The 72,089-nt window shown below is 46.9% G+C and overlaps 2 protein-coding genes and 1 long non-coding RNA gene across 3 annotated transcripts; 2 read left to right on the top strand and 1 right to left on the bottom strand.

The window, feature by feature from the left end:
- Nucleotides 1–24,491: 24,491 nt before the first annotated feature.
- On the top strand, nt 24,492–26,389 carry LOC123447900 (MEIOTIC F-BOX protein MOF-like). The gene has a single exon (XM_045124616.1). The coding sequence runs from the start codon at nt 24,499–24,501 to the stop codon at nt 25,417–25,419; it is 921 nt and encodes a 306-aa protein (XP_044980551.1). The 5' UTR covers nt 24,492–24,498; the 3' UTR covers nt 25,420–26,389.
- A 13,060-nt stretch (nt 26,390–39,449) lies between these two features.
- Nucleotides 39,450–41,623, top strand: LOC123447902. The gene is made up of 3 exons (XR_006631561.1): nt 39,450–40,548; nt 40,747–40,942; nt 41,246–41,623. It is a non-coding gene; the product is annotated as an uncharacterized LOC123447902 (long non-coding RNA).
- A 3,627-nt stretch (nt 41,624–45,250) lies between these two features.
- LOC123450279 (MFP1 attachment factor 1-like) lies at nt 45,251–45,607 on the bottom strand (the record flags this gene model as incomplete). The annotated part of the gene is made up of 1 exon (XM_045127613.1): nt 45,251–45,607. A coding segment is annotated over one exon (357 nt), but the record flags the coding sequence as incomplete, so codon positions are not given.
- Between the last annotated feature and the right edge of the window lie 26,482 nt (nt 45,608–72,089).

Consider the following 72,089-nt stretch of genomic DNA (forward strand, 5'->3'; position numbering starts at 1 on the left):
AAAATAGAGTAACCATTATTCTCTTTAAATGAATAATCATATTGCAATAAACACGATCCAATCATGTTCATGCTTAACGCAAGCACCAAATAACAATTATTTAGGTTTAACACCAATCCCGATGGTAGAGGGAGCGTGCGACGTTTGATCATATCAATCTTGGAAACACTTCCAACACGTATCGTCACCTCGGCTTTAGCTAGTCTCCGTTTATGCCGTAGCTTTCATTTCGCGTCACTAATCACTCAGCAACCGAACCGGTATCCAATACCCTCGTGCTACTAGGAGTACTAGTAAAGTACACATCAACATCATGTATATCAAATACACTTCTTTCGACTTTTGCCAGCCTTCTTATCTACCAAGTATCTTGAGTTGCTCCGCCTCAGTGATTGTTCTCCTCATTACAGAAGCACTTAGTCTCGGGTTTGGGTTTAATCTTGGGTCTCTTCATTAGTGCAGCAACTGTTTTGCCGTTTCATGAAGTATCCCTTCTAGCCCTTGCCTTTCTTGAAACTTAGTGGTTTTACAAACCATCAACTATTGATGCTCCTTCTTGATTTCTACTTTCGCAGTGTCAAACATCGCGAATCGCTCAAGGATCATTGTATCTATCCTTGATATGTTATAGTTCATCACGAAGCTCTCACAGCTTGGTGGCAGTGACTTTGGAGAACCATCACTATCTCATCTGGAAGATTAACTCCCACTTGATTCAAGCGATTGTCGTACTCAGACAATCTGAGCACACGCTCAACGATTGAGCTTTTCTCCTTTACTTTGTGGACAAAGAATCTTGTCGGAGGTCTCGTACCTCTTAACAAGGGCACAAGCATGAAATCACAATTTCATCTCTTTTAGAACATCACTTATGTTCCGTGACGTTTTACAACGTTTTCGGCGCCTTGCTTCTAAGCCATTAAGTATTTTTATACTGAACTATCGTGTAGTCATCAGAAACGTGTATGTCGGATGTTCACAGCATCTACACACGACGCTCGAGGTGCAACACGCCGAGTGGTGCATTAAGGACATAAGCCTTCTGCGCAGCAACGAGGACAATCCTCGGTTTTACAGACTCAGTCTGCAAAGTTTGCTACTATCAACTTTCAACTAAATTTTCTCTAGGAACATATAAAAACAGTAGAGCTATAGCGCAAGCTACATCGTAATTCGCAAAGACCATTAGACTATGTTCATGACAATTAGTTCAAATAATCATATTACTTAAGAACTCCCACTCAAAAAGTACATCTCTCTAGTCATTTGAGTGGTACATGATCCAAATCCACTATCTCAAGTCCGATCATCACGTGAGTCGAGAATAGTTTCAGTGGTAAGCATCTCTATGCTAATCATATCAACTATACGATTCATGCTCGACCTTTCGGTCTCATGTGTTCCGAGGCCATGTCTGCACATGCTAGGCTCGTCAAGCTTAACCCGAGTGTTCCGCGTGTGCAACTGTTTTGCACCCGTTGTATGTGAACGTTGAGTCTATCACACCCGATCATCACGTGGTGTCTCGAAACGAAGAACTGTCGCAACGGTGCACAGTCGGGGAGAACACAATTTCGTCTTGAAATTTTAGTGAGAGATCACCTCATAATGCTACCGTCGTTCTAAGCAAAATAAGGTGCATAAAAGGATTAACATCACATGCAATTCATAAGTGACATGATATGGCCATCATCACGTGCTTCTTGATCTCCATCACCAAAGCATCGGCACGATCTTCTTGTCACCGGCGTCACACCGTGATCTCCATCATCATGATCTCCATCAACGTGTTGCCATCGGGGTTGTCGTGCTACTCATGCTATTACTACTAAAGCTACATCCTAGCAAAATAGTAAACGCATCTGCAAGCACAAACGTTAGTTATAAAGACAACCCTATGGCTCCTGCCGGTTGCCGTACCATCGACGTGCAAGTCGATATTTCTATTACAACATGATCATCTCATACATCCAATATATCACATCACATCGTTGGCCATATCACATCACAATCATACCCTGCAAAAGCAAGTTAGACGTCCTCTAATTTTGTTGTTTGCATGTTTTACGTGGTGACCATGGGTATCTAGTAGGATCGCATCTTACTTACGCAAACACCACAACGGAGATATATGAGTTGCTATTTAACCTCATCCAAGGACCTCCTCGGTCAAATCCGATTCAACTAAAGTTGGAGAAACCGACACTTGCCAGTCATCTTTGAGCAAAGGGGGTTACTCGTAACGATGAAACCAGTCTCTCGTAAGCGTACGAGTAATGTCGGTCCAAGCCGCTTCAATCCAACAATACCGCGGAATCAAGAAAAGACTAAGGAGGGCAGCAAAACGCACATCACCGCCCACAAAAACTTTTGTGTTCTACTCGAGAAGACATCTACACATGAACCTAGCTCATGATGCCACTGTTGGGGAACGTCGCATGGGAAACAAAAATTTTCCTACGCGCACGAAGACCTATCATGGTGATGTCCATCTACGAGAGGGGATGAGTGATCTACGTACCCTCGTAGATCGTACAGCAGAAGCGTTAGAGAACGCGGTTGATGTAGTGGAACGTCCTCACGTCCCTCGATCCGCCCCGCGAACAATCCCGCGATCAGTCCCACGATCTAGTACCGAACGGACGGCACCTCCGCGTTCAGCACACGTACAGCTCGACGATGATCTCGGCCTTCTTGATCCAGCAAGAGAGACGGAGAGGTAGAAGAGTTCTCCGGCAGCGTGACGGTGCTCCGGAGGTTGGTGATGATCTTGTCTCAGCAGGGCTCCGCCCGAGCTCCGCAGAAACGCGATCTAGAGGAAAAACTATGGAGGTATGTGGTCGGGCAGCCGTGAGAAAGTCGTCTCAAATCAGCCCTAAAACCTCCGTATATATAGGTGGGAGGGAGGGAAGGAGGCAGCCTCAAAACCTAAAGGTTTGGCCGAAATTGGAGGTGGAGGAGTCCTACTCCAATCCTACTTGGAGTAGGATTCCACCTTCCCACTTGGAAACTCTTTCCACCTTGTGTTTTTTCCTTCTCAAACCTTATGGGCCTTAGTGGGAACTTATTCCAGCCCACTAGGGGCTGGTTTATCTCTTCCCATAGCCCATGAGACCCCTTGGGGCGTGACACCCCTCCCGATGGTCCCCGGCACCCCTCCCGGCACTCCCGGTACACTACCGATGAGTCCGAAACTTTTCCGGTAATGCACGAAAACCTTCCGGTAACCAAATGAGGTCATCCTATATATCAATCTTCATTTCCGGACCATTCCGGAAACCCTCGTGACGTCCGTGATCTCATCCGGGACTCCGAACAACATTCGGTAACCAACCATATAACTCAAATACGCATAAAACAACGTCGAACCTTAAGTGTGCAGACCCTGCGGGTTCGAGAACTATGTAGACATGACCCGAGAGACTCCTCGGTCAATATCCAATAGCGGGACCTGGATGCCCATATTGGATCCTACATATTCTACGAAGATCTTATCGTTTGAACCTCAGTGCCAAGGATTCATATAATCCCGTATGTCATTCCCTTTGTCCTTCGGTATGTTACTTGCCCGAGATTCGATCGTTAGAATCCGCATACCTATTTCAATCTCGTTTACCGGCAAGTCTCTTTACTCGTTCCGTAATACAAGATCCCGCAACTTACATTAAGTTACATTGCTTGCAAGGCTTGTGTGTGATGTTGTATTACCGAGTGGGCCCCGAGATACCTCTCCGTCACACGGAGTGACAAATCCCAGTCTCGATCTATACTAACTCAACGAACACCTTCGGAGATACCTGTAGAGCATCTTTATAGTCACCCAGTTACGTTGCGACGTTTGATACACACAAAGAATTCCTCCGGTGTCCGTGAGTTATATGATCTCATGGTCATAGGAACAAATACTTGACACGCAGAAAACAGTAGCAACAAAATGACACGATCAACATGCTACGTCTATTAGTTTGGGTCTAGTCCATCACATGATTCTCCTAATGATGTGATCCCGTTATCAAGTGACAACACTTGCCTATGGCCAGGAAACCTTGACCATCTTTGATCAACGAGCTAGTCAACTAGAGGCTTACTAGGGACAGTGTTTTGTCTATGTATCCACACAAGTATTGTGTTTCCAATCAATACAATTATAGCATGGATAATAAACGAATATCATGAACTAAGAAATATAATAATAACTAATTTATTATTGCCTCTAGGGCATATTTCCAACAGCGGACACCCGGACGTCCGACAAGTGTCGGACGTCCGGACCCTGTGTGACTTAAAGTGTCCCCAACGGCTCTTTTTCTCTCCACACTATAAATACCCCCCTCCCACTTCGTGAGAGGTTCGTCCAACATAGCCGTATCCTCATAAGAACACATTTCCACCTCACACACATTTGCTCACTCCAAATCTTAGATCCCAAGAGCATTTGTGAGCCCCTTTGAGAGTTGTTCCAATCAAAAGATAGATCTTCTCCCTCTCCTTCTCTCAACCCAAGCTATTTGTGATTTGAGCAAGTTTTGAGCATTCCCCGTGATCTTGTTACTCTTGGAGGTTGGAGACTCCTAGGCGGTAGGAGTTCTTCGGAGAGGAATCAATCCGTGTGATTTCCCCCGGAAAAGTTTGTGAGGGTTTGGAAGCCACATCAAAGGCTTACCACTAGTGGTTGAGAAACGCCTTCGTGGAGTTATCTCAAAGGGAGAATAGGGTGAGCCTTCGTGGCGTTTGTGTGCCTTCGTGGTAACATCCACCTCTCTAACAGTGACTAGCGTCCCTCCAAGGAAGTGAACATCGGGATACATCTTCGTCTCAGTGACCTTGGTTATCCTTAACCCTAACTCCTTACTTGTGGTTTACTTGTGTTATTTGAGCATACATACATTGCATATTGCTTGTGCTCATTATATTGTGTTGGCCATTTCTTGTACAAGATTAATCATTCAAGCATACCCTCTATATCCACACGTACATACTTGCAGCCCTAGATATATCGTGTGATATAGTGTGATCTAGTATCTTGTGTTATTTACCTACTTGTCATGTGATATAGCTCAAGTAAGTTTGTGTAACTTACTTGTGCTTGTTAGTAACTGCATTGTATCCATCTTGGTAGATCGTGTTGTTGATACACGTTGCAGTGCCTAGTGCATTTAGGATTTGTGCTTGACAAGTACCCCCTTAGTTTATTTTCGCATTAGGTTCAAGCCAAATTAGTTTATTTTCGCATTAGGTTCAAGCCAAATCCGAAGAAGTTTTTAAATAGCCTATTCACCCCCCCCCCCTCTAGTCGTCATAGAGGTCTTTTCAATTGGTATCAGAGCTAGGTCTCTCTTTAATTAGGTTTCACGACCTAGAGAGTATCGATGTCGACTATTGGATTAGTGCACAATGGCATCTTTGACTTTGATGGCACAAATTATACCCTATGGAGAATTCGTATGCTTCATCACTTTTGGGCCATGGGCCCAAATACTTTATGAATTGTTCTTGTAGGGATTGCCGACAAAAGGGATGATGCATCTTCATCTACTAATGAAATGTATCTTGATTGTGAGGCCTTTCTTGCCATTCATCGAACCATAAGTCCTGAAGTGTTCAAGTCTATCTCGACTTGCAAGTCACCTCATGAAGTTTGGACTAAACTTGAAGATATATATGGTGGGTCCAATCTTGATGAAGACGGTATTATGATGAAGGAGTTGGTGCATGAGCTCTTCACTCTTTTCGATCTTAAAGAGTCCACCACTACTCCCATATCCGATTGCTTGCACACCTCAGCATCTTCAATCTCACAAGGTAATGACATGGTGAGTGAAGAAATATATGTTGATGAAAATGGCATAGCCTCTATGGACACGAGCATATCTAGCACCACACATAGTGTAAATTATTGTACTGATAGGTCATGCATTTCACCTAAAGATTCCTTGACAAATGTTTGTGGTGTTATGCCTGCTTCCTCGTGTCCTCTTGATCAAAATATCTTGTTTCTCCCTAGTTGCTCTATGACTAACCATTTAGGGGAAATCAAGAAATATGAAGTACCTTTGGCTAATGAAGAATCTGATTCACCAAAAGAATCATCATCAACTCCTCCAGTTCACATGTGCCTCATGGCAAGAGGTAATAATGAGGTATCATCTTCCCTGTGCAATAACGATGATATATGCGATGAGGATGATGATGATGACTTGACTGAAAATATCTATGTGATCAGTAAAATTCTTCATAAAGCTAAAAATAACTCTCTTCAAAGGTTCCAAGATGTTCTTGCTTACTTCGAAAACTGTAATGATTCACTTAATCATGAACAAGCTAAAAGTGAACAACTTGAACATGAACTTGAGAAGAGTCATCAAGCATGTAGAGACTTAAGATCTTCAAAAGGAGAGATTGAAGTTGCTCATGATAAACTTAAAAGGGACTTTGAGGTCCTTCTCCTTGAATGCAATAATGTCAAGGGAGAGCTCATCAAAACCTCTAAGATCTATGAGGAGCTTCAATCTACTCATGAGAAGTCTCTATTTGCTACTTACTCCTCTCATATTGTTGATGATACTTGTACATCTAACTCTACCTCTTTTGAAGTATCAACATTGAAGGAGAATGTTGAGCTACGTGCTCAACTTGATTTACTAACTAGCAATTATGGGAAGTTGGAACAAAACCATGTAATGCTCACAAGCTCTCATGCCGATCTTCTAACATCCTATAATGTGCAAAAGTTAGCTCATGAGGCTATCATCACCAAGGTAACATCAAGCGAGCCTCATGTGGACAATGGCACTACTTCCGGTCAAAGTACTATATTTCCATGTGCTAGTCCTCGTAATTCGTCTACTCATAATGTTGCTACCTCATGTGATGAATTACTTTCCTTGCCTTGTTGCTCTAACATTGAAGCCTACACTTCCTCTAGTACTTGCATTGATACTAACCGTGCAGAGGAAATCAAAGAGCTCAAGGCCCAAGTCACTTCTTTGAAGAAAGACTTGGAACAGTGTCATGAAGGGATGCCCACACTCAACAATGTCCTGTGTGAGCAAACATCTCCGAATGACAAAAATGAGTTTGGAGTAAACTCAAACAAGAACAAGAGGGGCCTAGAACAAGTCAAGAATTCGGCCAAAATCATTTGCTTCAAGTGCAAAGTTAAAGGGCACCATGTTAGATCTTGCCCTCTGAAGAGGAAGTCTCAAAGTCACAAGCAACAAGGGAAGCGGCCACAAACTCAATCACATATTCAACTACAAGTTGAAGGAAGGCATCTTCCCAATAAGACCCAAACCAACACTCCCCAAGGTGAGAAATCAACTGGGAAGAAAGCAAAGGGTAGATGTTGCTACTTATGTCGTGAGAAAGGTCACGTTGCTTCGTCTTGCACAAGAGGTAACTTATCCAACCCAATCACTATTGATGATATCTATTCCCTTGGGAAGGATAAGGTTGGCAATGTGTTTGCCAAGTTTGTTGGTACTCAAAATGGTGTCAAGAAAAGAACCATTTGGGTTGCCAAGCCTATTGTCATTAACCTCTTAGGACCCAACGTAGTTGGGGACCAACAAGCTCAAACTTGATCAATAGGTGACTATGGAGGACATTAGAGACTTGGATACATAATGAAGAATTAAGGGGTCTTCATCATTCATATTATCTCAAGCCAAGTCATTTGGATTATCGAGTTTCTATCTTATATCCAATGTGCCTCCTTACGGTAACTTATACTTAAACTGTTTACATTGTTAGGTGCTTGCCCCTTTGCATGTTGTGGTTTTGTGCCTTGCATGCGTTTGTATATGTTGTGCTTCCAACTTGCTTATCTTGAGTAATCTAGTATGGGTATGTTGGTTTGCATATCAAGTACATGTGAGTCTTGTATTGAGCCTTTTGTGTCTTGTTTGTATTTTTGTTGGCTCTTGTCAGAGATTAATGGATTATCCCATTGTGGGGGAGTGATGTGCTTTGCACACCTCACAATCCTATAAATGTGTAAACATGGGGAATACCACTTAGTTTGATGCTTCAAGATTATCTAGTGTCTATGTGGTATGCCTTACTCATGAGAAATTCAAATTCTATATGATCCATTAAGTATCTCTTGTTGGTTTAATTTGCCACTTGTTAATGTTATTGGTTTATCACATTATGGGGGAGTAATATGCTATGTGCATATTACAAACCTAGAAAATGTGTACATTTGACGTATTGCCACTTAGCGTTGATATTGTAAATTATCTTGTTCCTAGGTAGCATGTTAGCTCTACAAGTGTCATTTGCTTGCATTTTATGGGTAAAGATGATCTTGCATATATTTGTGATCTACCAATGAGTATCATTTCAAAAATACTTCTTGTCCTTGACAATTGGTATTCCCATCATATGATTGGAATTGATATTCATCTTTACATTGGATTTTGTGTTTCATTTGTCTTTCTTGCCTCTTATGAATCTATTTTTAACATGCCTAGTGTGGTTATAGATATAGAGAAAGTGATGATCCCATCGTGTGCGTTTTGTATTCAAATGCAAATTCTATATAATGCACGTCCCTTGGGGGAGCTATCCTATTCCCTTTAAAAACACTCTCTTTATTCACCCATCATAAAATCATTTGATCCCCATCAAGTGTGTGTTGATGGGAGGCAAGTCTTGCTCTTTATGATGCTTTGTGCCATCATGAAAATTTGTAGAGGGCTTTGTTTGTTGGAACCTAGCTCTCTCTTAGAAACTAGATACCTTTGTTTGTTTTCCTTCAATTGGTTTCTTGTTGCCTTCTATTTGACATGTGTCAATGGATATCTCATTCCTTGATGTATCTTTTAATTGATATCTTTCAAGTGATAGTTCTTTTGTTTTAGGATCTTATTGTCACTTGATATCTTGTCTTTTGATGACTTATCAACTTTGTGTTGAGTTGATTCTTGAGAGTCTTGAGCATGCATATCTAGCTACTATATACAACTTCTTTTGCTTGCTTTCCTCCTTTGACCCAATATATAAGGGAAACTCCACCCTGCCATAAATTGGCTAAAGTGTGCATGAAATTCAAATTCCTATCTATATGCACATATGTGTGTGGAGTTTGTCCTATGTATTGCTGGTTTTCTAACTCTTTGGCCCCAATGAGTTTGGGCACCATTTTGTTTGTTTTGTTGTTCCAGGAACAACTGGAGATGCATTGGATGCTCGGCTCACCTATAAGGAAGATGTTGAGACCATGTGATTATTGGAGCCAAGTTAGGATGATCAAAGAACAACTATCTACTACATCAATCCAATGTTGTCTCGGTAACAAGTATCCACTTCATGCATTCCTTTTCTTGCAAAGGACCCAACCTGTCTTTTCTTTTCCAGGTTGCATCATGGCATGAATCCGTTGATTTGTTCTCGTAGTACTTGTTTGCTTTCTCAAAGCATCCGAATGATGATGTATTACTGCTAGTTGGTATGTCTTTGATGTTCGTATGTTGGAAGTTCATATTATACAATAAGAAAATATTAGGCCATGTGCTATGCTTCCAAGCAAAAGATCTCATTGATATATTTATGACTTCCCTTTTTGGATATCTAGTGTTCTTCCTTCTTGTAACCATTTCGTGTGTACATCCTTCTTTGTGGATATATATATCATCATCATTGTCTTCTACTTAGAATCTTGGTCACATGAGAGAAGTTACATCTCTAATTGATATCCTCTTTTCTTTCACGTCCATCGCTGCATTTCTTTTTTCGGTTTTGGTGGCAACGTGAAAGGATTTGTTTTGAGTGCATATCTTATTTTCCTACATCTTGGTGCACTCTTTGGCCGTGAAGATTATTTTTCCTCATGCTTGTCTTGATGAGGGTTTTGCCATTTTCAACTAGTATCCCTCCTCTTGACAAGATTCTTACTTCCTATCTTCACAATGGGTTGTCACAAGCGTTGGTTCTTATTTTGTTTATTAGTAAGTTTGTGAACCCATTTTCTAGTATGTGTGTGTGGGAATGATATGTCTTGCACTTTGTATCTCATATTCATCAAGACTATGTTGATGAGCAATGCTCATCCTTATCTTAAGTCTTCTCAAGTGCTTTGCCATGACTCACACACATTACGCTGGTTGAGTTTATTCTTAAGTTGCTTCCTTTACATGTTGCTCAACCATTAGTTTTGTGCAATTGATATGCCTATTGTCTCATCTATCTTCTTGCACTCGTTGTGTGTTTCTATTAATTCTGGGGGAGCAACGATCCTATTTTGTGCACCTGTGTCAAATACAAAAATCTCATATTAGTGCACAAATCATGGGGAGCTTCTCTAGTTTTTGATAAAGCACTATGTTGCCTTTATCATAATATCTTTTATTCATGTGGTCCGAAGGACCATATGATTCTTTGTTTCATCTGGGATCTTTTGATTGCTTGCCTCTATCTTTGTATGTCTTTGTGGCATACGATTCTTTTTGCAATCTTTGGGTCCCTAATATAGTTTGTTTTCCTCCAACTACTTATCATTGTATTCGTGTATTTTTCTGCACTCATTTGCTGAGAAGTACACACTTGTTGGAGGACCACCTACTATATTTGCTTTCTAAACTTTTCGTCCATTTTGGCAATCGATGCCAATGGGGGAGAAGTTTAGAGAGTTTACTTTGGATACGTTTAGAGGGTTTTGCTTTTATTGCGTAAGCATTTACATCTTGCTCACATGCACTATTACCTTGTATATGTGCGCTTGGTTATGCTTATTTCCTTATATAAACTCTCTTGAAGTGGTTGTCTTCAATTACCAAAATGGGGGAAATTGATAGAGCATAATATATCTCCATATGTGGTTTTGGTAATTGATGACAATCCCTATGGACTAATGGTTGCCTTAAGTTATATTTATAGGATTTGTCCATAGGCACTTCTTAAAGTCCATCTGTTGGGTTCAAGGAGTTTATATGTTGACCAAGATGTTATTCAAGGTATTATCCAAAGAATGGTCATAGAAACACTAGGTTGATCAAGATCTCAGACTAAGAGCAAATCAAGATGATCAACACACAAAGCGTATAAGATGTACCGAAAGGGATAAAGTGATCCCATGGTATGGTAAGCATTGTCCATTACGTGTTTGTGTACTAACCCATGGTCTTTGTGAGACTCCTATGTGGGGGTTAGGTGTGTTTCCATTGGGCTTGCGTCAAAAGGAAGATCTCATACAACCCATGAAGGATGACGTCAAGTGGTGATCGTCATCAAGATTGTGGTGTGCAAGTTCAAGCGGATCAGCACGAATATATCATTGAAACTATTGTCAATGATCATGTGCTGACAAGGACAACCTCATGTGCTAACAAGGACAAGATCAAGATAAGCATTCCTGAGCACTACATGCTTGATTCTTGTGGATGTTCACATGGTGGACAGGACAAGATCAAGATAAGCATTCCTGAGCACTACATGCTTGATTCTTGTGGATGTTCACATGGTGGACATGACAAGATCAAGATAAGCATTCTTGAGAACTTCATGCTTGATTCTTGTGGATGTTCACTTGGTGGAAAAATGAAGATGAATACATAAGCTAGGCTTTCCGCATTGTGTATGGGAAAGTTACTTGAAGACTTCAACATGTCTTGCTTTCAACTTGAGCCAAGAAGGAACAACAACATCAAGCTCAGGTGAAAGGGCTAACTCAAAGGTATCAGTTCCTTTGACGTTAGTTGTGCGGAGTGATGATCAGCGAATAAAAGTATACACTCAAGTATAGATCATCAATACTCTTTTATGATTCTTGAGTCCTTAGGGATCCCGCACTGTTAAGAGGGGATCACAGGTTTTGCGATGAACTTGCTCAAACTACAACTTCACTTTCTGCTCAGACCACATCTCCACTGCTCTGCTGTTATCTAAAGACAGAACCAGTGCCTCGGACATCCGGCCTCCTCCGGACGTCCGAGGGCCGGACGACCGACAGCTTCGAAAATCCGGAATCCTATACCAGAGAAATCTAAGCCATATAACTCGGACTTCCGGCTCTCTCCGGATGTCCGAGGCCCGGATAGCCGACCAACTTCGGAATTCCGGAACTGTGCACCAGAGAAACCAAAGCCATATAACCCGGACTTCCGGCTACCTCCGGACGTCCGAGGTCCGGATGTCCGGCCAAGTCCCGAAAATCCGGAAGCATGCACCAGTAGAAATTGAGTTCTATAGCTCAGAAATACGGCTCCCTCCGGACGTCCGAGCTCCGGACGTCCTACCCCCGTCGGAAATCCGGAAGCCACCACCAGAAGAAATTGTGTTGTATAACACGGACTTCCGGGCCACTCCGGACGTCCAGCTGCTGATGAGTTCAAACATGTTCAGGCACATCTACAGGCCTCGGACGACCGGCCACTGTCGGACGTCCGGCCGCTGATAAACTCAGATAAATTCCAGTCATTCCTACAGGTCTCGGACGTCCGACCTCTGTCGGACGTCCGGCCCCTCACGGACGCCCGGACGTCCGACAAGTGTCGGACGTCCGGACTCTGTGTGACTTAAAGTGTCCCCAGCGGCTCTTTTTCTCTCCACACTATAAATACCCCCCTCCCACTTCGTGAGAGGTTCGTCCAACATAGCCTTATCCTCATAAGAACACATTTCCACCTCACACACATTTTCTCACTCCAAATCTTAGATCCCAAGAGCATTTGTGAGCCCCTTTGAGAGTTGTTCCAATCAAAAGATAGATCTTCTCCCTCTCCTTCTCTCAACCCAAGCTATTTGTAATTTGAGCAAGTTTTGAGCATTCCCCGTGATCTTGTTACTCTTGGAGGTTGGAGACTCCTAGGCGGTAGGAGTTCTTTGGAGAGGAATCAATCCGTGTGATTTCCCCCGGAAAAGTTTGTGAGGGTTTGGAAGCCACCTCAAAGGCTTACCACTAGTGGTTGAGAAACGCCTTCGTGGAGTTATCTCAGAGGGAGAATAGGGTGAGCCTTCGTGGCGTTGGTGTGCCTTCGTGGTAACATCCACCTCTCTAACGGTGACTAGCTTCCCTCCAAGGAAGTGAACATCGGTATACATCTTCGTCTCAGTGACCTTGGTTATCCTTAACCCTAACTCCTTACTTGTGGTTTACTTGTGTTATTTGAGCACACATACATTGCATATTGCTTGTGCTCATTATATTGTGTTGGCCATTTCTTGTACAAGATTAATCATTCAAGCATACCTCTATATCCACACGTACATACTTGCAGCCCTTGATATATCGTGTGATATAGTGTGATCTAGTATCTTGTGTTATTTACCTACTTGTCATGTGATATAGCTCAAGTACGTTTGTGTAACTTACTTGTGCTTGTTAGTAAATGCATTGTGTCCATCTTGGTAGATCGTGTTGTTGATACACGTTGCAGTGCCTAGTGCATTTAGGATTTGTGCTTGACAAATACCCTCTTAGTTTATTTCCGCATTAGGTTCAAGCCAAATCCGAAGAAGTTTTTAAATAGCCTATTCACCCCCCCCCCCCTCTAGGCGTCATCGAGGTCTTTTCAGAGGAGGCATCAAGTGATGGCGCCAAGAGGAGCCCTACACCAAACTCGGTTACCTACTCCAAGCCAAATAGACCAAGTGGAGTTGCAAAAGAAAATAATAAGAAGAAGAAGGGAGGAGATGATGACATAAAAAAATTGTATGGAGACTATTGTGATGGTAAGAAAGGAAGCAAATGAGAGGGGGTTGGCGGCCGAGAAGAGGAGGGTGTCGGCCGAGGAGAAAAGGATGGCATTAGAGGAGAAGAAATTGGCCATGGAGGAGCAAGTTAGAATGTTGGAATATGAGAAGCACCCCTTTTTCATGGACACATCTAAAATCGATGATAGGCAAAAGGAGTACATCAACCTTTGCCATGATCAACTCTTGGTCACAAAAAAATGATGGGGCATTGGACGCATGGGAGCTACCATGGGAGGCTTAAGAGGCATATGAACTATCATGGGAGGCTTAAGAGGCATGGGACCTACCAAGGGAGGCTTCAAAGCTACCATGGTTAGCTTGGGCGGCATCAATGGCGGAGGTAGAGGGTGGCCAGGGTGGCCATGACCCACCCTAAGATTTTAAAATAACTTTAATGTCATAGGAGAAAGGTGATAAAATAAAATAAATAAATATATGTATACACTAACACTGCTGGCCCACCCTGGCCTAGTGGGCTAGGTCTGCCACTTGGCGGCATGGGCGCCATGGAAGGCATGGTCGACATAGAAGGCATGGGAGCGCCTATGGGAGGCATGACCGGCATGGGACGCATGGCCGACAAGGGGGGCATGGGAACACGTAAGCAAGGCATTGTATGCATGGCCGGCATGGGAGGTTTGGGAGCTACCATGGAAGAAATGAGTTTTGGGTCTCTCATGGGAGGCACGAGAGCACCTTGTATGATGTCTCACATGCCTTCACATGATGCTTTACATGTCTTTAGAGATAATGCGAACATCGTTCAAGGTTCCAATGATGCGGAGGTGCTTGAATATGATGAACGGGAGGAAAAAGAGGAGGAGAGCGGGAAGGATGAAGAGGAGGAAGAAGAGAAGCAAGAAGATGGAGCATGATTCTTGATGTTTCATTCATTTATGTGAACTTATTTGTCATGAACTTGCTTGTAGTAGATGATTTTAAACTATACCATGAATTTAAACTATGCTATGTTTCTCAATTCATCATTTTGCAAATTTTTAATGTTTAAAATCATGTTTTTTTCACAAATTATTCATATGTGCCAAGCGGTTGGGCGCGTGCGCGGTATTTTACCGTGCCTGCTGAAGTGCTACAGTTCTCCGCCGCGCTAAAACGCTATTTCGACGTCAATTTAGGGTGTGTTTGTAAGCGGTTCCCATCCTATGCTAGTTGTTTCCATTTGAGACATGCTTAGTCTAGACATGCTTAATACATGCAACTACAGTTGTTTGATAGTAGTGTATGTATTAACGCATGCAGAATTGAGACTGTGTTTGGTAGGCTGCATCAAATGAGACATGCTATGCCGAGACTGTGTTTGGTAGCCTGTATCTGAGCTAGGCTGCATGAATATATTATTTGGTACCTTCGTTTCCTTGCCAATTCATCCATCTATGACAATACAAACAAATCAAATCTTCGCAAAAATATGTGCAAAATAAATAAACTAAACACAACAATTTTTATTTCAGCAATGAAATAGCAACAACAAGGCTTCATGCCTAGTCCCGCAACAGGGTCGTCTCCCTGGTCACACATCCATGCCTGTAATAGGCTAGGGGTAGGAATGAGGGGGTTGGTGAAGGAAGGGGGAAGAGGGCGGAGGGGGAGGGGAGGAGGGGGGAGGAGGGAGAGTGGCTACCTCTCACGATGGGGACGGCGGGCTGGGCGGCGAGGAAGGCCGGGGAGGCGACGACGAGCTGGACGGCGAGGTAGACCAGGGTTGGGCGGCGAGGTAGACCAGGGTGGCGGCAAGGTAGACCGGGGAGGCGACGTTGACGTACACGAGGGGAGGGGACCGATGGGGATGCAGATCAGGCGGGAGCCGCCATGGGTTCGCGGGAGAGAGGAGGCGTGCGAGGGGGTGGCTGCTAGGTCAGGGAGGGGAGTCCGAGCGAGGAAACGGTGCAGGAGGAGAGGTCGTTCGATCTAAAATGGGTCGGGGAAAGATTTCACGTGGGTCGAACCAGCATAGCTGAGCCCAGCTCGCCTCTATGGGTAGCATAGCTGAGGGCCTTTTTTACATTAATTGGTCTATGCTGAAAAGAGTCCATACATTCTGTCAAACACCTAAAAGTGGGTTGGAGAGGCGAAAAATGCTAATGATGGACAAGCACTTGGAAGGACTTTATGCAGGACGTTCGCTCGCCGTGTGGATGCGAGCTTGGCCGGTGTTTGCGCATGATGCCTCCCCATAGAACTCTTCCATCCTGTGTATTCTGGGAGCCCTAGATAACGAATCTAGCTATTAGAAAATATTCTGACAGTTGTACCATGGTTCAGCGCAGGTGTTGTCATCCCGTCTGAACTTTTGAAGTTGCAGGCACTCATTTACGGGACGAACTATAAACAATTTTGTAACATGTACGGTAAATCATTAGTAGATCCCAGCTAATTTTGACCACTACCAACTATGGGTGGCAGAAAAAATACTGACTGCGTTAAATATTTGTTATATAATAACTATAGCAAAATTACTGCAACTTCATTAATTATTTTGATTTACAACAGAAGAAATATACTACCAGCAACTAATTATTTTGATTTACAACTTCATTAATTATTTTGATTTACAACTTCATTAATTATTTAAGAAGCACATTAACAACTAGCACAAGTCACACCGATAACGAAATCAAATTCTGCAATTATCAGGTTATCAAGATTTAACTTATCAAATTATTTTTTTAAGTTCTCATTTAAACTTTGTCCACAAAAATTAACATAATTAAATTTGATTAGGCTAATAAGACCGGTCTATATCTAAAGTACCCAGCTTCTATTTGGTATCCAGATGTGTTTGAACAGTGCACCGATGGATCTTTAAATAATTTACTCGCAAAAGGGCCCGTGTGTTGCAACGGGAGAAAAAAAACACCATCTTCAATGGAGATAACCACATTATGTTCATATCTCATCGCAAGATTTTGAAATTTTGTTCACAAATGCAAGAAAATATTTCTTCTTTTAGATTTATTCACAATTCACAAGTTGAAACAATGTTCATATTTCTTTAAAAATATCATGGTTATCAAACAACTTGGTAACCCAAAGAATTATTCTGAATGTCAAGAAACATTTCTTTAAATATACTATAATATTCCGATCCACCCCGACAATTAAATCTTTAAAATTCACTCAGGTATATAATCAGAAAGACTCGGACGCATTACTATTTAACTGCATACATTCAATCATTGGCGAACATTTTTACAAATTTGGGCACATTTTTAAAATTGATTTTTCTTTACTATTTATAATATTTTTTAAAATTCCAAACAATATTTTATATTACGAACTTTTTTCATGTATTTTTTTGTGAATTGGCGAATAATTCATTTTTTGAATTACGAAATATTTTTTTATTACATTAAAGAAATTGCTCAAAATGATGGACTTTTTTTGATTCACGAATGTTTTCTGCAAAATTACGATTTTTTAATATGCAAACATTTTTACAAAATCCTGAACAATTTTTGAATTCGCAAACATTTTATGTTTTATAAAGCATTTATGTAAATATAAATTTTTGGACTGTGATTTTTTTTTATTTATTTGAATTAGAAAAATAAAAAGGAACATATAAATAATAATTAAAAAACTAAAAAACAGGCCCCCGCCCATGGGCTGGCCCAAATGGACGTGCTGTTTATTTTTCAACGAGCAGAGCGTAGTCTAGATGGTCCTTATGCTTGGGCCGGCCCATGCGAGGATTCTCTGCAAAACATTTTTTATAATTTATAGATGGCATTGATGGTAATATTAAACAATTTTAAAGATAATTTTAATGATGTACCATAAAATCAATAGATACTTTATTAATAGGTAAAGATTAAACTAGCATCTTTTGGTCGCGGACGTGCAAGACTCTTGAATTCTGGCCCATTCCCATCAACCTACATGGTCAGGTCAAGTACTCATTTTTCTCTCTCAAGGAAACCAACTGCCACACACTTGAGAACACAAGCGTTAGCCTCACATGTGTCCTAAGGCCAACTCACCGTACGACCCTAAACAAACGTCCGGTTTGGCCGGATTTTGTCTGTTTGGGACGGCAATGGGTTTGTCCATGTCCGTTTCTGTCCGTTGGGTCCTACGTACGTCCACCGCGCGGCCGCACCTCAAATCATGTCCGTATTGGACGTCATTAAAAAAATAGAAAAACTTAACTTAAAAGTGAATAAACGAAGTTAAAAAACTTAAAACATAATAACATTAACATAAAAAAACGGTCCAGTTTTCACGGCCACAAGACGGCCCAGTTTGACATAATTAACATAAAAAAAAGCCAGTTGATGTCGTGGCCATCGCCGTCTTCACTGGCCGTCGGTGTCATTGTCGTCGCCGTCGCTGACGAAGTCGACGTAGGTCGGCGGCGTCGAGAGGTGGGCCGGCGGTCCCTGGTGCGCGAGGGCGGGCTGGAAGCTGGCAGGTGCCTGCAGCACCTCCTCCCGTGGCGAGGCGTCCTGCTCCGGTGACCGCGACGGCGTGGGGCACCAGTTCACGCCCCACTGCCTGCAACATCTCCGGCGCCGTGCACGACCAGCTCCATTGCTGGCCCACCAGATCCGGAGGGAACGCGGCCACCTCCTCCTCCTCCATCTGCTCGGGGATGGCGACGTCGCCGGACGTAGAGAGGGCCATAGCGCGGTCTAGGGCCGACCATTGACGTTCATCATGCATCATCATGGAGTCCTCAATGACACGCTGCATGAGTCGGGCCTCCTCTTCCTCCGTCATGCGAGGAGGTGGAGGTGGTGACGGAGACGGGGAAGGCGACGGCGTGGGCGTGAGGCCGCACACCCGTCTACGCCCGCGCACCTCCCGTGCTCGCCGCGGCCCCGAGGCCGTGGTGACGAAGTAGGAGGCGCGCCGCACGTTGTGCTCGTCTCTTAGCCACTTGTCCAAGAGGGTGGAGTCGGCGGCGTACCTGTCGTCGTAGTACAGGTCGTCGCGGAGGAGGCGGCGGTGGCGCTCGATCTCGTCTTGGCGCGCACGGCCGCTCGTCGGCACCTGCGGGATCGGGACCCGGTCGGCGGAGAGGTGCCATGCGTTAGGAGGTGGACGTTGCTCCACGGGATCGGCGTCCTCGTCTCCCAGTAGCGCCGGCATACCTCAGCGCTGAGGTACTGCCGGTCGCGCTGGCCGGCGGGCCTAGGGCCGATGGTGAAGGGAGCCGCGGCGGACACACAACGCGGTGGCGATGCGGCCTCCTCCTTCACGGAGCCGCGGCGACGTCCCGACAAGGAGCCAGCCTCGCGGTCGTGCTTCCCCTTGCGGTCGTAGTTCCACAGCCCCATGGCTGCGAGGTGGGCGGCCGACGAGTTCGAGGAGGCTAGGGTTTGGCTGTCGGGTTTCGAGGAGGCCATGGGGTGGCAATGGGAACTGTGGACGACGACCGGTCCATGACTTCCCCATTTAAGAAGGACCGCGACCGTTCCCTGGGCGGAAGATAGGCGGGCCCGGCGGCTCGTGCGCATTGATGTGGGCGGGTGGGAGGTAGGTGTCCGCCTGCCACGCGGCCCCGACGAGGACGAGCGCACGTGTGTTTGTTGTCCGCCGCGACTCAAACCCCGCGCAAGTTTGCGCTCGAAAAGGGTCGTCCCGGGCACAAAACAGACAAGATGGGCCCGGGCCGTCTTGCGCTGGGCCGACCGATTTGTTCCTTTTATCCCAAACGGACGGAGCCAGACAAGATAAGGCCGCGTGATGGAATTGGCCTAAGCAACTACAACGTCTATGCTGGCCACAACCTATATCTACAAAAAGCTAATGGGGGACAACGAGCTGACACATTACAATCCCATCATCGCCCTCGACGAATAGGTCCGGTAGAAATTCGCACTCGTTGGAGATGAAACTTATACCCTTATGCACTCTGTATATCAAACGCATCTTAAAAGATGTTTAGGTTAGAGATGACCTTAGACTATTCACAATAAAAATAATATAGATAGTAACATCAATATCACCTAAGTAAAAAAAATGTGATAATTAATTAATGAAAATAATGAAATTGACTAATAATAGCATGTTACTTATATTAGGAGTAACATACCGGATATCAAGGTAAGACGAGTTTATAGGCTAACAAATTAAAGGCTCAATGATATTCTCCTTATATTATTATCCATTATGAAGATAATAACTTAAATTAATAATGGAAAAATCTAAACAGTACACGGTGCACAACCGTTTTCCCATGCGACGGCTCATGCGGAGAGCGCGCTTTGCAGCGTTGCGTTTTAAAAAAGATTTTATCTTTCAAACCGTTATCTCAATTAATGATCCGTTTTTACTAATGACTTTGTCACAACAAGATTTTCAAAACTAGATCCCATGTCAACATGTTTCGACAAATATTTTTTTTGCTCGTACTTACCATATTTGTTGCACTTACTTGCCTGATAAAAAATAACTTAATTACCATATTTTTTAAAATACCATACAAATATTACATCTTGACATAATTAAACTGGCAAGCACAAACAACTTTTTTAGACGATTACGCGCAAAAATATGACAACTTAACATATTTAAAACCGGTGAACATAAAAAAATCTTTTTTGATCATCGTTTGTAAATATGACAACTTGGCATAATTAAACTAACAAACACACAAAATAATTTTGTGGTAAAGTTGTATGTAAATATGAAAAGTTGACATATATAAATTGACAAACATAATCCATCACATGCTTTTATATCATGTATGATATAAACTGCTGCAAGGCTTTGTACGAAGAACATTAAAAATTGTCAATCAAGTTATTTTTTTCAGGCAAGTAAGTGATTAATAATATGGTAAGTTGGTAAAAAAATATGACAAGTATGAACGGAAAAAATAGTTGACGAAACATGCCGACATGGGATCTAGTTTCGAAGAACTCGTCACGAAAAAGTCAATGATGAAAACGGATCATCAGTTAGATAAACGGTATTGTAGATAAAACTTTTTAAATTTCAAACATTGAAGAGAATATTGCATGTGATGTTGTATGCCTTTTTCTGCCTTTTGCCTGTGCTTTCTTAGCTGTGCTTGGTCTGTTTTTAACCATAGCAGACAGTAGGTGAGGAGATTTGGAGATGCTGCGATGATCTGGACGGTTAGCGAGCCGCCGCACGGGAAGTCGGCCGTGCAGCGCCGCTGCGTAATGCGTTCCATTAATAATATATACTCCCTTTGTTTTAAAATAATTGTCTCAACTTTGTACTAGTTCTAGTACAAAGTTGTACTAAACTTAAGATACTTATTTTGAGAATGTAATACTCTACATTATTTTAGTAGATTAATAATAGTATTGTGTAAGCCAAAGCTACCGCAGCGTGTAGTCCCATCACACAGTGGCTATGTCCAGAAGAGCAGCGGTGCACAGTGAGCCCGTGAGGTTCCGCAATCGATATACTCAACAACTCTAGTAGATGAGCGTCTTCCTGGTAGGAGTAGCAATAACCGCTCTGTCCTCTCCACCGTTCCTCGAGCTGAAATAGATAGAGAGCTCACGCGCACGCGCTTTGTCTTCTCCGTTGGGGTTGGACGATTCCTGGCATCTGCGCCGCCGCCCTGGCGCTGCGCAGCGGCAATTGAAGCTAAGCCTCGGCGAGGCAAGCCCGTCTTCCACCCGTGTTTTGTTCCCGCTTCTTTTGTCAGCCCTGATGAATGTTCTTCTTCTTCAGTTAACGAATGGCCGAGATAAAAGCATCCAAGAATATCCTGCGGCTATTATTGTACTCTTTTATTTCTACCGTGTGCCGCTGATGCTATATAAGCACCCAACTAGCCTGCGAGAGTTATGTTGTATTGTCAGAGCATTGCTTCAAACAGAAATAATACCTCTTCCAACGAATATACTCAGCATATACCTCACACTTTCCCCTCTCCTCTCTGATCTGAGACAAACCCTAGCTTAGATCGAGATCGAGGTCGTGACAATTGGTATCATGAGCAAGGTTTCCGAACATCAAGTGAGAATGAAAGAAGAAGACATACCAAAGACTGCTTTCCAAACATCCTTTGGACACTATGAGTTCCTGGTCATGCCTTTTGGCCTCTCTAATGCTCCTGGCACCTTTCAAGCTCTAATGAACAATATCTTTGGCAGATATGTCAGGAAATTTATACTTGTGTTCTTTGATGATATACTAGTTTTCAGGAAAACTCTTGAGGATCACGTATCTCTTTTGCAAACTGTTATAGACCTCTTGAAGGAACATCAACTCAAGGTTAAATTATCAAAATGTCAATTTGATGTTCCTCAAGTAGAGTATCTGGGACACATCATTAACAGCTCTGGTGTAGCCACAGATCCTGCCAAGATCCAAGCCGTCGCTGACTGGACTACACCCACCAATGTGACACAACTCAGGGGCTTCCTAGGGTTATGTGGATACTATAGAAGATTTGTTAAGAACTTTGGACAAATAGCAAGACCCCTGCATGATATGCTCAAGAAAGACAGTTTTCAATGGTCTCACGCACAAGATGTTGCATTTCAACAGCTAAAAACTGCTCTCACTACTGCTCCAGTTCTTGCTCTCCCTGATTTCTCCCTCCCATTCATCCTTGAAACAGATGCCTCAGGCACTGGATTGGGAGCTGTCCTCATGCAGAAGAGCCAGCCATTGGCATACTACAGTTCCACCTTATGTCCAAGAAACAAAACCCTATCAACCTATGAGAAGGAAGCTCTAGCCATTATTGAAGCCCTTAAACGTTGGAGACATTATTTCCTGGGGCAAAAGTTAATCATAAAGACCGATCACCAGAGTCTTCGATTCATGACAGACCAAAAAGTCACTAGCAGCATTCAACACAAGCTTATGGTCAAGCTGTTGGAGTTTGATTTCCAAGTTGAGTATAGGAAAGGAAAAGAAAACATTGTTGCAGATACACTCTCCAGAAAACACTCTGTGCTAGCAATCTCCATGGTTACACCTGAGTGGATCAAACAAGTGGAAGCCTCCTACTTGCAAGACCCCCACTGCAAAACCTTATTGGAACAACTCTCCTTGGCAACAAATCACTCTGTTAACAAAAACTCGCTCCACGGAGGAGTTATCAGACACAAGGGAAGAATATATGTTGGCAAAGATATCAACCTCAGAAACAAACTTATCAAGGCTTTACATTCTTCGGCCATAGGAGGTCACTCTGGAAGAAAAGCATCGTACGAACGAATTAAAAGAATATTCTACTGGCCCGGCCTTAAACATGATATGGATGCCTTTGTGGCTCAGTGTCCAGCTTGTCAGAAAAATAAAGGTGAGAATTGCCCTTATCCTGGGTTTCTTGACCCTCTCCATATACCTGATATGGTGTGGACCCATTTGAGCATGGATTTCATGGAAGGTCTGCCCAAATCTGGAGGCATGGATGTCATTTTTGTGGTTGTGGACAGACTATCCAAGTTCGCTCATTTTATTCCTTTGGCACACCCGTTCACAGTGCAAACAGTGGCCCAAGCTTTTGTTGATAATGTGATCAAACTACATGGACCACCACTGGCAATTGTATCAGATCGTGACCGAATATTCACTAGCACACTCTGGCAATATATCTTCAAAGCCATGGGAATTGAATTACGCTACAACACATCCTATCATCCCCAGTCCGACGGACAGACTGAGCGTGTTAACCAATGCATCGAGAACTATCTGCGCTGCATGACATCAAGTCATCCCAAGCGCTGGATTAAGCATTTGGGCCTCGCTGAATACTGGTATAACTCCCCATTTCACTCCTCCCTGCAAAAGACCCCGTTTGAAGCGATGTATGGCTATCCCCCTCCAGCAATCGGTGAATACAGTTTGCCTGACGCCATAACACCTGAAGCCACAAAATTCTTGACTGACAGACAAGCCTTCTTACAACACTTGAAGTCCAATCTAGCTGCTGCACAAGCTCGAATGAAAAAGTATGCAGACCGCAAGCGAGTGGATAAGGGCTTTGAAGTAGGGGACATGGTATATCTCAAAATGCAACCCTACAGGTTCAATGCATTTGGCCTTCGTTCTCATATAAATTACAAAGTAAGTACTATGGTCCGTTTCGGGTTTTAGCCCGCATTGGACAAGTGGCTTATAAACTTCTGCTCCTTGATGGTGTTGGCATCCATCCGGTCTTCCATATCAGCCAACTGAAAAAACACATAGGCCCACGAGCAGTACCTTGCGCGGATTTGCCCCTGGTCACTTCTGATGGCACTATCCAAACAGAACCAGTTCTAGTGCTGGAGACACGACAAATTCCTCGTAACAATGTTGCGGTTGTGCAATGGCTGATACAATGGGCCAATCTTCCGCCTGATGATGCATCGTGGGAAGATGCAGACTTCATCAAGCGAACCTTTCCAGCATTCTTCAAGCAAACCATTCAAGGCTGGTTCCAGCGACCAACAGCTCCTTGAGGACAAGATCGCTCTCAGGGAGGGGCATTGTCAGGCCTGACGAAGTGTTCTTCTTCTTCAGTTAACGCATGGCCGAGATAGAAGCATCCAAGAATATCCTGCGGCTATTATTGTACTCTTTTATTTCTACCGTGTGCCGCTGATGCTATATAAGCACCCGACTAGCCTGTGAGAGTTATGTTGTATTATCAGAGCTTTGCTCCAAACAGAAATAATACCTCTTCGAGCAAATATACTCAGCATATACCTCACACTATCCCCTCTCCTCTCTGATCTGAGACAAACCCTAGCTTAGATCGAGATCGAGGTCGTGACATCTTTGCTTCATTTCGTCAATTTTTTCTTGTCGCAACAGTGTCCAGCGCGGTGGTGCTCACTACCTGTTCGACAGGTTGTCATGCCGGGCAGCGAAGATCGTATCAGCGCTCTGCCGGACGGCGTCCTCCAGCACGTCCTTGGCTTCCTGTCGGTGCATGACGCGGTCCGAACGAGCGTGCTCGCCGGCCGCTGGCGCCACGCCTGGAAATCAATGCGCCGCCTGCGCATCAGCCCCGAGGACGGGTGGGTCAGGCCCGAACATCTCAAGGATTTCTTGGACACGCTGCTGCCAGAGCCCCCCGGTCACCATGTCTCGATTCTGCAAGAGGCCAGCTTGCACTTAGACGAGTTGGTCGAGGAATACGACGCGCACGTCCAAGGTTGGATCCGGCGAATTTTGGCGGGCCAAGCTCAGGTGCTCAATGTCACCTTCGCCGCACTGGAAAACCCTCCTCTGGTCTCCCGGCATTTGAGAAAACTGGAGCTCACGGACATGGTTCTCAAAGGAAGCATTCTTGATCTCGCAAGCTGCCCAGTACTGGAGGATCTGACCATGGCATCTTGCGTACTGTTCCTTGACAAGATCTCGTCCAAGTCGGTAAAGCGTCTCAGCATCAAGAGTTGTGATTTCGTCTGCGATTGCCGGCCGAGTATAGCGACCCCTAGCCTCGTTTGGCTGTTGCTTGACTCTTTCGGCGGTAAAGTTCCTTTGTTTGGAAGCATGCCTTCGCTGAAAACAGCACTTGTGAGGCCTGCAGCATACTCCAGCGATTGCTGCAAGGGAGGTTATATGGGGAAGTGTTATGGAAGTTGTGCGGAATGTACTGGTGATGATGACCATACCGGCTGCTGGGTGCTTCTTGGAGGTTTGTCGAGCGTTGTAAATTTAGAGCTCGTAGCTCACACTGGAATGGTATACTCCCATCTTTACTCGCGGTCAAGTGTCAGTCTTTTGTTTTCAAGTTCTATAGCCATCTTTAAAGCATCTCCAACAGTCTAAATTTGGATGTCTATACACCTATATAGACAATAGTCTATAAAGATTCTTTGATATGCATGTTCAGTTTTACAGCAGAACCTCTATATTCTTTCTTCTTTATTTTATTATTATTTTGTAACTATCAATTCAACTACCATTTCAATAACACTGAACATGTTGTAACTTGCACTGAACATGTTCATTTAACATCTCCCGTGCTCCCGTTCGGCGACCCCGTCCCCCCCTTCCACCACCGAGCGCTGCGGCAGCGACCCTCCCCTCCCCCTGAGCGCAATGGCGGCGGCGGCTCACCGCTCCCCCCAAGCGTGGCAGCGGTGGCAGTAAATGGATCCAGCCCGACTGCAGCGTGTGGATCTAGCAGCCCGACTGCAGTGGTGGCGGCGGCCCTTCCCTCCATCCCCAAGCACAGCGGTGGCGGCGGCCCTCCCCTCCTGACGGGGGGATAACCTCGGGGTAGGTACTCATTTGCATTCAAGATTAAAGAGAAACCACAACTCTCTCCATACGGTTGAATCCCCCTGGCCGGCTAGGAAGCCCCTGCCGGCTAGGGGCAAGTTGGCCAACTCCTCTCGGCCGGCTAGGACTCACCTGCCGGCTAGGGGCGAGACGACTATCTCCTTCTGGCCGTCTGGGAGGCATCTGCCGGCTAGAGGCGAGACGGCCGTTCCTAGGCCGGCTAGCGGCGTTAGCCGGCCAGGGAGCTAAAGTCACATTAGATCGTAGGCCATGACGAGACTATACGATTAAAGGTGAATACGCGTCAGCACGGGTACAAGGTTGGAGCGCACAGCAGGTACAGTGCCATGTCGCTGACCTAATCCGGCTACGATCCATCAACCCTGCACAGTACCAGCCCGTCAATACTCATGCCATTACCAAGCTTGGCGTGGCAACAGTGGAGACGACCGTACTGGCAACCCATGACGAATCTCGCAAGACGACACTGGACGTACTATACGTGTCCTGCGTCGGCCTTACGCGAGAGCTTCATTGGCTGGCCGGCGGGTCCCATAGCCAAACGGGACCTTGCAGCCGGCGGGCCCCTCCAGCGACAAGACAAGACCACTGTGGACCCCCTGGTCAGCCGGCGAGGCTGCCGGGCGGGTCCCTCCTTTGTACTTTTATCATTATTGTAGGTCGGTGGATTCGTCTATAAAACCCCCCGACCCCCCTCCATGCAGAGGGTCGATCAATTGCTCACACACACACCCATACAGGAGAGGTAGACACGAGCCGGCAGCTCCTTCTTCCTCCTCCATCGAACAGCTCAAGGAGCACACTCTAACCTCTTTGGTGCATTATACATTCCGGCAGGACTAGGGGTGTTATCTCTACGGAGAGCCCTGAACCTGGGTACATCGTGCGTCCCTCTCTTGTGCCAACCCCGTTCCCAGAGTTCGCCGTTGTCCTCTCGGTTCCCACCACTCATGTTTAGCCTACCCATGGCTAATGTCGTGAGTAAACACCGACATTTGGCACCCACCGTGGGGGCGTCCACGACACCGGTCTTGCCTACGCTCTGGGCGGGGCCCTTCGCCAACACCGCCGGATGCCTCGCGTCCGGATTGATCAGCATGCCCGTGGAGCCTGCCCATGCGGAGGTTTCTGCGATGTTGGTCGATGTTCTAGTCCGTCTCACGGACTCTGATGAGGAGTCTGACAACGAGTCGCTCCCCAGCGTCGTCATCGCTGTTGTTGCGAACATCGACGTCCTCTTAAGCGACCTGCGCCTCGATGATGAGCCTCGCTACCTCGGCGAGGGCATCGACATCGATGCGCTATGCGCCAGCTTCAGCAGGCTCTCCCTCGAGGAGGTGCCTGCGCATGATGAGTACCCTAGCGAGGTGCTCGTCTTCGATGTTTCACCATCATCTGCGGGTTGCCTTACCCCGCACCACGTCGGCGTCGTCTCCAACCTCATGGAGATGATGGTCATTGGTGCCGGCACCACCAAGCCTCACGGCAAGGCATCAGCAGAGGCAGCTTACCCCGCTACGGGTTCTGCTGACATGCTTCATGCTTCCCTTGCTGGCTTGAAGACGCCTATCGCCACCTCTGCAAACCCAACTGATGCTCGGGCCTCGCTTGAGGAGGCCCGCAGGCAGATCCTGGAGGAGGGCATTGTCATCGCTGCTGCCAAACGTCGGATGGAGGTCGCGCAGCACGAGTATAACTCGGCTTATGGCCTCACTCCGGTTGCTGATGGTCCTAGCCGACGCAGCGAGGTCCGCGGCCGCGGCCGGGTCATCGCCGATATCCTAGGTGGCAAGCAGCCCATTTACGATACCCCCGCGGCCAACTTGTGGGCCGCTCAAGCAGCTATGGCGGAAATGCCTAGTGTGGAGGGCGAGGAGCGCATCCTTCAAGAGAAGCGGGTCAAGGATCTCCTTGACGCCGGTAATGAGCAGCAGTCTCTTCTTGACCCTGGTCATGCACAGTTGGTGTCTCCGGGAGCCGATCCCGGAGCACACCGCAACCCCAGCGGCCGTCATCATGCCGAGGGTTCCTCCTCGCATCGCACTTCTGGTCAGAAGGGCGAGGGCAGTCCAGACAGGCGTTCCCTGCGCCAGAGCGAACTTGCTTCAGGCTGACATTACAGGGATGCTGGCGATGAGGGGGATTCGGTGCGTGAGGTTCCTCCTCCGAGGCGACGGGAGGGGGCCAATGCCACAAGCTCCTAGGACACCCTTCCAATCTCAGCCCGGATCGGCCCTCGTGTTCCTCACAGCGACAACGATGCTCGCCGATGCTCGCCGATGCCTCAACCTTGTGGAGCAGTCGGCCCTTCTTGAGGAGGATGGTCCCATTGGTCCGGTGTGCTTCGGCCCCCGGATCCTAGGGGATCCCTTCCCCAGAGGCTTCACTCTCCCTCGGGACACCCCCAAGTACAACGGCATGGCCAAGCCAGAAGACTGGCTGATCGACTACACCACCGCGGTCGGCATCGCTCGGGGCAACAAGCGCGTATCAGTCCGCTACATGCCTCTCATGCTGGCCGGCTCGGCCAGGAGATGGCTCAATAGCCTTCCAGCCGGCAGCGTCAACTCTTGGGTTGACTTCGAGGAGGCGTTCGTCTGCAACTTCACTGGCACCTATAAACGCCCTGGTCGGCCTCGCGAGTTGGCCATGTGCGTCCAGAGGCCTGACGAACCCCTTCGCGATTATGTCACGCACTGGACGGAGCTGCGCAACTCCTGCGAACGAGTGCATGAGGTACAAGCCATTCAATATTTCATTGATGGCTGCCGAGACGACACCCTACTCAAGCACAAGCTCATGTGTTCTGAGCCCACCTCTCTGGCGGTGCTCATGGCCAAGGCGGACAAGTACGTCGCGGCGGACTCCGCTATGCGGGTCTAGGTCACCGCCTCGGACAAAATTGTCCCCACGCCGTCTACCCCCAAGCCGGCTGGCGACAACCGAGGCGGACAGAACAACAAGCGCAAGGCGGATCAACTGGATTCGTGCTCTACAAGCAAGCAGGTGGCTAGCATAGAGGAAGATGCGCCGGCTACTCAAGCCGGCTCTCAACGGCAGCGGACCGGCAAGAACAACTGGCAGCCCAAGCTCACATTCGAGCAAATGCTCGATGCACCATGCAAGATGCACACTGGGGCGAAGACGGCCACTCATACCCTCCGGCAGTTTAGCTTTGCACAGCGACTGTCGCGAGAAGAGGGTCTGTCGGCTCCCCCGTCGGCAGCTGCGGCGCCTCGTGCTTCGGCTCCAGGGCCGGCTCCGGCTCCACCACCGCCGCCTCATAATGACGGTCGTCTCCACGATGAGTACCCCCACCAAGACGGGGCATACGTCCTCTTCACCAGCGAGGGCGACGACAAGCACAACCAGCGACAACGCAGGAGTGAGGTGAATGTCACGGTCCCCCCGGTTCCCCAATTCATGCATTGGTCTGGAAAGCCAATTACGTGGAGCCGGGGTGACCATCCCGCGGTGATGCCAAACCCTGGCTCATACGCTCTCGTCCTCGACCCCACCTTCGCCTCCAAGAGGCTCACCTGCCGGTTCTCCCGGGTGTTAGTCGACGGTGGCAGCAGCATAAACATCCTCTACCGCGACACCTTGCTCAATCTTGGGTTGAAGGAGAAGGACCTCCAGCCGACCAGCACTTCTTCCACGGCATCGTGTCGGGACAGTCCTGTTCACCGATCGGCAAAATCCATCTAGACGTCCTCTTTGGCGACAAAGCGCACTTCCGCCGAGAATCAATCTGGTTCGAGGTGGTGGATCTCAACAGCCCATACCATGTGCTGCTGGGCAGACCGACTTTGGCCAAGTTCATGGCTATCCCCCACTACGCCTACCTCAAGATGAAGATGTCGGGTCCAAAGGGCATCATCACCATCACTGGCGACTACAAGAAGTCGCTCGAGTGTGCACACGACAGCAGCCGTCTGGCCGACGCCCTGGTGATTGCTGAGGAAAAGAGGCAGATCGACCGGCTCGTGGCTCAGGCTACCGAGTAGCCGGCGATCCCTAATCCACCATCCCAGTCGGCCAGCGAAGGCTCATTCAAGCCGGCCAAGGAAACCAAGCAGGTGCCACTCGACCCTGCGAACCCCAAGCAGTGCGTCACCATCGGTGCTAATCTCAGCACCAAATAGGAAGGCGAGCTCGTCGACTTCCTCCGTGAGAATCGGGACATCTTTGCATGTTCTCCAAAAGACATGCCAGGAGTTCCGAAGAAGTACGCCGAGCACAAGCTTCAAGTGCGGCCGGATGCCAAGCCGGTGAAACAACCCTGGCGCCGCTTTGCCGAGGGGAAGCGGCGCACGATTGGAGAAGAAATCGTCCGGCTGCTCGCAGTCGGCTTCATAATGGAGGTTTTCCACCTGGACTGGTTGGCCAATCTAGTCCTGGTGCTGAAGAACAACACGTGTCGAATGTGTATCGACTACACGAGCCCGAATAAGGCGTGCCCGAAAGACCCTTTCGCTTTGCCCCGGATAGATCAAGTGATCGACTCCACAACCGGTTGCAAATTGCTGTCCTTTCTGGACGCCTATTCGGGCTCCCATCAAATCAAGTTGGATCCGGCTGACCGGCTGAAGACCTCCTTCATCACACCCTTCGGGGCCTACTGCTACACCACCATGACGTTCGGTATGAAGAAGATTGGTGCCACGTTTCAGCGTTGCATGCAGTAATGCCTCCTGCCGCAGATCGGCATGAACATCCACGTCTATGTGGATGATATCGTCGTCAAGACCAAGCAGCATTTTAATCTCCTTGAAAACTTGCGAGAGACATTCGATCCGGCTCAACCCGAAGAAGTGCGTCTTTGGAGTTCCAGGCGGCAAGCTCTTGGGTTTCTTCGTGTCCGCTCGTGGCATTGAAGCTAACCCTGAGAAAATCGGAACCATCGAGCGGATGGTAAAGCCGGCTCGAATCCTCGATGTCCAGAAGTTCGCCAGCTGTCTGGCATCCCTTAGCCGGTTCGTCAGCCGGCTGGGCGAGAAGGCGCTTCCACTCTATCAATTGATGAAGAAGACGACCAAGTTCGAGTGGAACGACCAGGCGGACGAAGCCTTCCGCGACGTCAAGCGCGTCATCTCGAGCCTGCCAATCTTGGCGGCGCCGGCTGAAAGGGAGCCCATCTTCATCAACATCGCGGCAACCACTCATGTGGTCAGTGTGGTTCTGGTAGTGGAGCGCAAGGAGGAGGGCAAGATACTGTTAGTGCAACGCCCTATCTACTACCTTAGCGAGGTCTTGTCCGCCTCCAAGCAAAACTACCCCCACTATCAAAAGATGTGTTATGGCATTTACCTTGCCGCCAAGAAGTTGAAGCAATACTTCCAGGAGCATGCCATCACTGTGGTGAGCACTGCTCCGCTTTCAGAAATCATGGTCAACCGTGATGCCATGGGCCGGATTGCCAAGTGGTCCATCTCCATGGCTGACCACGACATCCGCTATGAGCCGTGCACTGCCATCAAATCCTAGGTGGTGGCTGACTTCCTCGTCAATTGGGCAGAAAACCAATTTATGACACCACCTCCAGACTCCACTTATTGGCGGATGCACTTCGACGGCTCGAAGATGTGAACTGGTCTGGGAGCTGGCATCGTATTGACATCTCCGAAAGGAGACCTACTCAAGTATGCTCTCCAGATACACTTCGCCGCCTCCAACAACGTCGTCGAGTACGAAGCACTCGCTCATGGCCTCCGGCTTGCCAGAGAAATTGGCATCCGACGGATTCTTTGCTTCGGCGACTCGGACCTTGTGGTGCAGCAAGTATCTGGCGAATGGGATGCCATGGACGTCAACATGGCGAGCTACCGCTTCCTCATTCAGCAGCTCAGTGGTCCTTTCAAGGGCTGCGGGTTTCATCATGTCCCCAGGGCGGACAACGAGGCGGCCGACACCTTGGCCAAAATCGGCTCCACAAGGCAGGCAATCCCAGCTGGCGTCTTCCTCGAGCAACTACACAAGCCATCCATCAGGCCGTCTCCGGAGTCGGCGTCGATCTTTGTGCCGGCAGATCCTTCAGTACCAACGACGTCGGCTACGCTAGTTCCGCCGGCTACAACTACTGTGCCAGCTCCATTGGCTCTGCCGACTCCAACTGCTGCGCCGGCTACAACTGCTTCGCCGGCTACAATAACAACTTCAGTCACGCCAAGCCTCGAATATTGTTGGCTCAACACCCAGTGGGTGGCCGTCATGGAGGTAGACCACGTGCCGTCTGCCACAACGGCACTAGAGACAGAAGGTCTCGAGCCTGCGACTACACCAACAAGTGCGAGGGCTGCAGAAGCTCCTGGTACTCAAGTAGGGGCGGAGCCGGCTCCTGTGTCTGGTTCTTCGTGGGCTCAACCTATCTTGGCCTTCCTTCTTCGTGGCGAGCTTCCCCAAGATAAGGCGGAGGCAAGGCAGATCCAGCGTCGATCAGCAGCATACTCCATCATCAACTGTGAGCTGGTTCGGCGTAGCGTGACTGGCATGTTCCAACGCTGCGTCGAGTTAGAAAAGGGGCAGGAAATCCTCAGAGATATACATCAGGGTGAGTGTGGGCATCATGCTGCCTCTAGAACCCTGGTGGCTAAGGCGTTCTGCCATGGATTTTACTGGCCCACGGCCCTCGAGGAGGCTGTGGACATGGTCAACAAGTGTGAAGGCTGCCAACGCTTCAGCACGCGGAGCCACATGCCGGCTTCATCCCTCAAAACCAACCCCTTGTCATGGTCGTTTGTCGTCTGGGGGTTGGATATGGTGGGGCCATTCAAGACTGCTCGAGGCGGCATGACGCATCTTCTGGTGGCTGTTGATAAATTTACCAAGTGGATTGAGGCCAGGCCCATCAAGAAACTTGACGGCCCCACGACCGCCAGGTTCATCAAGTACATTGCTGTCCGCTACGGCGTCCCCCACAGCATCATCATCGACAATGGCACCAATTTCGCCAAGGGTGCTTTGGCGCTCTTCTGCTCTAAGGAGGGCATCCGGCTCGACTTGGCGTCGGTGGCGCACCCACAATCCAACGACAGGGTGGAAAGGGCAAATGGCCTGATCCTGGCCGGCATCAAACCAAGACTAGTGGCGTCACTAGTCAGGTCAGCCGGCTGCTGGATCGAAGAGCTGCCGGCTGTTCTATGGAGCCTCTGCACCACGCTGAACCGGTCAACCGGCTTCACACCATTCTTTTTGCTATACGGGTCCGAGGCAATTATCCCCACGGATGTTGAGTTCGACTCTCCTCGGGTCACCCTGTACACAGAGACGGAAGCGAAGGAGGCAAGAGAAGACGACGTCGATCTGCTCGAAGAGGAAGGGGATCTGGCCTTGAGCCGGACGGCCATATATCAACAGAAGCTGAGATGCTACCGCAGCAAGAAGATCAAGCCTCTCACTTTCAGAAAGGGAGACTTGGTGCTCAGAAGAGTTCAGCGAACAGCCGGCCAGCACAAGCTCTCTTCCCCATGGGAGGGACCTTTCATCATCAGCAGGGCATTGCATAACAATGCATACTATCTGATAGACGCCCAGAGGCCAAGGAAGCGCAAGAGAGATGTCTCCGGCCAGGAAACGGAGCGTCCATGGAATGCGGCGTTACTTCGCCCGTTCTATTGCTAGAATGCAAGAGAAAGAAAAAAGCATGTACGTATGTATCTTCTTCACTTTTCGGGACTTTTAGTGAAAGCAATGGGTGCTTCAAGCCGGTGCTTGAGGCACACCTCTTTCAGATTCATGGCAAGAGTTATTCACTCGTTTGTGAGTCCCCTGGTCCGGCTCAATGGGCTCGGGGGCTCGTTAGCCGCCCCGAATGATTTCCTTAGTTGTAGATGAGCGTATAGTGTATGCCAGGTCGAACCCTTGCCGTATCGCACAAGCTATAGTGCGGCTCCCGGCTGTCCGGCTAACGAGACGGTGGCAGGCAAGGCACGCTGCATGAAAAGCTCAACTACAAAGAAGGTGGCCGGCTCGGGTCATTTTGATCGCTTTCGATCTTATTTTCTAGCCGGTCTCTGTTGGCTCGCTTTTGAGTCTAAGAGTCTCGATGGCTTCAAAAAATCTATGTCTAACGTTTTCAAAGGCAGAAGCCCTGTCCCAGTCACAGACTAGCTCCCGACTGTCGGGCTAGCAGGGCGGATGCAAGAGAGAACAACGGAGCGGGATGAAAAGGAGTCAAAAGGGAACCAAAAGATAAAAATGCGAGTCAGCAAGCACAGTGCTTACGAATACAATGCAGAATAAGATAGCATACATCACATTCAAAAGCATTCAGAGGCCCACGACCGAAGTTCATTACAATAAAACACCCCCAGTGGGTGGAACTGTTGGACTGACAACAAAATGCACAAAAAACGAAAAGGGCAAGCTAGTGGGCGGCGGATCCGTCTGCGGCCCCGGCAGCAGCTCCTGAAGTGGTGGCTTCACCATCGCCGGCTACGCCTGAGGTGGACGCGCACTCTCTGCCTCGAGCACCTCCGGCACCGTCCTTCACGGTCGAGTCCGCGTAGGCCTCGCTGCTGGAGTCGACGGCTTCCTCCTCATAGGCCGCCTCGACAGAACTGCCTTCGGTGTCGTAAGGCTGCAGATGAAACAGGTCTTCAGGGACCATGTTGCCATGTGCATCAAGCACCAAGCCGAATTCGTACCAGGCGGCGAAGGAGGCGATGTTGCTGGCTCTCACCTGCAGGCTGCAGCTGGTCTTCCAGGGCCACCAGCTCCCCGTCCGAGCCGGCGCTGTGCTGCGAGCTTGCCCAAGTCCAGGTTTCGGTACGATGACTTGGCCAAGCGAAGTGCCATTTAGGCACCAGCACACGCAGCTGACGCGCGCCAGGCGTCGAGGCGGGAGCTGCCGGCCTCAAGCCAGCGGGACAGCCGGCTCATGTATGCCGGCTCCACTGCATCAGGCCACATCGCCTTCTCCATCTCTAGTCCTGCATCCTAGAGCTGCTCTAGGGAGCGCGCCAGTTCATGCAGGCGGGCCTTGGCGCTAGAGGCAATCTCCTCCACGGATCAGCCGGCGTCGGCGTCTAGTACTTCGTCGGCGGCGCGACGCTCTTCACAGCTGGTCTCCACAGCCGCCTCTGCTGCCTCCCGTGTCCCAGGGAATAACCCTGGGGAATGGGGGGGGGGGTATGAGGAGGAATGAGGGAGGACGCCAACATAAAGGAAGATCAAATCAAGACAAAGGGGACTTACGGTTGAAGTGGATATCGGTCTCACGGGCCTCCTCCAAGGCCTCGCGCTCCCGTGTCATGCTCTCTTGAGCCACACGGGTGAGCTCGCCTCGGAGGGCCTGGGCTGCCTCCGTCTCCTTCACTAGCTGCGCCTGCACTTGGGTCAAGGCGGCGTCCTTACGCTCCGTCTCTTCGAGATGGACCGTCTTCAGGCGCTCCATGTCGGCAGTGTGGGAGGAGTCCTTCTCCTCAAGGGCGGCGCGCAGTTGTTCCAGCTCTGCCTGGTGGGCCGCCTCGCGGTCCTTCTTCTCCGTCTAGAGAAGATCCAGCTGCAGGTGGAGCTGCTTGTCCACCTCGCGCAAGGCGTCTCACTTCCAGACGGCCGCGTCCAGCCGGCTCTGAAGGTCGCCGGCTCTGAAGGTCACCGGTTCGTCCTTCGGCCACGTGGATCTGGGCCAGCAGTGCATTATACGCTTGTAATTGGGCATAGTGGAGTTCCTACGAACAATAAAAACAAGGCAAAGAATAAGATTCGGCCCGGCTAACTCTCAGCCGGCCCGATTCTCGGGGGCTACACCCAGTGGGTGCGTTAGCGCGCCCCCACTAAAAAAGCAACTACAAGCATAACACAATGAGATTCGGCCCGACCACTTGGCCGGCATGATTCTCGAGGGCTACACCCAGTGGGTGCGCTGGCGCACCCCCACTGGCACAAGAACAAGGAACAAAAACCAAATCGAAGCAAAGAAAAAGCAAAGGTTTGAAGACTTACGAAGGTTCGGTCTTCAAGGCGGTCCAGGTCGCATTTGGCCACCAGGGCTGCATGCGACACCTTCTCGCGGCTACGAGAGAATAATGCCACCAGCGCCGGGATGCCGCTTAGTTCGGTGCCTGGGGGCAGTGATGCGTGTTCGGCATTGGCCGCACACCAGGTCTTCATGGGTTGGCTCCCGAAGATGAGGTCGGCTCCTCGCGCGGTCGGGTCGCGATTGACCACGACAATGGTGCCATCTCCGGGTGGTGGGCCCACGGCCGGCTCCCTTGACATTCCGACCGGCGCCGTATCCACAGCCGGAGGTGGATTTGCCGCCTCTGGTGCCTCCATCATCATCTCCGGCGCCTCCATGGTCACCTCCGGCGTGCCGTCTACGTCAGCTTCACGCGCGTCGGGGATCACATTAAGATCCACCGGTGGGGAGGGTGTCGGCTCGGTGGACTTAGCTGCCTCGGCCTCCTTGGTGCGGTTCGGGGCCGGCTTGCTAGCCGGGTTCTCCACGCGCGCTTGCGTGGCGGGGTCGTGATTTGCCTTCGACCGCTTCTCTTGGAGGGTTTCTCGGGTCGGCTGGGTTGAGGTTGGCCTTCGGCCACCTTTCGTGTCGCTTTCTCCCAATGGAGGGTGGACTCCTTGTCCAGCGCCTTCTTGGCAGCGTCAGCATCTGCCCAGGCGGCTCGCTCGTTCGCGGAAGCAGTTTCCTCCTCCACCTCTTCGGCATCCCTACCAATTACAAACCAATAAGGAATCGGTCTTCGCACAAGAATCCAAAAAAGGGTAATGAAGATATCTTACCCAGCCACGACGGGCACTGGCCTCGTGCCAGTGGCGGCTCGTTGCTTCTTAGCGCCGCCTCCTCGGCTTCCAGCTGGAGGTCCCGTTGCGGCATGCTTGGGAGCCGGCTTTGCAGTGGCGACTCCCTTGCCCTTCTGTTGGGCCGCCTCGCCATGCGTCGCCGCCTCGCTAGCGTTTTGGCGAGCTCGCGTCAGGGAAGGGCTGGAGACTTCTTCCAGATCCTCTTGGTCCTCCACGAAGGCTGCACCGTGCAGAGAAGGCGGCGTCTCGTCATCATCCGTCCATTCAAGAAGGGAGGGCTTAAGGTGCTCGCTAGGCGGTTCGGAGCCCTCTGACTCCATCGCCTCTTCCATATCTGCGGAGGCAGAGGCCCGCGACTCTATCACCCCTTCATCCTCTATCTTCGAGGGGTCCGACGCCTCCACGTCGGCGACCAGCGGCTGAAGCTTTTGCAGGCGCTTGAACAGCTGGAGGGTGGAGTCGGCATCCGGCACAGAAGCGTACAGTACATTCCAAATAAGAAAAGGGGATTTGGGGAGGCATTTACCACCGGAGCCAGATGGTCTCGGTCGAAGGGGGCCATTCCCCATTCCTAGTCTCCGCCTTCATCCATGTTGGCGGAGGAGATCAGGTTCACGTTCCAGGCCACCGCGCCGGCTCGAAAGTTCTTGGTGGAGAGCCGGCAGGGGTCGTGTCGGCCGCCCATCTGACAAATTAGATGCGGCCGTCGCTGCAGGGGCAGGACCCGGCCTGACACCATGGTGGTGAGCAGGTCACGGCCCAGAAGGCCCCGAATCTTCATGTTGTCGAGGTGAGCGCATATTTGCTCCACCTCGACGACCGGCTTCGGAAGTGTCGCCTTCGAGTTCAACTTCGCCGTCGGAGGAGCAATGGCGAAGGGGGGCAAATTGATGCAGTCTTGGAGGGGTCGACGTTCTTCACATAGAAGAACCCCTTCTGCCACATCTTGATGGAGTCTTGCAGCGGCATCTGAGGGAAGCCAGACGATGTCCGGTGATGCACCAGCACGGCGCCGTACGGGGCATCAGCTTGGGGCTCGTAAGCTTCGCCGCCTCGGCCTTGTCCATCGTCACGGACTGCTATTTGAAGAAGAACAGCTTTCGCCAGATGTCCAAGTGGTGCTCGATCCCCAGGAATCATTCGCACAGGACGACGAAGGCGGCTAGCTGGAGGATGGCGTTGGGCGCCAAGTGATGTGCCTGCAAGCCGAAGAAGGTGAGGAAGCGGGCGAAGAAATCACTCGCCGGAAGGCTGAAGCCACGGTAAAAGTGTTCTTCAAACACCACCACCTCGCCCTTCTCCGGGGTCGGGGCCGCTTCGGCGCCGGGCACCCGCACCGCCACAAGGGTTGCTGGAGGCAGCATGCGGCGGTCGCGGAGCGCGTCGATGTTTCCTTCGCAGATGTCACTGCCCACCCAGGCGCCTCGGTACTGCCCCTTCTTGGGGGCACTGCTGGACATGGTTGGTGGTGGCGGAGGCTAAGATGATCCTAGTGGCGGCCGGCGGCGATGGCTCGTGCAACGGCGAAGGCGAGGTTGCGCTCTTCTTTCTCTAGCTCAGGGAAGGAAGGGATGCTGGTGCAGGAAGAGAAGGGGGCGAATGGCCTCCTCGACACTTCCGCACCCTATTTGAACCCTCACGATAGATCGTGGGGTGGGGATCCGGTGCGCATAACGCCCACCTCCTCCGATTATTACGGGCGCATTTACACCTCAGGGAGTCCAATCGTCGTGGAGCAATCCGCAGAGGATCCGCTCGCGCGAGGGCCGAGGGGGCGTCGTGTCGGGACCCAGGGCGCATGTCCAGTCCCGTCACCTGTTCAAGTAATCATCACGTCAGGCTGGGGCCTGGCACGTGGCACGACAGCGCAACTTGCGGTGAAGCCGAGGCGTTCCTTGGAAGCCAACCGGCTTCCGACCTGGCGCCTCCTGTTGTAGGCGGCCTAAGAGGATCATCAGCAAAAAAACTCAAGCCGGCGAGGCCCTCCGCTCTGAGGCGGCGGACCTCCCCTGCTTTGGGGACTACTGACGGGGGGATAACCCCGGGGTAGGCTCATCGAGCCTACTCCTTTGCATTCAAGATTAAAGGAAAACCACAACTCTCTCCATATGGCCGAATCCCCCTGGCCGGCTAGGGGCGTAACGGCCAACTCCTCTCGGCCGGCTAGGGGTGAGAAGGCTATCTCCTTCTGGCCGTGTGGGAGGCATCTACCGGGTAGAGGCGAGACGACCATTCCTAGGACGGCTAGCGAGGCCGCTAGCCGGCCAGGGAGCTCAAGTCACATCAGCTCGTAGGCCATGATGAGACTCTACGACTAAAGGTGAATACGCGTCAGCACGGGTACAAGGTTGGAGCGCACGACAGGTACAGTGTCAGCGGCCATGCCGCTGACCTACTCCGGCTCCGATCCGTCAACCCCGCACAGTACCAGCCCGTCAATACCCACTCCATTACCAAGCTTGGCGTGGCAACAATGGAGACGGCCGTACTGGCAACCCATGATGAATCTCGCAAGACGACGCTAGATGTATTATACTTGTCCTGCATCGGCCTTACGCGAGAGCTTCATTGGCTGGCCGGCGGGTCCCATAGCCAGACGGGACCTTGCAGCCGGCGGGCCCCTCCAGCGACAAGACAAGACCACTGTGGACCCCCTGGTCAGCCGGCGAGGCTGCCGGACGGGTCCCTCCTTTGTACTTTTATCCTTATTGTAGGTCGGTGGGTTCGTCTATAAAACCCCCCGATCCCCCTCCATGCAGAGGGTCGGTCAATTGCTCACACACACACCCATAAAGGAGAGGTAGACGCGAGCCGACAACTCCTTCCTCCTCCGTCGAACAACTCAAGGAGCACACTGTAACCTCTTTGGTGCATTATTCATTCCGGCAGGACTAGGGGTGTTATCTTTACGGAGAGCCCTGAACCTGGGTACATCGTGTGTCCCTCTCTTGTGCCAACCCCGTTCCCAGAGTCCGCCGTTGTCCTCTCGGTTCCCACCACTCATGTTTAGCCTACCCATGGCTGATGTCGTGAGTAAACACCGACACCTGCACCCCCGAGCGTAGTGGCGGCGGCCCTCCCCTCCCACCGAGCGCGGCAACGGTGGCGGCATCTGGATCCAGCCCGACTGTAGCGGTTGGATCCAGCAGCCCGACTGCAGCGGGATCGGTGGTGCAGCACTCCTCTTCCTGGTCTCCGCGGGAAGGAGTCACTGGCCTTCGATTGAGATTTGGACGATGGGTTCACATGGTCCAGCCCTGGACGATGTCGAGTCCTATTTAGACAACATGGACATTTAGACGTCTCTTTAGACGAGCTGTTGGACGGTAGTTTTGGTGCCATATCGTCTAAAACCGGTATACACATCCATTTGGACGTGCTGTTGGAGATGCTCTTAGATACCGACTGACTTAACACTTGTATTTACATTGATTGCTAGAAGATAGGCTTCTAAACAATGCTTTTTTTCAGTTGGCACATTTGAATTAGCTGGCCTCTGAATACAAGTGCTAATTGGATATCTATATGGAACTTTAATCATGCATGGTAGATATGTGAATTATTTGTATGTCTAAATATATAGAAACTTGCTGAATGTAGCATGAGCTCTATACGAAGTGCATTACATTCTCAAGGTGTGACTTTTCAAATGCCTATCTGAACCTGCTATGCACTTCGCTTTCCAGTGAACCATCGCTTTAAGCCTAAAACTTGAAGTGTTCATACTTTCATCAGCGTATTTTTAGAAGAGATTTGAGGTGGTGTCCTACATTTAGTAACTTGAAGACATTGTTGCTGAATGACTGGTGTGTGGCTGTTGACTTCCGTGCACTATTTTTCATTCTCGAGCATTCACCTGTTCTTGAGAAGCTCACTCTTCGACTATCCAAGGTATATATGCTTTCTGAATCTATAAGAAATATCTTATTCAAGTTACCATGCATAATCGATTGCTTCTGTTGAATAAGTTTGCGGGTGTATTTATGTATCTTAAAGGACATTTTTTATGCATTATCTATGGACCTTGATTCACATTTCTAAATATGCATCATTGATCAAATCTTGATGATTCTTTTTTGTTCACTACAGAGACATGAATTTATAACTGTGCGGGCGGGAAACTGCTATCCACTGGAAAAATTACCTGCAATATCGGAACACCTTAATACTGTGGAAATCAGATGTAGAGATATTGATGGGACGGTTTGCAGGCTTTCAAAATTCTTAAGTCCATTTGTCAGCGTCATGCAGATTAACATCAAACTGGATGCACAACTGTCAACATGTAAGTTAACTAGCAGCACATATTTTTGTACTTCTGTTGTTCTTGTGGCCAGTCAGTTTACACATTCTTACTCTGATCGAGTGAAAATGGTGGATATGTAATAGCTAGGAAAGTAGGCATTATGTCTTATGTGGTCAGTCAAAGTTTTGTCTCAGTCACATATCCACGGCATTGGAATAATTGGATTAAGCCGCTTATATTATGCATTCTATACCTAAAATTAGACTTGTCAATTTGGTGTGCAATATTTTCTCGAGGTGAGTTCACAATCAACTGATTCTACCTTGTATGGTATATGTACAGGCTTCAGTTTCGAGACATTTCTCTCGCCCTTCCCGGTAGATGATGATGATTATTGATGAATGCAAGGCTAAAGTCTAGTCTTTTGTCTCTTCAATGTTGCACTGTTTCAATCTCTGAAGAGGCCTGATCTTAGAAACAGCGTGGAAAATGAGCTGTACAACTTGTTTGAGCTATCTCAGTTAGTTGGACCTGGTTTATCATAGTGATGTGTCTTGTGTTCTTTTGTCTAGGTTATGTTCTATTGTAGTTCCTTGGCCCAAGAACTGGTTATATCACTGTAATGTGTCAGATGTTTGCATCTCATCTCGCTATGTTTAATAGATTTATCATGTACGATGTCCCTCAAGACTAATTTATTATCGTGTGCCAGTCTCGTTATATTTAATAGATTTATCATGTACCACGTTTCTCAAGGCTAATTTATCCTTGTGTGCCAGCCATGCATGTTTTATTCAGGCCCGATGGGGGTTACGAAAGGATTTATGTGTTACAAAATATGTGGATTGCACTAGTCCCTTCCATCAGTTCGGACTTTTGGTTGCGTCGGCTAATGCATTAAGCTTAACATGGTATCAGAGCCAAGAGGTCTTGAGTTTAAGACCCGGCTGGCGCAATTAAATTGCAGCCCACTTTCGGTCCACGTTTAGGCCCGAGGGAGCCACACGTGAGGAGGAGTGTTGACGTATAATGTGATCCCTAGTGTCTTTCATATCGGTCTTTTGGTTGCATTGGCTAGAGGATGCACTTCTACATGCTATGTCACCGGATTCTGCATCTTCATCTCCGGTAACTTCTACGTCTTCACCCCCCGATTCTACCTTGACGATCCCTCCTTGCATTGTTCCATCTTTCCCTCAGTGTTACACTCGTCGTTCACGTCATGCAGATGCCACTGCGGATGTGTCATCATCCTCATCTCAGCCTCCCTATGCCTTGCGTTCTCGCCCTCGCCCGCCCGTTGACCGCCTTGGATTTCTCACCGTTGGTGCTGTTGTTCTTGAGTCGACTTTCTATCGTCACGTTGTTGTTCATCCTGAATGGCAGTTTGCAATGGCAGAGAGGATTGCTGCTCTTGAACGCACTGGTACATGGGATCTTGTTTCCCTTCCTCCCGGTGTCCGTCCCATCACTTGTAAGTGGGTCTACAAGGTTAAGACTCGCTCCGATGATTCTCTTGAGAGTTATAAAGCTCGTCTTGTGGCTCGTGGCTTTCAGCAGGAGCATGGTCGTGATTACGACGAGACTTTTGCTCCCGTGGCCCATAGGACCACTATTCGTACACTTCTTGCCGTGGCCTCTGTATGCCACTGGTCTGTATCTCAGCTTGATGTTAAGAATGCCTTTCTTAATGGTGAGCTGCGTGAGGAGGTGTACATGCAGCCACCACCTGGGTATTCTGATCCTGATGGCATGGTATGTCGTCTTCGTCGCTCTCTATATGGCCTTAAGCAAGCCCCCCGTGCCTGGTTTGAGCGTTTGGCCTCTGTGGTAACTGCTGCTGGTTTTTCAGCCAGTGCTCATGATCCAACATTATTTGTCCACCTTTCTCCTCATGGCCGGACTCTTCTTCTTCTCTATGTTGATGACATGGTCATCACTCGGGATGACCCCGAGTATATTGCCTTTGTAAAGGCCCGTCTTAGTGAGCAGTTTCTTATGTCTGATCTTGGACCTCTTTGCTACTTTCTTGGGATTGAAGTCTCTTCTACCTCTGATGGCTTTTTTATACCACAGGAAAAGTATATTCAGGATCTTCTTGCTCGTGCTGCTCTTACTAACGAGCACATTGTTGAGACTCCCATGAAGCTCAATGTTCACCTTCGTGATACTGATGGTGATCCCCTGCCTGACCCAACGCATTATTGTCATCTTGTTGGCAGTCTTGTCTATCTAGTTGTCACTCGTCCGGATATCTCTTATCTGGTTCATATTCTCAGTCAGTTCGTCTCCGCTCCCACCTCGGTTCACTATAGTCACCTCCTTCGCGTTCTCCGATATCTTCGGGGCACGATCTCTCACCGTCTATTCTTTCCTCGCTCCAGTTCTTTACAGCTTCAGGCCTATTCAGATACTACATGGGCTAGTGATCCTTCAGATCGTCGTTCACTTTCTGCTTACTGTGTTTCTCTTGGTGGTTCTCTCATTGCCTGGAAGACGAAGAAACAGATTGCAGTTTCCCGTTCGAGTGCAGAGGCTGAGTTGCGAGCGATGGCTCTTTTGACGGCAGAGGTGACTTGGTTACGCTGGTTACTTCAGGATTTCGGTGTTTCTGTCACTACATTGACTCTGCTCTTATCTAACAGTACAAGTTCTATTAGCATTGCGCGCGATCCTATGAAGAATGAGCTCACCAAGCATATTGGTGTTGATGCTTTCTATGTGCACGTTGGTGTGCAGGATCAGGTTATTGCTCTTCAGTATGTGCCTTCCGAGTTACAATTGGCGGATTTCCTAACGAAGGCCCAGACTAGAGCACAACATGGCTTTTATCTCTCCAAACTCAGTGTTGTTCATCCACCATGAGTTTGAGGGGGTGTTAGAGTTATAATATAAGTCATGTACCCCTTTGTATTTATCCCATTGTATAAGGGGTTTCCTGCATATGTTCCACACCTGTACATGTATATTTATCAGCCTATGGCCTCATGGAATACAAGTTGCTTATTGCTAACATGGTATCAGAGCTAAGGTCTTGAGTTCAACTCCTAGCCTTCACAATTTATTAAAAATTGCTGGTAGCCCCCCTTTGTGTCCACGTAGAGGCCTTTTGAGTCATACGTGAGTTCCGCGCGCCGTCGCTCTCTTACGGTTGCACGTGTTGACTTGTCTTCCCCGTCACACCTCAGAGGGGGTGTTACAGTATATGTGGATTGCACTAGCCCCTTCCATCAGTTCAGACTTTTGGTTGCGTCGGCTAGTACATTTTTACTCTACTAGCAAAAATGCCCGTGCGTTACAACGGGATAATTTTTATGTGTATAAATATACATTTGTAAGTGATCAACTTTTTTTGTATAGTAGGCTAATACGTTACTCCGACCTGCTATGATCTTTCTTCAATCCCCGACTGCTGCTTGATTCTTATTTCTTATATGCAAATGCAGCCACCGATCTTCTATTGATTCTTCTAGCCTCATCCGCCTTTTGTTGTGACTCAAATCAAACAATCTTAGGTCTGTGTATTACTTATTTGTAAATGCAGCCACCGATCTTCTAGCCTCAACCTTGTTGATTCTCTCGACAACTTGCAGCATATATCTGTCGATGTGGCTTGCTATAATGAAGCTGGGCGAGCTCCACGGCACCGGCCACGGCCTGCCTCCTGGAACCAGGCACCATCGCAGGTTGTGTTCATGCATAGTCACATATCAGAGTTCAAAGATGTCTTGAAACAAACAGAAGGGCCTGACTGTTAGTCTTGAATTCTATTAGTAGGTTACATTACATAGATAGTACATATTTGGATGTTCAGTCAGATATAAATCATTCATTATTCTTTGCTTAAGAGAGAGAAAAAAGCAAATGAAAATGAAAAGCGGACAAAACGCTTTGATTGCTCTAACCATAATCACCATCAATCAAATGTGTCCCTACTTGTACAGAAAATTCAAATGTAAGCATGATCAGGGTTCGGGACACATTGCTACCATTAGAACGAAGGGTGGATTACTGGATTCCTCATAATCTAGCCCTTGTTCCTCACCTTCATTCTGAAGAATTATTCTATAGAATTATAAAATATGTATTGACCTGAGAGGCTTTGTGGCAGATATTTTGGTGAAATCTTGATCATTGCCACGACAAGGTGAAGATAATTCTTGCTCACAGATACAAACGGAAGTAATTAAGGAACACACACAAAAAAGAGAGGGGAACCAGCAGCTACCGAAAGAACAATAACAGTACAGACATGCGAACAACCTACACGCAACTCATCCCAAGCAGAGGCCAACGCCGAACGAACTCTAAATAGATGTAAACGAATTTTATCTCGGTCAGGTGAGCTCAGGCCTCGGATGTCTCCTTCTTAACGGCCGGCGACACCTCCGACGGCGGCTCGTCCTTGGCGGCGGTACATCGGGACTTGACGAAGTCGAGGAGGTGGCGGCTGACCTCCTTGGAGTAGAGCTGCAGCGCCTCGATGCCCTCCTCGACGGATGCGGTGGCCCCACCGGCGACGACGACGGCGTCAAAGGCCTCGGCCTCGATGGCGCGGGCGGCGGGCTCGGCGTCGACCGCCAGTACGACGTCGTAGCGCTTGCAGAGGAGGGTGTTCCCGGCCAGGGTGTCCACCAGCGCCGCTCCAAGGCGTTCTGCCTCCCGCGTCCGCTGCGTCAGCGGCCAGATGCTGAAGGAGGCATGTGATCATGGTCGGCGAACGGCGGCGGCAAACATGTGACGGTGGCGGTAGACGTGCCTGCCTCCTGTGAGCGCAGCGCCAGCTGATACGTCTTCGTCGTATCTACTTTTCCGAACTCTTTTGCCCTTGTTTTGGACTCTAATTTGCATGATTTGAATGGAACTAACCCGGACTAACGCTGTTTTCAGCAGAATTGCCATGGTGTTGTTTTTGTGCAGAAATAAAATTTCACGGAATAGCCTGAAAATTTACGAAGAATTTTTCTGGAATAAATGAAAAATACCTGCGCAAAGATCCACGGAGGAGGTGTGCCAGTGGGCCACAAGCCCACAGGACGCGGCCACCCCCCTGGCCGCACCGTGAGGGCTTGTGGGGCCCACGTGGCACCACCGCCCCCAAACTCAGCTCTATATCTTCCGTCTCGCCCGAAAAAAAATCAAAGAGAAGGTTTCATCGTGTTTTACGATACGGAGGCGCCGGCACCTCCTGTTCTTCATCTGGAGGGCAGATCTGGAGTCCGTTTTGGGCTCCGGAGAGGGGAAATCGTCGCCATTGTCATCATCAACCTTCCTCCATCGACAATTCCATGATGCTCTTCATCGTTCGTGAGTAATCTCATCGTAGGCTTGCTGGACGGTGATGAGTTGGATGAGATCTATCATGTAATCGAGTTAGTTTTGACGGGGGTTGATCCCTAGTATCCACTATGTTCTAGATTGATGTTGCTACTACTTGGCTATGCTTAATGCTTGTCACTAGGGCCCGAGTGCCATGATTTCAGATCTGAACCTATTATGTTGTCGCCAATATATGTGTTTTAGATCCTATCTTGCAAGTTGTAGTCACCTACTTTGTGTTATGACCCGGCAACCCCGGAGTGACAATAGCCGGAACCACTCCCGGAGATGGCCATAGTATGAGGAGTTCATGTATTCACCAAGTGTTAATGCGTTGGTCCGGTTCTTTATTAAAAGGAGAACCTTAATATCCCGTAGTTTCCATTAGGACCCCGCTGCCACGAGAGGGAGGGACAATAGATGTCATGCAAGTTCTTTTCCCTAAGCACGTATGACTACATACGGAATACATGCCTACATTAGATTGACGAACGGGAGCTAGTTACATATCTCTCCGTGTTAGCTGTTACATGATGAATCACATCCATCATACTCATCCATCACCGATCCCTGCCTACGAGTCTTTTACTACTGGTCCTTGCTACGTTACTTTGTCTAGGCTTGTCCCTTGCTACAAAAGGGATTGGGCCACTTTGCTGGTACTACTGTTGCTACTGTTGTTACTTTGCTGCTGCTTCTACTGTTGTTCCTTGCTACTTCGCTATTACTTGTCGCAAGATCCTTTTTCGTCACCGTTGTTGGGGAAGAATAATTACACGCTCACGTGCAACCTACTGGCGCCATTGATACAACAGTTAGGAATACTCTGCTGTCAACAGATCATTTCTGACACCGTTGCTATCATACTACTTTGCTACTGATACTTTGCTTGCAGACACTAATCTTTCAGGTGTGGTTGAATCTGACAAACTCAGCTGCTAATACTTGAGAATATTCTTTTGCTTCCCCTTTGGCGAACCAACAAATTTGGGTTGAATACTCTACCCCCGAAAACTGTTGCGATCCCCTATACTTGTGGGTTATCAAGACTATTTTCTCGCGCCGTTGCCGGGGAGGCAAAACTATATTCTCTGAGTCACTTGGGATTGACGTCTGCTGATCACTATGAGGAATCCGAAAGATCCAAGAACTAAAATCTTGCCTTCCACTATGAGGGGAGGTAAGGAACTGTCATCTAGCTCTGCACTTGATTCACCTTCAGTTATAAGTAAGTTTGCGACATCGCCTCCTGCTAGAAATCTTGATATGTCGCCTGTGCTTGATGATGCTACTTCTGCTGCCCATGATGCTTATGATGATGCTATGCTTGATACTGGCTTGCCTGATGATGCTATGCTTGATACTGCTTTGCCACTAGGTGCATTCCTTGATGCACAAATTGCTAGAGTTGCTGCTAGACGTGATGATACTTCTGAAACTGCTGATACTATTGAAGTAGAACCTGCTATTTTTCCTGCTAGTACTAGCTCTCCTATGCCTGAATTGCCTGTTATGCCTGATACGCGCTATGTTATGGAGGGAGAGATAGCTGAGGATTTTCTTGCGTGTAAGGATAGCTATGATGTTGAGAATTTACTGCGCAAGTGGAAAGAAAAATCTCTAAACGCTAGGATGAAACACTACAAGAAATATGCTCATATGTGATGTTTTTTAAAATGTCATTGACGAATTCGTCATAAATCTATGACGATTTCATCCGAGATCATCGTAAACCGTTTGAGGGGATCAAATCTACATATAAATTACGACGATGTGAGTCAAAACGTCGTAACCGCATAAGATGAGATCGTCATAACTTTTACGACGATTGTAAAAATGTCGTAACATGTTCTAACTATGTTGACATGTCACTCGTGGGTCCATTCTATCCCACCTGATCCTAGTTTGTGAAGCAACCTACTATTCTATCATTCCGAAAATTCTCGAAAAATTCTCATAAATACTTTGGACTATATATTTCTCAAATATGTGAAAACCCTCCCTTCCATAGTTCAAAAATAATTCGAAAATATTCATTTTCCTATTCTGTTCAGAATAGCACTTTGTGTAGGAAGTGCTATTTCTATTTCTTTGATTACCCTCATATTGTTTGGGCACTCTTTCCTATCCAAATCATTGCCTCATGAAAACTTTCGTAACGATTTGCCTAGTAAATCTTTCTCAGCAAATTTCCAAAGTTTGTGTTCAGCTAACAGCTTTGTGAAGGAAGTACTAGATAAGAATATCCTCATGAGTTGAATTTTTTCCACATCATCTATGTGCCCAAAACATAGCTCTCCATAAAATTTTAGCCACATCTAACAATCCACGTGAGCTCATCATCCAATCTTTGTTTCTGGTAATATTTTCATTTTGTGAAGCAACTAGACTTTATATTGCTTTATAGTTGATGAAAATTTACCACGGGATGACACTGACCATATAACCTCACTCCACCAAATTTTAACTCATTTAATTCAGCCAGTTTCCCTCAATATTTTCCCAATATTCTGTTCAGTAGAGAGCATTGTGAAGGAAGTATAATTTTTCTTTATCCAATTTTTATGAAATTTTTACAGTACCTTAATGTGCCCAAATTATCACCCTCCTCCAAATTTCAGCTCAATCCAATCATCTATGTGAACCTAGTTTCAATTACCATTTTTTGTCCAGATTGGCACATTGTAAAGGAAGTGTCACTTTTGCATGTCCAAATGTTATAATTTTTATACAGTGCCTTCATACGCCCAAATTAACATCATACACCAAATTTCAGCTCAATCCATTCATTCATTTGATCCCATCTTCAACATTCATATTTCTGCACAATGTGTTAGTTTGCAAAGCAAGTGCCACCTAGATTCATCCATTTGAGCTAAAAATTTGCCAAGAGAGTCTCCTTAGTAGTTGATCATACTCAGCCAGAATTTAGTCCCATTGTCTATGTGAATTACCCGCACCGCTAATCAAACACTTGGCTGCTAATTTATGTTTGAGCTTAGTTCAGTCTCCTTGTGAGATTCTTCTATTGTATTCTTAATGCTAACACCTACCGAGGGATTGTCCAACCCACCAGACATGCCTATTCCACCTAGAACGCGTGGCAACGCAACGGTCAGGCGGTGACCATGCGGCCGGCATGCAAGTTCACGCGCTTTGGAGTTGGGGCCCTCGACCACCATCCAAACCTCGACGTCAAAGCACCACACCATGTATTTCTAATTAAATAGATACTTATATACCTATAAATGATTTTTGGGAAAAATAAAGAGCAAACTATAATGCACCTGCAGTTCAAATTTAACCCGCTTCCACCTGAATCGACATAAATTTGTCTTTTTCACGAGAGGTGGATAAAAGATGTTAACACCTAACCATTTTATCAATTGTACATTAAATATGGACTAGTATTTTATAAAAATAATTTGGTCTAATTTTGAAACAAATATATGGTAGGTCCTTCACAAAAAAACTCATTTAGGTCACTTGAAAAATGGAAAATGAATTTTTGATACAAGGAAAATGAAAACTTCCTTAATCAACATTGTTTGCCATTCCAATATGCACCCTTGTGCATAATATTATATCATTTCAATAAACTATGTCATGAATGTGGTCATAAGATTGATCATTTGGCTTGAAAGCCATGAATCTTCACACATGATAGCCCATTTCTAAGAACACTTATTTAAAATAATTGTCGCATTACTTGTTTATTATGTTTCCTAGTAACGTTGTCACATATAATGACATAATGCAATGGTTTTCCATTTTTTTGAATTTGTTTTGAATTTTTCATGGCCATTTCAAAACGCGGTCAAAACATCGGGTATGACCGTTCCTACCTAGTGGTTGAACCTTGACAATATTTTGGTGTTTCTATGATTAAATAGATACTTGTGTACCTAAAATGATTTTTAAGAAAAATAAAGAGCAAACTATAATGTAGCTGCAGTTCAAATTTGACCCGCTTTCAGCTGATTCAACAAAAATTTGTCTTTTTCACGAGAGGTCGATAAAATCCATTAACACCCAACCATTTGGTCAATTGTACATTAAATATGTCCTAGTATGTTAGAAAAATGATTTGGTACAATTTTGTTACAAATATATGGTAGGTCCTTCACAAAAAAACTCATTTTGGGCACTTAAAAATGGAAAATGATTTTTTCATGCAAGGAAAATGAAAACTTCCTTAAGTAACATTGTTTGCCATTTCAATATGCACCCTTGTGCACAATATTAGATCTTTTGAACAAACTATGCCATGAATGTGACCATAAGATTGATCATTTGGCTTGAAAGCCATTAATCTTCACACATGATAGCTCATTTCCGAGAACATTTTTAAAAAATAATTGCCATATTACAAGGTTATTATTTTACCTAGTAACTTTGTCACATATAATGACACAATGTGAAGGTTTTCTATTTTTTTGATTTTTTTTGAATTTTTCACGTCCACTTCAAAATGTGGTCAAAATGGCGGGTATGTCGACCATTCATATTATTTGAAAATGTAACAAGCTCTCATGTTTGTGAAATTTGGTGTGGTATTGGTTTATAGTCTCTAGAAGGCGTGGAAAGTTTGTGAAAAAAATTACTAAGTTTTATCATGTTTATTTGGACAAAAGTAATAGTCTAAAGAAACACAAATTATTTAAAGCTTTCCTATTGGATGGAATAGAGCTCTCCTGGATCGATGACCTGGTTCTATTCAACTGCGCAAGGAACGCTGCGAGGAGAGCGCGCGGTGGCGCCGCCAGGGTGGTGCCGCGGCTGCGGGTGGTCCGATGCATGGCGACGTCGGATGCCGCACAGCTCAAGAGCGCGTGGGAGGACATCAAGGAGATCCTCAAAACCACCTACTGCCACTCCATCCCGGTACCTCCTCGCTCTCTCTCTACATATACATGCTTTCAGCTCTACCTCCAGGTTGCAAATCCATCATCGTATTCCTTTCCTGCTAACAAACTGAATAAAGCTTGACCGCATCAAAAATTTCATCTGTACCGCTCCAAAGTTCTCTTCACTTGCCGTTTTATGAGCGCAAAAGCAGTGACACGCTCGCCCGCCGCTGCCGGTGAGACTGGGCATTGTGCTGGTCTCCGGCTGCCGCCTCGCATTGATCCAACGGACGGGTGACGATGATGAAAACAGTTGGTGCACGACGCCGCAGCCACCCGTGCTAGTGTCTTTTGGATGGAGCACGAGGTTGGCCTGTGTGTGTTTTGCTTCTTGTAATCTTGGCATCATCGAAGCTGCTATCAAAAGGAGTTGAGATGAGTGCTTCACATAGCTAATGGCCACATCGAATTTGAATTTTTTCCACATCATCTATGTGCCCAAAACATAGATTCCTCTATTTTTAGTATTTGCAAACCACTCCCTCCGTCCCAAAATAAGTGTCTCAAGCTTAGTACAAGTTTGTACTAGAGCTTGTACAAAGTTGAGACAGTTATTTTGGGATGAAGGGAGTATTTTAAATCACTGATTTTCTGAACCAATCAAAACCCTTCCCACGGATCGATGACATGGCGCCCATCCATCCATCCATCCATCTCTTCATCCCACATCCATCCATCCATCTAAGTACAGAAAAAAGAACTGAAAAATGCAACCCAAACCCTAGGTCATATTGTTGGAATTATGCCCTAGAGGCAATAATAAATGTATAGTTATTATTATAATTCCTGTATCAAGATAATAGTTTATTATCCATGCTATATTTGTATTGAATGAAGACTCATTTACATGTGTGGATACATAGACAAAACACCGTCCCTAGCATGCCTCTAGTTGGCTAGCCAGTTGATCGATGATAGTCAGTGTCTTCTGATTATGAACAAGGTGTTGTTGCTTGATAACTGGATCACGTCATTGGGAGAATCACGTGATGGACTAGACCCAAACTAATAGACGTAGCATGTTGATCGTGTCATTTTGTTGCTACTGTTTTCTGCGTGTCAAGTATTTATTCCTATGACCATGAGATCATATAACTCACTGACACCGGAGGAATGCTTTGTGTGTATCAAACGTCGCAACGTAACTGGGTGACTATAAAGATGCTCTACAGGTATCTCCGAAGGTGTTAGTTGAGTTAGTATGGATCAAGACTGGGATTTGTCACTCCGTGTGACGGAGAGGTATCTCGGGGCCCACTCGGTAATACAACATCACACACAAGCCTTGCAAGCAATATAACTTAGTGTAAGTTGCGGGATCTTGTATTACGGAACGAGTAAAGAGACTTGCCGGTAAACGAGGTTGAAATAGGTATACGGATACTGACGATCGAATCTCGGGCAAGTAACATACCGAAGGACAAAGGGAATGACATACGGGATTATACGAATCCTTGGCACTGAGATTCAAACGATAAGATCTTCGTAGAATATGTGGGATCCAATATGGGCATCCAGGTCCCGCTGTTGGATATTGACCGAGGAGTCTCTCGGGTCATGTCTACATAGTTCTCGAACCCGCAGGGTCTGCACACTTAAGGTTCGACGTTGTTTTATGCGTATTTGAGTTATATGGTTGGTTACCGAATGTTGTTCGGAGTCCCGGATGAGATCACGGACGTCACGAGGGTTTCCAGAATAGTCCGGAAACGAAGATTGATATATAGGATGACCTCATTTGATTACCGGAAGGTTTTCGGAGTTACCGGGAATGTACCGGGAATGACGAATGGGTTCCGGGAGTTCACCGGAGGGGGGCAACCCACTCCGGGGAAGCCCATAGGCATTTGGGGGGTCACACCAGCCCTTAGTGGGCTGGTGGGACAGCCCACCAATCCCCTATGCGCCAAGAGAGAAAAAATCAAAAGAAAGAAAAAAAAAGGAGGAAGTGGGAAGGGGGAAGGACTCCCTCCCACCAAACCAAGTAGGACTCGGTTTGGGGGGGAGAGTCCTCCCCCCTGGCTCGGCCGACCCCTTGGGGATCCCTTGGACCCCAAGGCAAGGTCCCCCTCCCTCCTCCTATATATATGGGGCTTTTAGGGCAGATTTGAGACGACTTTCTCACGGCTGCCCGACCACATACCTCCATAGTTTTTCCTCTAGATCGTGTTTCTGCGGAGCTCGGGCGGAGCCCTGCTGAGACAAGATCATCACCAACCTCAGGAGCGCCGTCACGCTGCCGGAGAACTCTTCTACCTCTCCGTCTCTCTTGCTGGATCAAGAAGGCCGAGATCATCGTCGAGCTGTACGTGTGCTGAACGCGGAGGTGCCGTCCGTTCGGTACTAGATCGTGGGACTGATCGCGGGATTGTTCGCGGGGCGGATCGAGGGACGTGAGGACGTTCCACTACATCAACCGCGTTCTCTAACGCTTCTGCTGTACGATCTACAAGGGTACGTAGATCACTCATCCCCTCTCGTAGATGGACATCACCATGATAGGTCTTCGTGCGCGTAGGAAAATTTTTGTTTCCCATGCGACGTTCCCCATCAGTGGCATCATGAGCTAGGTTCATGCGTAGATGTCTTCTCGAGTAGAACACAAAAGGTTTTGTGGGCGGTGATGTGCGTTTTGCTGCCCTCCTTAGTTTTTTCTTGATTCCGCGGTATTGTTGGATTGAAGCGGCTTGGACCGACATTACTCGTACGCTTACGAGAGACTGGTTTCATCGTTACGAGTAACCCCCTTTGCTCAAAGATGACTGGCAAGTGACGGTTTCTCCAACTTTAGTTGAATCGGATTTGATCGAGGAGGTCCTTGGATGAGGTTAAATAGCAACTCATATATCTCCGTTGTGGTGTTTGCGTAAGTAAGATGCGATCCTACTAGATACCCTTGGTCACCACGTAAAACATGCAACAACAAAATTAGAGGACGTCTAACTTGTTTTTGCAGGGTATGATTGTGATGTGATATGGCCAATGATGTGATGTGATATATTGGATGTATGAGATGATCATGTTGTAATAGAAATATCGACTTGCACGTCGATGGTACGGCAACCGGCAGGAGCCATAGGGTTGTCTTTATACTAACATATGTGCTTGCAGATGCGTTTACTATTTTGCTAGGATGTAGCTTTAGTAGTAATAGCATAAGTAGCACGACAACCCCGATGGCAACACGTTGATGGATGATCATGGTGTGGCGCCGGTGACAAGAAGATCGTGTCGGTGTTTTGGTGATGGAGATCAAGAAGCACGTGATGATGGCCATATCATGTCACTTATGAATTGCATGTGATGTTAATCCTTTTATTCACCTTATTTTGCTTAGAACGACGGTAGCATTATGAGGTGATCTCTCACTAAAATTTCAAGACGAAATTGTGTTCTCCCCGACTGTGCACCGTTGCTACAGTTCGTCGTTTCGAGACACCACGTGATGATCGGTTGTGATAGACTCAACGTTCACATACAACGGGTGCAAAACAGTTGCGCACGCGGAACACTCGGGTTAAGCTTGACGAGCCTAGCATGTGCAGACATGGCCTCGGAACACATGAGACCGAAAGGTCGATCATGAATCATATAGCTGATATGATTAGCATAGGGATGCTTACCACTGAAACTACTCTCGACTCACGTGATGATCGGACTTGGGATAGTGTAAGTGGATCATGAACCACTCAAATGACCAGAGAGATGTACTTTTTGAGTGGGAGTTTAGCATATAATTTGATTAAGTTGAACTCTAATTATCTTGAACATAGTCTAAGTCCACTTTGAATGTATTTGTGTTGTAGATCATGGCTCACGCAAGTGTCATCCTGAATTTTAATACGTTCCTAGAGAAAGCTAAGTTGAAAGATGATGGAAGCAACTTTGTAGACTGGGCTCGTAATCTTAAGCTAATCTTACAAGCTGGAAAGAAGGATTATGTCCTTAATGCTGCGCTAGGAGATGAACCACCCGCTACGGCTGATCAGGATGTTAAGAACGTTTGGTTAGCACGTAAGGAGGACTACTCAATAGTTCAATGTGCAGTCTTGTATGGCTTAGAACCGGGACTTCAACGTCGCTTTGAGCGTCATGGAGCATTTGAGATGTTCCAGGAGTTGAAGTTTATCTTTCAGAAGAACGCCCGGATCGAGAGGTATGAGACCTCCGATAAATTCTATGCTTGCAAGATGGAGGAAAACTCGTCTGTCAGTGAACATGTGCTCAAAATGTCTGGGCACTCAAACCGTCTAGCTGAACTGGGGATTGAACTCCCGCAAGAAGCTATCACTGACAGAATCCTTCAATCACTGCCGCCAAGCTATAAAGGCTTTGTGTTGAACTACAACATGCAAGGGATGAACAAGTCTCCCGGCGAGTTGTTTGCGATGCTGAAAGTCGCAGAGTCTGAACTCCGTAAAGAGCATCAATTGTTGATGGTGAGCAAGACCACTAGTTTCAAGAGAAACGGCAAAGGCAAGAAGGGCAATTCGAAGAAGAGCAGCAAGCCTGTTGCCAATCCGCCGAAGAAACCCAAGGCTGGACCTAAGCCTGAAACAGAGTGCTTCTATTGCAAGGGTATGGGTCACTGGAAGCGCAATTGCCCCAAGTATCTGGCAGATAAGAAGGCGGGCAAAGAAAAATCAGGTATATTTGATATACATGTTATTGATGTGTACTTAACCGGCTCTCGTAGTAGTGCCTGGGTATTCGATACCGGTTCTGTTGCTCACATTAGCAACTCGAAGCAGGAACTGCGGAATAGACGAAGGCTGGCGAAAGACGAAGTGACGATGCGCGTAGGAAACGGTTCCAAGGTTGATGCAATCGCCGTCGGCATCGTGTCACTTCAACTACCATCGGGATTAGTGATGAACTTAAATCATTGTTATTTAGTGCCTGCGTTGAGCATGAACATTATATCTGGATCTTGTTTATTGCGAGACGGTTACTCTTTTAAGTCTGAGAATAATGGTTGTTCTATTTCTATGAGTAACATCTTTTATGGTCATGCACCGAATGTGAGAGGATTGTTCATATTGAATCTTGATAGAGATACGCATATACATAACATTGAGACCAAAAGAGTTAGAGTAAACAATGATAGCGCCATATTTTTGTGGCACTGCCGCTTGGGTCATATTGGTGTAAAGCGCATGAAGAAACTCCATGCTGATGGACTTTTGGAGTCACTTGACTTTGATTCACTTGACACGTGCGAACCATGCCTCATGGGCAAGATGACTAAGACTCCGTTCTCCGGAACAATGGAGCGTGCAAGTGACTTGTTGGAAATCATACATACCGATGTGTGTGGTCCAATGAGCGTGTAGGCACGCGGCGGATATCGTTATTTTCTCACCTTCACTGACGATTTAAGTAGATATGGTTATGTCTACTTGATGAAGCACAAGTCTGAAACATTTGAAAAGTTCAAGCAATTTCAGAGTGAAGTGGAAAATCATCGTAACAAGAAGATCAAGTTCCTACGGTCTGATCGTGGGGGTGAATATCTGAGTTTCGAGTTTGGTACTCACTTAAGACAATGTGGAATTGTTTCGCAGTTAACACCGCCTGGAACACCACAGCGTAATGGTGTGTCCGAACGTCGTAATCGTACTTTGTTAGAAATGGTGCGATCTATGATGTCTCTTACTGATTTGTCGTTATCGTTTTGGGGTTATGCATTAGAAACAGCTGCATTCACTTTAAATAGGGCACCATCGAAATCCGTTGAGACGACACCATACGAACTGTGGTATGGCAAAAGGCCAAAGTTGTCGTTTCTTAAAGTTTGGGGATGTGATGCTTATGTCAAAAAGCTTCAGCCTGAAAAGCTGGAACCCAAAGCGGAAAAGTGCGTCTTCATAGGTTACCCAAAAGAGACAGTTGGGTACACCTTCTATCTCAAATCCGAGGGCAAAGTGTTTGTTGCTAAAAATGGAACTTTTCTCGAGAAGGAGTTTCTCTCGAGAGAATTGAGTGGGAGGAAGATAGAACTTGACGAGGTTGTCGAACCTCTCATCCCTCTGGATGGTGGCGCAGGGCAAGGGGAAACCTCTGTCATTGCGACGCCGGTTGAGGAGGAAGTTAATGATGATGATCATGAAACTCCAGTTCAAGTTTCTGTTGAACCACGCAGGTCGACGAGATCACGCGCTGCTCCAGAGTGGTACGGTAATCCCGTCTTATCAATCATGTTGTTAGACAACAATGAACCTGCAAATTATGGAGAAGCAATGGTGGGCCCAGATTCCAACAAATGGCTAGAAGCCATGAAATCCGAGATAGGATCCATGTATGAGAACAAAGTGTGGACTTTGGAGATACTGCCTGAGGGCCGCAAGGCTATTCAGAACAAATGGATCTTTAAGAAGAAGACGGACGCTGACGGTAATGTGACCGTTTATAAAGCTCGACTTGTGGCAAAGGGTTTTTCACAAGTTCCAGGAATTGACTACGATGAGACTTTCTCTCCCGTAGCGATGCTTAAGTCCGTCAGAATCATGTTAGCAATAGCTGCATTTTTCGATTATGAAATCTGGCAGATGGATGTCAAAACGGCGTTCCTTAACGGTTTCCTTAAGGAAGAGTTGTATATGATGCAACCCGAAGGTTTTGTCGATCCTAAATATGCTGACAAGGTGTGCAAGCTCCAGCGATCCATTTATAGACTGGTGCAAGCATCTCGGAGTTGGAACAAACGCTTTGATGAGGTGATCAAAGCATTTGGGTTTATACAAGTGGTTGGAGAATCTTGTATTTACAAGAAAGTGAGTGGAAGCTCTGTGGCGTTTCTAATATTATATGTAGATGACATATTACTCATTGGGAACAACGTAGAGCTTTTGGAGAGCATAAAAGGTTACTTGAATAAAAGTTTCTCTATGAAGGACCTAGGAGAAGCTGCTTACATTCTAGGCATTAAGATCTATAGGGATAGATCAAAACGCCTGATAGGACTTTCACAAAGCACATACCTTGATAAAGTTTTGAAGAGGTTCAAAATGGAACAGTCCAAGAAAGGGTTCTTGCCAGTGTTACAAGGTACGAGATTGAGTAAGACTCAGTGCCCAGCAACTGATGAAGATAGAGAGCATATGCGCTCCGTCCCCTATGCTTCGGCCATAGGCTCTATCATGTATGCAATGCTGTGCACGAGACCGGATGTTAGCCTGGCCATAAGTATGGCAGGTAGGTTCCAGAGTAATCCAGGAGTGGATCACTGGACGGCGGTCAAGAATATCCTGAAGTACCTAAAAAGGACTAAGGAGATGTTTCTCGTGTATGGAGGTGACGAAGAGCTCGCCGTAAAAGGTTACGTCGATGCAAGCTTCGACACAGATCCGGACGACTCTAAGTCGCAAACCGGATACGTATTTATTCTTAATGGGGGTGCAGTAAGCTGGTGCAGTTCCAAGCAAAGCGTCGTAGCAGATTCTACATGTGAAGCGGAGTACATGGCTACCTCGGAGGCGGCTAAGGAGGGTGTCTGGATGAAGCAGTTCATGACAGATCTTGGAGTGGTGCCAAGTGCACTGGATCCAATAACCTTGTTCTGTGACAACACTGGTGCCATTGCCTTAGCAAAGGAACCAAGGTTTCACAAGAAGACCAGACACATTTACATCAAACGACGCTTCAACCTCATCCGCGACTACGTCGAGGAGGAGGACATAAATATATGCAAAGTGCACACGGATCTGAATATAGCAGACCCGCTGACTAAACCTCTTCCACGGCCAAAACATGATCGACACCAGAACTGTACGGGTGTTAGATTTATTACAATGTAAATCACATAGTGATGTGAGGGCTAGATTATTGACTCTAGTGCAAGTGGGAGACTGTTGGAATTATGCCCTAGAGGCAATAATAAATGTATAGTTATTATTATAATTCCTGTATCAAGATAATAGTTTATTATCCATGCTATAATTGTATTGAATGAAGACTCATTTACATGTGTGGATACATAGACAAAACACCGTCCCTAGCATGCCTCTAGTTGGCTAGCCAGTTGATCGATGATAGTCAGTGTCTTCTGATTATGAACAAGGTGTTGTTGCTTGATAACTGGATCACGTCATTGGGAGAATCACGTGATGGACTAGACCCAAACTAATAGACGTAGCATGTTGATCGTGTCATTTTGTTGCTACTGTTTTCTGCGTGTCAAGTATTTATTCCTATGACCATGAGATCATATAACGCACTGACACCGGAGGAATGCTTTGTGTGTATCAAACGTCGCAACGTAACTGGGTGACTATAAAGATGCTCTACAGGTATCTCCGAAGGTGTTAGTTGAGTTAGTATGGATCAAGACTGGGATTTGTCACTCCGTGTGACGGAGAGGTATCTCGGGGCCCACTCGGTAATACAACATCACACACAAGCCTTGCAAGCAATATAACTTAGTGTAAGTTGCGGGATCTTGTATTACGGAACGAGTAAAGAGACTTGCTGGTAAACGAGGTTGAAATAGGTATACGGATACTGACGATCGAATCTCGGGCAAGTAACATACCGAAGGACAAAGGGAATGACATACGGGATTATACGAATCCTTGGCACTGAGGTTCAAACGATAAGATCTTCGTAGAATATGTGGGATCCAATATGGGCATCCAGGTCCCGCTGTTGGATATTGACCGAGGAGTCTCTCGGGTCATGTCTACATAGTTCTCGAACCCGCAGGGTCTGCACACTTAAGGTTCGACGTTGTTTTATGCGTATTTGAGTTATATGGTTGGTTACCGAATGTTTTTCGGAGTCCCGGATGAGATCACGGACGTCACGAGGGTTTCCGGAATAGTCCGAAAACGAAGATTGATATATAGGATGACCTCATTTGATTACCGGAAGGTTTTCGGAGTTACCGGGAATGTACCGGGAATGACGAATGGGTTCCGGGAGTTCACCGGAGGGGGGCAACCCACTCCGGGGAAGCCCATAGGCATTTGGGGGGTCACACCAGCCCTTAGTGGGCTGGTGGGACAGACCACCAATCCCCTATGCGCCGAGAGAGAAAAAAATCAAAAGAAAAAAAAAGGAGGAAGTGGGAAGGGGGAAGGACTCCCTCCCACCAAACCAAGTAGGACTCGGTTTGGGGGGGGGAGAGTCCTCCCCCCTGGCTCGGCCGACCCCTTGGGGATCCCTTGGACCCCAAGGCAAGGTCCCCCTCCCTCCTCCTATATATATGGGGCTTTTAGGGCAGATTTGAGACGACTTTCTCACGGCTGCCCGACCACATACCTCCATAGTTTTTCCTCTAGATCGTGTTTCTGCGGAGCTCGGGCGGAGCCCTGCTGAGACAAGATCATCACCAACCTCCGGAGCGCCGTCACGCTGCCGGAGAACTCTTCTACCTCTCCGTCTCTCTTGCTGGATCAAGAAGGCCGAGATCATCGTCGAGCTGTACGTGTGCTGAACGCGGAGGTGCCGTCCGTTCGGTACTAGATCGTGGGACTGATCGCGGGATTGTTCGCGGGGCGGATCGAGGGACGTGAGGACGTTCCACTACATCAACCGCGTTCTCTAACGCTTCTGCTGTACGATCTACAAGGGTACGTAGATCACTCATCCCCTCTCGTAGATGGACATCACCATGATAGGTCTTCGTGCGCGTAGGAAAATTTTTGTTTCCCATGCGACGTTCCCCATCACATATCCCCCCATCCCACCCTTCCTCCCTAGTCCCCATCTCCTCGCCGCCGCCGCCACCTCCTCCCCGTCCCCGCCCCCCTCCCGATCCCCACCACCTCGTTTGAGGACAGGGACCGGGGGCTGTCCTCGTCGGAGGCGGCGGCGCGGCGGCGCACGCACGGGCCCAACGAGCTGCTCGACCACCCGGGGCACTCGGTGCTGCAGCTCGTGGCGCAGCAGTTCGAGGACACGCTGGTGTGCATCCCTCTCGCCGCCGGTGCCGTCTCGTTTGCGCTCGCGCTCTCCTCGTCGGCCGGCGCGCTCACGCTCTCGGCCTTCGTCGAGCCGCTCGTCATCTTCCTCATCCTCGTCGTCAACGCCGCCGTCGGGGTCTGGCAGGAGACCAACGCCGAGAAGGCGCTCGAGGCGCTGCGCCAGATCCAGTCCGACCACGCCGCCGTGCTCCACGGCGCCGAGTGGGCGCCCGCCCTCCCCGCGCGCGACCTCGTCCTGGGGGACGTCGTCATGGTCCGTGTAGGGGACAAGGTCCCCTCCGACATGCGCGTCCTCAGGCTCGTCTCGTCGAACCTCCGGGTCGAGCAGGGGTAGCTCACCGGCGAGACCAACTCCGTCAACAAGACGGCCCACGCCATCTCCTTCCGCATTGGCCTCTAGAACTGGTTCGTCCCCATGCCCCTTCTCCACCCCCTCTGCAAGCTGTTGTCTTTCTTGTCCAGCAAAGCATAGTGTATCCTACCCGTGTGATCCTTGTTGCAACCGGGGATCTTAGTGGTGGTGTTATGGTTTCAGTCATGGGTTTTCTTGTAGTGGCTTCAAGTGCAAAGAGAATCAATAGGATGTTTCTGTTTAAAAATGATGGGGGCCACTTTTTTAAATAATATAGAAAAACTGCAGTATGAGAGATATCGCAATATCTTAAACCACAATAATTTTTTAAACCAAACATCTCAAAGTATTTAGTACCAAAGTTTTTTCAGAAACCATAGTATTCAAATTGGTTATAATGTGAAGTACACACCATCCAGTGAGCTAATAAAATCCTCGTATTGCAGGTCTCGTGGTCTCGTGGCCTGATGCGTTTTCCTTATATGGCAGGTGCAATCGCACGTGGAGCTGGAGGTGGGGCTGCTCGATGTCGTCGAGTTCTACACTCCGTCCAAACTGAAAGGTGTGATATTTTGCCCTACCCTTGCGCCCCGCGTCAATTTTAGTGGTGGTTTGTATGTTGTGTGCTCTAGCGGATAGCACTGTCGCATCTTGAGTGACTAGATTGCCATGTATACTACACAAGTAGCTGTCTAGGATCCCTTCTTTATATGAAAATATGTGAGAATGATTGACCACTTTGTGAATACATGATGGCATAGAGTAAATACATAGTTTTAGATGAGCTGCCTAACCCTGCAGAACCCTTTATCTCATCGATGTTGTGAAAAAAGGGCAAACCATATCTTGTAATTTAGCTGCCTCATAGTTCCAGTGTGAAAACTATTTTAGGAGCATTGTTTTACTATTAGATTAAATTACTACTCTTAATTACCCCGATACTGATGACATAATTACAATCAATTCCCTCACACCCTTAGCTCTTCAAATTATATATGTTTTGGGTTTTCACACATTTGGTACCTCTGCCCGGCGAAAACATAGGGGTTAATCATGTTGTGCAATTCTATTCAGGCCTGGTTCAGGGAACTACCCGAAGGCGTGCTTGATAGCCTCTCACCGGAGCAAGTCCTGAACTGCAGCAGCCTCTCCTTCCAACGGCGATCAAGGTAACCTAGACCTCTTTCATCTCTTCTGCTTCGATTTATTGTTGAGTTGTTGGCCTGTTGTTGCTCGTCAAGTGTTGCTGCTGCTGTGCTCTGCCTTTGCTGATTGCTTACGTTGTTCATGTGCTGCTGCTGCTGATTGATGTTTATGTGATGCTGCTGCTAATTGCTTATTGTTGCTGCTGCTGCTGTGCTCTGCCTCTGCTGATTTCTTATGTTGTTCATGTGCTGCTGTTGATTGATGTTCGAGGGGTTCGTGGACGAGGAGTCCGATGGCGAGGTCAAGCCCTTCCCCGCCGGCAGGAGCGGCTTCTCCGGAGGTAAAGAAAGGGCCCCTATCAGCCCCGCATCGGTTTGGGTGCTTCTGTTTGCCCTGCTCCTCTGACCTCTGAGGTGAATAGACGGTTTCTTGGGCCCGTCGTGCGATGGATGGATTCGGCGTCTAGGCCGCCTCTTCGGAGATCCATTGGATTTCCTGCTCTGTTCAGGATTTGGGGTGGTAGATTTGAGTCGTTTGGTGGGTTGGTGGTCGGATTCGCAGCAGTAGCTAGATGTAATGTCGATTTGTGCTAATTTTATGTGAATGCTCATTGCAACTTAATTACCCCGATTTCATATCTAAACTTTTCCTTTGTCATGTGACTGAGATATATCTAGAAAAAGATCCTTGATGCAACTGCGATGACTGATTAGAGAAGCTTGATGTTTATTTTTGTGAAAAATATGGTGTTGTATCCCCCCGCAAAGAAAAAAAAGAAGGAAAATATGGTGCTGTAGATGTGGCTTGTTCTGGAAAACTTTTATCTCCCCTCCCCCTGGGATTTCTCTGCACTTAGGTTCTCTGCAATATTTTGAGGGTGGAAACTTCTCTCATGGTGTATTTGCAAGTATATTTATGGATCGCTGTTTATTAGTCAAGGTTCTACTTGGTGCTAGTTTCCCGATCCCTACACTGATTATAGTTTCCTGGTAAGGTTCCACTTCCTCTATTTTCATGCATGGATCGGATCCTGGAGTATATTTCATTTAATATGCCTCTGGTATCTATTTCTTTTTATCAGGCCTTATCGGTACTGATTCTATATGCTAGATGTACTGCTATTAATCCTGCTGACCCTCACATCCTGATTACTGTCAATGGTGCACTAATCTATAAATCAGAAGGTATGTCCTGATACCTGATTAAACTGCTATTGAAGTTTGAGTGCTAATGCAGCATATCATTTTGATTAAAGATTAATAGTAGGCATGTAAACTATAGTCAATAATTCAGGTAAAAACTTAAAGATTCATAGTAGGCTATGTAAACAGTAGTCCACAGAAAAAGTAAGTCGTTGTTTCCATGGTATTTTTGCTTTGTAGGCAATATTACGGTCTAATGTTTTTTTGTTTTGTCTCTTTCTCTGTTGCTAGGAAAGTGGTGAGAAGATGTCGATGATGCCTACTTGGGACATTCAAATCAACACAACATAAAAATTTCTGAACCTATGTCTCATAGAAGAGTGGAATGAACTCCATTGTTAGCAGATGTGCCATTGTTTTATTGTGGAATTCTGTCTGTTCTTGCTATATTTCTGTGTAAGGAAATGTATTCATGAGATGAGTTATTGTGTTATGTAAACTTGGGAGATGTATTATGTGATGTTATATGATGGATGATTTTAATTTGACTTGGAGTTTTCTTGATTTGAATATGAAATAGTATTGGATTTAATATTGGACAAATAATTGGGTTGAAAAGGCCCAACAAATAGAAAAGAAACCAAGTTCTGGAACGAAAAGTTGTTGAATTTAAAAATGAAAAAAGGCCAAAATTGAAATTGGACCAAATGTATTTGGGCACTAAAAGGCCGGGGCCCAAATTATAAGGATACAAAAGGAATTTGAAAAAAATATGTTAAAGTGGCTGTAAATAGTCTAAGGCCCAAAAATAAGCCCAATAAGAAAAAGCTCAAGAAAATAAAATCAGCCCATGTGATCAATTGATATGGGTTGGGCTGATTTCAACCTTGACGTTTTGATTTCGTCGTAATTTTGCCACGTAGGACTGCCACGTAGGACTGGGTTAGATTGCCAACGACAATTTAGGATCGTCGTAAAGGTTACGACGATCCAGGAATCATCGTAAAAGTTACGACGATTTCGATCAAAACGTCGATGTTGTTCATTTCTGACGCTCCGTTTTCGACGCTTGGTTTTTCGTCGTAAGATCGTCGTAAACTAAAAACCGTGACGATGTAGTGACGAAAATATAGCGTCGTGTATTAGCATATTCCTTGCAGTGAAATACGACCCGAAGTTTGCTTCGCCTATCTTTTTGATCGATAAGGATTATGAATTCTCTGTCGACCCTGAGTTAATCACACTAGTCAAATCTGATCCTCTTCACGGTTATGAGTCTGAAATGGTTGTAGCCCATCTTACCAAACTGCATGATATAGCCACCCTATTCACTAGTGAGGAAAAGATCCGCCACTACTATATCCTCAAGCTGTTTCCTTCATCGCTAAAGGATGATGCTAAGACCTGGTTCACTTCTCTTGCTCCTGGTTGTGTGCGTTGCCCCCAGGATATGGTCTACTACTTCTCTGAAAAATATTTCCCTGCCCATAAGAAGCAAGCTGCCCTGCAGGAAATATACAACTTTGCTCAAGCTGAGGAAGAGAGTCTCCCACAAGCTTGGGGGAGGCTCATCCAGCTACTGAATGCTTTGCCTGATCACCCTCTTGAGAAGAATGAAATACTTGATATCTTCTATAATGGGCTCACCGATGCTTCCAAAGACCACCTAGATAGTTGTGCTGGTTGTGTTTTCAGGGAACGAACCGTAGAACAAGTTGAGATTCTACTGAATAACATCTTGTGCAATGAGAATGCTTGGACTATTCCCGAACCACCTCCTAAGCCAACTCCGAAGAAAAGAGGTATTCTATTCCTCGGTCCTGAAGATATGCAAGAAGCCAAGAAATCTATGCGAGAGAAAGGCATTAAATTTGATAACTTTGTTGCCAAACAATCGAAGAGATCCATGGTCTCGATAACCCGATACAGGTAGTAGAAGTAAATTCTCTGCGTAGGTTTTATGAGAGTGATATTCCTTTTGATAAACCTGCTAGCTTATGCCTGGATGAATTTGATAACTTTGTTGCCAAACAACAGAGTTTCAATGATTATGTTAGCAGACAATTGGAACAGAATGCTCGTATGCTAAGTCATTTAAGTGCTTGTGTGGACAGAAATGTCAATGATCTTAAACTTCTGAGTAAACATGCTTCTATGGTTACTACTCAGGTAGAAAAAGTACTTAAAGCTCAAAATGACTTGCTCAATGAGTTGAATGACAATTCTGTCAGAGTCGTTACTAGAGGCGGTAGAATGACCCAGGAACATTTGTATCCTGAGGGTCATCCGAAGAGAGTTGAATAAGATTCTCAAGGAGTTAGCATTGATGCACCTAGTCATCCTAGAAAGAAGAAGAAGGATGATGGGAACCTGCACGCTAGCAACCCTGTTGCTGCTATACCTGAGAGTCCAAACGATGCCTCTGTTTCTGATGCTGAAACACAATCTGGCGATGAATATGAGCCTAATGATAATATCAATAGTGATGTTCATGAAGATGCTCAACCTAGCAATGATAAGGATGTGGAGATTGAACCTGTTGATCTTGATAACCCACAACCTAAGAATAGAAGGTACGATAAGATTGACTTCGCTGCTAGGAAGCATGGTAAAGAAAGGGAACCATGGGTACAGAAACCCATGCCCTTTCCTCCCAAAGCATCCAAGAAAAAGGATGATGAGGATTTTGAGCGATTCGTTGAAATGATCAGACCTGTCTTTCTGCAAATGCATTTGACAGATATGCTCAAAATGTCTCCGTATGCTAAGTACATGAAAGATGTTGTGACTAATAAGAGGAGGATACCTGAGGTTGAGATTTCCACCATGCTTGCTAACTATACCTTCAAGGGTGGAACTCCTAAGAAACTAGGTGATCTCGGTGTACCCACTATACCTTGCTCCATTAAAGGCAACTACGTTAGAACTGCGTTATACGACCTTGGAGCCGGTGTTAGTGTTATGCCTCTCTCTCTTTATCGTGGACTTGAACTGGATAAGTTGACACCCACTGAAATCTCTCTGCAAATGGCCGACAAATCAACTGCTTTCCCTATCGGCATTTGCGAGGATGTGCCTGTTGTGGTTGCTAACGTCACTATCTTAACAGACTTTGTTATCTTGGATATTCCTGAGGACTATGCCATGGCGGTCATCCTCGGAAGACCCTTTTTAAACACTGCAGGGGCTGTTATAGATTGCAACAAAGGCAATGTCACTTTTCATGTCAACGGTAATGAGCATACGGTGCACTTTCCGAAGAAACAATATCGTGTACATTGCCTCAATGCTATCGAAAAAACTTCATCGATTCTTATTGGGAGCTTTGAATGTCCTATTCCTCGTGTCAAGATGAAGTATGATTTGCTTGTTGGGGAGATACACATCCCCATTTAGGTGACCTAGTGACTATTCGAAAATTCTCCGTTCTCTTTTGCGATTCAAAAAGGTTTGTCAAAGAGGCTTGATCAACCTCATTGACGGATTTTCTTTCGATGATCATGAGATGGATGAATCGAGGAGTCACAAACCTCTGTTCCAAGCTTTCACCTTCGGTTGCTTAGAAGAAAAATGATAGATTTAGTTTAGTTTTCCCTGTTTTCTGTCTTAGCGTCCGGTAGAAAAGTACCCCGAAAATAAAAGTTCTCCGAACGTCCTAAAAATCAAGTATGATTTTTTCTAGAATTTTTGAAAAATTCTGAGACGAAGAGTTTGTCTGGGGGCCACACCAGTGGGCCACAAGCCCTGATGGCGTGGGCACCCCCTGGCCGCGCCACGCAGGCTTGTGGGGCCCACAGGCACCCCCTCCACTCATTCTTGCTCTCATATGGTTCTCCTACCTCCAGAAAAAATCGTTTCGTAGCTCAAACCCGTGTTTTTGCTCCTCTTGCTGGGATTTTTGATCTCTTTGCTCAAATCACCGTTCTACGAACTGTTTTGGGGAAATTACTCCTTGGTAAGTGACTCCTCCATTGGTCCAATTAGTTTTTGCTCTAGTGCCTTATACTCCGCGTATTTTTGCTGCCTTGGTGACCATGTTCTTGAGCTTTGCATGCTGATTCTAGCTAGTCCCAAGTGGTTTTGATGTGTAATATGGCCTCTAGGCACTTGTTGGATTAGTTCCTACGAGTTTCGTTGAGCCTTGTTCACTTTTCCTTAGAGTCACTAAAAATTTCAGAAATTTTCAGAGATAGAAAAGGGAAAAGATGAGGAGGTTCTTAAGAGGCTCTTCAAGCCGTGACCCCAAGGATGATGGGAGTGAGAAGAAGCCCAAGTATCTGGTCCCTCGAGTCGCAGAAGTTCGAGCGTGCGAGTGGCCAAGCGACATGTTCTTACGCGCCGCTGTAATTTATGAGGACTTTTATCACTTGGTGGAAAACGCAGGCCTTACCGCCTTCGTTGAAGATAAGTGTCCGCAATACCTCCTCCTCACTAATATCTTCGTACAAAGCTTTAACTTCTATCCGAGGAAGAATCCTCCTATGGTTGAGTTCAAACTTTATGATATCCCCCAGCACATGTCACTCTAGGATTTTTGCAATGTTTGCAAATTACCTTACGTTGGGGATATTCATGAACCTCGTCCACGGGACTTGGAAGCTTTCATCGGTACAATTGCTGTAGGAGAAGAGAGAGGAGTGTCTTGCGCTAGAGCTGCTAGCATTCATTTTCCCGTGCTTCGGTACTTCTCACTTTTTGTGGAAAAATGTTTGATTGGCCGTGGGAAAGCTGGGTCACTTAGTTCCCCAGATCTTGTGGTCTTGCGCGAAGCCCTTTATAACGATAAAAATTATAGATTGGGCGCTATAGTAGGTCAACGGTTGAACCTGAACCGTTCTAAAGGTGTTGTCTATGGAGGTATCTATGCTACTCGTCTTGTTAGAAATTTTGAGATACCTATTAGACTGGACGAGGAAGAAGAGATTCTTCTTCCCGAGAGATATCTAGATTACGATAGCATGGTTCGCCATGACTTTCTTGATAGAGATATAAGTAGAAGGATGATTTATAACCTGGTATTTAGTCAGGGTACTCGTGAGACTATTACTTTGCCTGCTCATTCTTTGTTCAATCTTCATGCAAGCAGGTACATTATTATGCCCTCGGACATCTACGCATATTGGGGCTTGGCCCAACCACAGGTGCCCGTGCCCGAGCCACCAGTCGAGTACCAGACGCCAGTTTATCAGTGGGAGCCGGAGGAGCTCACACAGCAGTGGCATCCTGAGTCCACTCCGAAGTACCCCGGAGCTGGTTATTTCCCTCCTTGGGAGTAGACCAACTTAGGCCAAAAGCCTAAGCTTGGGGGAGTACGTGTTCTCACCGACTTTACATTCTTGCTTATGCTTTCACTTTGTTAGCCGGTGTTCACACTTTGCCACTGTATCATCCATGCTACTTTATTTTCTTTTTCTCGTTTTCTTTTCGTGTGTCTGTCTAGTTTGAGAAAACCCAAAAAGATTTTCTTTTTCTTCTTTTGCTTGTTGGGAGCTTTCCCGTGTAGATAGTTTTCTTTTTCTTTGGGTCAAGGTAGAAGATAGTGGTTACAATGTTTAGTGGCTCTTGCATGCATACCTGTTTAGCTTTCAAAGAGCCATATTACTTTGTCTTCTCCTTTGTGTTTGCCTGTAGATTCCAGCGTAGTCCAATGCACGAGCAATCTTATTATTGTTCACATCGTTCGGTCGTGCAAGTGAAAGGCAATAATGACGATATATGATGAAGTGACTGAGCCTGGAAAAGCTGGTATGAACTCGATCTATTTTGTTTTTGTAAATATGACTAGCTCATCATGCCTGATTCAGCTTTGTTGTGAGAGAAACATGTTTGCAATGACAACTTAGAGATTATAGTTGCTTATGCCATGATTACTTAGCTAGGAGCTTATAATGGTTTGCCTTGGTTGCCAACATGATTGTTGAGATGACTATGATGTAGTATGATAGGATGGTATCCTCCTTTGAATGTTTCAAGTGGCTTGACTTGGCGCATGTTCACACATGTAGTTGAAACAAAATCAACATAGCCTCTATGATGTTCATGTTCATGGTGATTTATGTCCTACTCATGCTTGCACTCAATGTTAGTTAATCTCAATGCATTTTGATGACTGTTGTCGCTCTCTAGTTGGTCGCTTCCCAATCTTTTGCTAGCGTTCACTTATACTAAGCGGGAATACTGCTTGTGCATCCACTTCCATAAACCCAAAGTTGTTCCATATGAGTCCACCATACCTACCTATGTGCGGTATCTACCTGCCGTTCCAAGTAAATTTGCATGTGCCACTCTCTAAACCTTCAAGAAATAATCTGTTTTGCATGCCCGAACCGCTCATGTGGTGACAGGGGGCTATTGGTATCTTTCATGCTAGGCGTGTTATCCCCGATATGTGTTTATTCACTATCATTCACGAGAAAGGGGCCGGTAATTGGAATTCCCAGTTCCATGCTCAAATTGAAAAGATAATTGCAAACAAAACTCCCCCAGGATTGATGTTGGTATGGACGGGACCCGAGGATTCGGCTAGCCGTGGAGTGTGATTGATTGGTGGTGGGGGAGTCAAAACTTTACTTTTCTGTTTGGGAACCACCTATAGCATGTGTAGCGTGGAAGATGTTGAGAACTCTTAGTCATTGCGTTGACAATGAAAGCATGCCACCCAAAATTAGTATCTCTGTTTTCGAAGCTTGAGCTCAGGCACCTCTGCAAATCAATGCTTCCCTCTGCGAAGGGCCTCTCTATTTATGTTCCTGTTGAGTCATCCTCCTCTTATAAAAGCACCAATTAGAGAGCACCTCTGACATTTTTATGCTTTGCTTTTAACTATGTTGAGTATGACTATGACTGGATCTTCATTGCCTTGAATTACAATGTTTAGTTAGCCCCTGGTCTTTGAAGGTGCTCTGCATTTATGTTTTGCGGTCTCAGAAAGAGCTAGCGAGATACCATCTATTCGTACTGCTTCATGTTGTTCTGATTGAAGTGTTGACGTTTGAGGCTTATTATTATTTGCTCGCTAGCTGATTATGCCATTGATATGAGTTTACCGTAAGACCTAGATCTCATTTGCTTATGTGGTTTGCTTGTGATCTTGCTAAAATTCTGGTTATGAGTTAGACATAGTTGCAACAACAAGATCAAACAAAGATTGTCAAAGTTTCTCTTTTGTCTCTTTCAGTTTGTCAACTGAATTGCTTGAGGACAAGCAAGGCTTTAAGCTTGGGGAAGTTGATACGTTTCCGTCGTATCTACTTTTCGAACTCTTTTGCCCTTGTTTTGGACTCTAATTTGCATGATTTGAATGGAACTAACCCGGACTAACGCTGTTTTCAACAGAATTGCCATGGTGTTGTTTTTGTGCAGAAATAAAAGTTCTCGAAATGTCCTGAAAATTTACAGAGAATTTTTCTGGAATAAATGAAAAATACCTGTGCAAAGATCCACCGGAGGAGGTGTGCCGGTGGGCCACAAGCCCACAGGCCACGGCCACCCCCCGGCCGCGACGTGAGGGTTTGTGGGGCCCACGTGGCACCACCGCCCCAAACTCAGCTCTATATCTTCCGTCTCCCTCGGAAAAAAAATCAGAGAGAAGGTTTCATCGCGTTTTACGATACGAAGGTGCCGCCACCTCCTGTTCTTCATCTGGAGGGAAGATCTCGAGTCCGTTTTGGGCTCCGGAGAGGGGAAATCGTCGCCATCGTCATCATCAACCTTCCTCCATCGACAATTCCATGATGCTCTTCATCGTTCGTGAGTAATCTCATCGTAGACTTGCTGGACGGTGATGAGTTGGATGAGATCTATCATGTAATCGAGTTAGTTTTGACGGGGGTTGATCCCTAGTATCCACTATGTTCTAGATTGATCTTGCTAGTACTTGGCTATGCTTAATGCTTGTCACTAGGGCCCGAGTGCCATGATTTCAGATATGAACCTATTATGTTGTCGCCAATATATGTGTGTTTTAGATCCTATCTTGCAAGTTGTAGTCACCTACTATGTGTTATGAATCGGCAACCCCGGAGTGACAATAGCCGGAACCACTCCCGGAGATGACCATAGTATGAGGAGTTCATGTATTCACCGCGTGTTAATGCGTTGGTCCGGTTCTTTATTAAAAGAAGAACCTTAATATCCCGTAGTTTCCATTAGGACTCCGCTGCCACGGGAGGGATGGACAATAGATGTTATGCAAGTTCTTTTCCCTAAGCACATATGACTACATACGAAATACATGCCTACATTAGATTGACGAACGGGAGCTAGTTATATATCTCTCCGTGTTATAGCTATTACATGATGAATCACATCCGTCATACTCATCCATCACCGATCCACTGCCTACGAGTCTTTTACTACTGGTCCTTGCTACGTTACTTTGTCTAGGCTTGTCCCTTG

This window comes from Hordeum vulgare, chromosome 4H (assembly GCF_904849725.1).
Source record: "Hordeum vulgare subsp. vulgare chromosome 4H, MorexV3_pseudomolecules_assembly, whole genome shotgun sequence".
Classification (NCBI taxonomy): Eukaryota; Viridiplantae; Streptophyta; class Magnoliopsida; order Poales; family Poaceae; genus Hordeum; species Hordeum vulgare.

What these genes read in the sequence shown, in the direction of transcription:
- LOC123447900 (XM_045124616.1), top strand. Translation starts at nt 24,499, where the DNA reads ATGCCGGGCAGCGAAGATCGTATCAGCGCTCTGCCGGACGGCGTCCTC.